The sequence below is a fragment of the Chiloscyllium punctatum genome, chromosome 14 (assembly GCF_047496795.1).
Source record: "Chiloscyllium punctatum isolate Juve2018m chromosome 14, sChiPun1.3, whole genome shotgun sequence".
NCBI classification, from domain to species: domain Eukaryota; kingdom Metazoa; phylum Chordata; class Chondrichthyes; order Orectolobiformes; family Hemiscylliidae; genus Chiloscyllium; species Chiloscyllium punctatum.
The window spans coordinates 68,698,027-68,770,115 of record NC_092752.1 but is presented as its reverse complement, the minus strand read 5'-3'; the positions used below and the strand labels follow the sequence as shown (position 1 = coordinate 68,770,115).

At 46.1% G+C, this 72,089-nt stretch overlaps 1 protein-coding gene across 2 annotated transcripts; it reads left to right on the top strand.

The window, feature by feature from the left end:
• The first annotated feature begins 26,504 nt into the window (after positions 1 to 26,504).
• LOC140485777 (uncharacterized) lies at positions 26,505 to 51,239 on the top strand. 2 transcript variants are annotated; one of them, XM_072584294.1, is made up of 3 exons: positions 26,505 to 26,660; positions 27,614 to 27,729; positions 48,259 to 51,239. In XM_072584294.1, exon 3 carries the CDS (start codon positions 49,123 to 49,125, stop codon positions 50,203 to 50,205), a length of 1,083 nt encoding a protein of 360 aa, XP_072440395.1. In that variant the 5' UTR covers positions 26,505 to 26,660; positions 27,614 to 27,729; positions 48,259 to 49,122; the 3' UTR covers positions 50,206 to 51,239. The 2 variants fall into 2 exon arrangements, with proteins under 2 accessions (XP_072440395.1, XP_072440396.1); XM_072584295.1 differs by having other exon boundaries at positions 26,599 to 26,623.
• The last annotated feature ends 20,850 nt before the right edge of the window (positions 51,240 to 72,089 follow it).

Here is a 72,089-nt window from a genome sequence, read left to right as displayed (position 1 = left end):
TGGAACTTGGTCCCATCTAGGCGTAGTGACACTTCGACCCCCCCCGCCCCCCCAACTGATCAATACTATAGGCAGATGCGTCCCTTCTCCTGCCAATCACAGTGTGAAATGCTTTCCGCTAGTTACCCTAAAGAACATGCTCCAAAACCCGCCCACATTCTGTACATGTTCAGTGGTGTGTTTCCCCACACACGTGTGGTCCTTGCCTCAGGGACTGTGGGAGTTGTAGTCCCCATGAAGCCTCTGGAGACCTGTCCCTGGAAAGTGAAAGAAAGTGTGGGCTGGAGGGTGTTGTGTATAGGATATCTATTCAGATACACAGGACATGTGGGCTGTCACTGGGATTTACTGAGACATCCGCTTAGACACCCGAACTTCTGACGTAAGGAATATACATTCGGCCAATTGCGGGGTGGGGAGGTTAATAATGGGCAGCAGATTTTAAGCAGAGGTGGCTCAGTGGCTAGCACTGCTGCCTCACAGTGTCAGGGACCCGGGTTTGATTCCAACATTCGACAACTATGTGGAATTTACACATTCTCCCCATGTCTGCATGGTTTTGTTCGGTGCTCCAGTTTCCTCCCACAGTCCAAAGACGTGCAGGTTGGGTGAATTGGTCATGGCAAATTGCTCACAGGGTCCATGCATGTGCTGGTTAGGCAATTAGCCATGGGAAATGGAGGGTTACAGGGAATGGGTGGGTCTGAATGGGATGCTCATCATAGAGTTGGTGTGGAATCGATGGATGAATACCCTGTTTCTGCACGATAGGGACTCTATTCTATTCTCATGAAGAATGTACCTATCTCAATGTGTTGTGAATCTGTGGAATTTCAAAATGCGGTGGATGCCAAGACATGAGCAAATTTAATGAAGAGATACAGATTTTTAATTTGCAATGAGTTGAAGGGTGAGAGAGAGCAGGTGGGAAAATCCAGCTGAGACTGAGGTGAGCTCAATCATCACCGTATTAAATGGTGGAGCTGGTTCGAAGGGCTGCATTGCCTCTCCTGTGCCCAGGGCTTATCTTCTTACAGTAATAACCAGAAAGATGAATCCAAAAATCACCAACTTCACCAAAGGAGATTTGCAGAAACAGCAGGATAGTCAGGTGGATTAGCGTTCCAAACTTAGGTAGTGAGGAAGGGTGTAGGAGATAATGATTTTGCAATTTTAAACTGAGGGGTGACAGTGATTTATGGTTTTAGACTGTAGTACATTCACACCGTCCAGAATACTCTGTTGTGAATATCTATCCTGTACTTTATTACAAAGCCAAGGTCACTGACAATGAAATCCAAAACACCCAGGAAACATTGCCTCCCCTCGTAATCTGATAAAAAGACTCGTCATAAGTCTGGTTGAATTTAGAGCACAGATGGAAAGCAGGAAGATTAAATCCAATCCCAAGATACTGTGCTTAAACAAAGGAGACTACAATAGGATGAGGCAGGAGTTGGCTAATGCAGATTGCAAGTAAAGACTTTACTGTGGGACAGTTGACAGACAGTGGAGGAATATCAAAGTAACTTTTCAAATTTCTCAGCAAAAGTATATATCAGGGAAAAGGAAGGACTGTAGGAAAAGGAGTAATCTGCCATGTCTAAGGAAATAAGGGAGTCTATCAAATTGAAGTAGAAGGCATACAAATTGGCAAAGACCAAGGATAAATTCCGAGATTGGAAAAACTTCAAAGATCAACAGAAAGCATGATGGAATTGGGGATAAAAAGTGATGAGTAACTATCCCCAGGGACAGAATAGCAGTTTACACTGCTAGAGGGAAACCTATTGTGTGGGGAACATATGGCCTCTGTAATTGTTGAAGCACTTAACTGTTACCATAGAGATAATCCTGATCAAGTTAAAAATCACAGCACACTCCAAAAGCTTGTACTTCCAAATAATCCTGTTGGATTATAACCTGGTGATGTGTGGTTTTTAACTTTGTCCACCCCACCCCAACCCCGGCTCCTGCACATCAGAATCCTGACAGACAGCCCCACTGAAACTGAAGTGCCTGTCAGGTACTTGAGGGAGCCACGGGGGTGGGCGGGGGGAGGGGTGTGTGGTTTAACCACAAAGTGCTGAACTGAACTAGACTTTTGAACTGCCGTTGCCATGGAGATAATATTGCGAGACAGTCTGTATTCAAAGTCACAAACCACAAAAGGTATAAGAAGGGGAGCCATACATCGGACAGGCGGGGAGTTACCTGATGCTGTCTGAAGGCGTTTTGCATGTACACCATCCAGGGAGCTGCCGTGTCTCATCAATAAAGACTCAAAGAAGACCTCTCAGAGTTCTGTGCCTAGTTATTCCTATCCAGCAGAGTTCAGGAATATGAGTAAACAGCAGTCTTCACAGTGGAGGACACAAAGAACATCCTGATGAAGGGCTTTTGCCCGAAACGTCGATTTTGAAGCTACTTGGATGCTGCCTGAACTGCTGTGCTCTTCCAGCACCACTAATCCAGACACGAAGAACATATCAGTAATTGATAAGGAGATGGAGGAAGGTGAGGACCAAGAAACAAACATTATCACGAAATGTTAGAGCTGGGCAAGCTAATGGAGCTAAAGGTAAACAAGTCTCCTTGCCCCGATGGAATACATCCCAGGATACCAACAGAGTTAGGGGGAGAAATAGCAAATGCACTTAGAGTTATCGCGTCCTGCAGCAGAGACAGGCCCTTTGGCCCAAACTGGCCCAAGCCAATCAGAATGTCCATCCACACTAACCCCATTTTCCTGCACTTGGCCCATCTGCTTCTGAAACTTTCCTATCCATGTATTTGTCCAAATGTCTTTTACTTGTTGTTAATATACCCACCTCAACCACTTCCACTGGCAGCTCATTCCATATACATACCACCTTTGTGTAGAACAGTTGCCCCTCAGGTTCCCATCTATTCTTTCTCCTCTAACTTTAACCTGATGCCTTCCAATCCTTGAGTCCCTGCGAAAAAGACCGAGTGCATTCACCTTACCCATGCCTCTCATGGTCTTATACACTTCTACAAAATATTCCCCCGCAGTTTCCTCTGCTCTAAACAAAATCGTCCTCACTTGTCCAACCTCTCCCTGTACCTCAGACCCCTGAGACCTGGCATCATCCTTGTAAATTTCTTCTTCACCTTTCCTGTTGAATAACTGAAACCTACACTGCACTCATCAAATTTCCAGTGTTTCCCCACGGCGCTGGAACCGATGTGAAAACACCAATGGATTACAATCAATGATCGATAATTCACTCCATTACAACAATCCCATTATCATAACTTTTTCCATGATGCAGGAATCCTTTTGTCTTTCTGGTTTCATGGTTAATTGTCCTCATACAAAATCAATCTGTGGCTTGACTGTTCCTGGGAAATGTGCCATGATTGTTTAGACTTTTAAAAACCAATGAAATCTCTCTCCACAGTCCCCACACTAACATGGACTTCACTGTCTCAGTACTTTTTTCCAGTCACTCGGACATTTGAAATATTCGTCCACGGACAGAATGCACCACCTTTCCATCCAGATGAAAAGGTCAATGATATTCAGATCAGCACGGATCCAGTAACATGAAGTTCAATTTGAATTTCTCAATATGCTATAACAGAGAAAACAGAAAGTGCTGGAGATCCTCAGCAGGTCTGGCAGTATCTGAAATGGTGACAGATGCAGGAAACATTGCAGCGTTGAAGAAGTGTTTAGATGATCACACCAGGCATGTGTGCTTGATGACCATTATGGATAAGATGGGGATAGGGATCATTTCTGGAAGGGCCTTGGTGAGACCACACCTGGAGTACTGTTTACACCTTTGTTCCCCTTTTCCAAGGAAGGCTCTCCTGGTTATTGAGAGAGTGTAAAGGAGGATCACCAGATGAGTCCTGGGATGTGAAGATCGTTAAGGACTGCAGATGCCGGAAGTCAGAGTCTGTACAATGTGGACCTGGGGAGGTGCAGCAGGTCAGGCAGCATCAGAGGAGCAGGAAGGTTGACGTTTTGGGTCAGGACCCTTTGTCAGTCTTGATAAATAGCCCTGACCCGAAACTTCACCTTTCCAGCCCCATCGTATTCATGCTGGTCATCAAGCACCTATTTATTCTAGTCCCACGTTCTGGTACTCAGCGTGGAACCGATATTGTAGTGCCTGGTGTGATCATCTAAACACTTCTTTAAGGCTGCAATGTTTCCTGCATCTGTCACCATTTCAGATGCTGCCCGACCCGCTGAGGATCTCCAGCGCTTTTTGTTTTTATTGCAGGTTTCCACCATTTTCCTGAAGCACAGAGTCATAGACATGTAAACAGCTCCAGATTTTGTTGACTCACATTCCTGGGATGTCAGGACTGATGGCTGAACAGGGACTCAATCTTCGTTTAATCCTCCTTACCTTTGGCTTTCTGAGCCGCTAACTACACCACTAATATTCTACCTCCCATTCTCTGTCCTGAATCTGACCCATATAAGCCTACACCTTCGTTCCCATCCCCCTGCCAGACTAGTTACAAACTCACCAACAGAACTGGCAAAAGCCCCCACCAGATTTGTCTCAGCTCTGCCCGGGGTAACCGGTCAGGCTGGTATAGGTCCCACCTAACCCAGAAACAGTCCCAGTGCCTGAAGAATCAAAACCCTTCTCTGGTACACCATTTCCCCAGCCACACATCCAGCTGATCTACCTTCTCATTCCTGCTCTCATGAGCACATGGCACTGGGAGGAAGTCTGACATTATTACATTTCAGGAGCTACATTTTAATGCCTCTCAGCTCTCCCTGTGTCCAGCTTTCACGCCCTCATCCCTCTGTTTAGCGATGTCCTTGGTATCTGTGTGTTGCACGACCACGGCCTGTTTACCCTCCAGCTCCAGAATGTCCTGCAGCCACTCCATGATATCATGGATCTTGGCACCAGGGAGATTACATACCATCCTGGATTCATGTCTGTGGGCACAGAAGTGCCAGGCTGTACCCCTGATTATTGAATCCCCTGTCACTATAGCCCTGCCACTCTCATTCCTCTTGTTCTGATCAGCAGAGCTCTCTGTGGTGTCATGAACCTGGCTGAGGCTGATTTCCCGAGAAGCCACCCCACCCATTCCCGCCCTTACAGAATCCCAAGTGGTAGACAGTATCTGTATGAGAAGGGGATAACAATGGGGGACTCCTGTACTCACTTCCTGAGCCTTTTACTAGATCTGATGTTCACCCATTCCCTTTCTGCCTGTGTAACCCTCACCTGCAGTGTGACTAACTCACTAAACGTGCTGTCCATAACATTCTCAGTATTGCAGATACTCCACAGTGAGTCCACTCCCAGCTCCAGCTCTGAAAAGCAGTTTCCCAGTAGCTGCAGATGGGAACCCTTGCTGCACAAATAGCCGTCAGGGACACTGGAAGCGGCCCTTATTTCCCACATTGTGCAAGAGGAGCACACCACGGGTCTGAGGGCTCCTGTCACAACGTCTCTCTACATTCATCTAGTCACTCCCATTAAGAGAATTTAAATGAGTGAGTAACCTTCCTTCACTTCAAACATGTCCATTACAATAACAAAAAGATCTTTACTTAAGCTGATATGTCATACTTTAAAAACTTCAATACTCCACAGGTATCACTGACAAATTGGCTATTCCCATTGGGACTGTGAATTTCTGAAAGGCCTGAACTAAAACGGAGTTTCAGCTTCACCTTCTCCCTGTCTCACCTCACTATTTACACCCAACTCCAAAACACTCTCATTGAGCCAAGCAGCCCTCACAGTGCAGCCCTGTCATTTTCATTGTCTGCTCACACCTACACTGTACTGTTCCAATGCACCTCAATGGGAGCTCAGGACCAGCATTGCATCTTTCAATTCAGCCCTTTGTAACCCCAGAGTCAAAATGGACTTCAACAGTTTCTGAATGAACAGACAGTTGTCAGAATCTGGAACGTTCCACCTGAAATGGTGCTGGAATTTGAGTCCACGAAAAATTTGCAGAGAATTGGAAGTAGGGAGTTTACAGATTAACATTATAAAGTGGATGATTGAGACTAAATCTGACAGTTCCTGCAAAAAGACGAGGTGTAATTTGGATAAATCTGTGCTCCCTCTCAGGCCAATACCTCCTTCCACAGCTGCAGGGCCAAGATTTGAACACATACCCAAAGGGTGATCCAACCATGGACTTGAACATCTTTCTGCTTTTGGCTAGACAAAAATATTGAAGATATTTTCCCACAGACGGAACAGACAAACCTTTCTTGTTCCACAGTTAAATGCCAATGATATTCAGATCCTGATGACTCCGCTGACTGTAGAAACTTGTTTATTGAGATCCCTGTCTCAATTATTCTCAATTAATATCCTATAAAATGAATTCACAAAACAAAGCTCACAGTCAGTGCAAGATGAATAGTGAAGGTAAACACTTCTCTCGGTATGTGTTTGATGTGTAAATGCTCCTCTTCAAATCACCCCGCCCCCACCCAGGAAGAGGACACGTTCATGCTCCTTGCTGTACCTTGCCCCAAATAAAGATGGTGGCCATAACCCAGGACCTCTCACTGCCTGAAGCCCAAGCCATCTTCCCCTTTGCTGCAAACGTGGGACCAAGAGTTTCTAATTCAGACTAACTACCTGCCCAGAGTGTAACTAAACCCTCCCAGTCTACACTGATACATTTCATCTGGTTTCTGCTGCCACTCTCCCCTTTCCGCCTCCTGCACACACCATGGGTTATCGCGGGTCCAGTGACCCTTCCTCAGAACCGATGACAGCTGGGAAAATTAGAATCCCTTCAGGAAACAGGCCCTTTGGCCCAACAATTCCACACCCACCCTCCGAAGTTTATCCCACCCAGACCCATTCTCCTATTCTATTCCTCTCCATTTCCCCCGAACTAATGCACATCCCTGAACACTACGGGAAACTGAGCTGGGCCAATTCACCGAACCTACAGATCTTTGGACTATAGGAGATAGGGGTTAAAGAGTAAATTATAGGTGGGGACAGAGCCCAAAGAGACACAGGAACATTTGGAAAGATAAGGGAGTGGGAAGGTGGAAAGCTGTTAATGGAGGAGACAGGAACCTTCTAGAATCTCAGTGGCGGTGGTGGAAATGGTGGCTGATGATCTACATTGTGCCTGCAAAAAAGACCCTGAGCTTCCAGTTGCCTGCTCTTTAACACACAAGACTGTTCCCTGTCCAACATCTCTGTGTCACGCTTACTGCAGTGTTCCAGTGAAGCTTGATGCAAGCTGGAAGAACACTTCAGAACATACCCAAATGGCTTCCTATTTCAAAGACTGCAATTTCCCCTCACATGTGGTCAACAATGCCCTCCAGTGTATCTCCTCCACTTCCCACACCACTGCCTTTGAACCCCATCCCTCCAAATGCAACAAAGATGGAATCCCACCATCCTCACCTTCCACCCAGATACAACCCATCATCCTCTGCTCTTTCCACCATCAGATCCAACCACCTGAGATATATTTCCCTCCCCACCCCTTTCAGCATTCCACAGAGACCATACCTTCTGTGACTTCCACGTTAGATCCACGGTCCCCACCAACCCACCCTCCACTCCAAGCACCTTCGCTTGCCACTGCAAGAGGTGGAAAACCTGTGCCCACACCTTCCCCTCACCTCCATCCAAGGCACCATTGGATCCTCCTACATCCAGCAGAGATTTCCCTGCCCACCCAAACACCTCACCTATTGTGTCCCTTGCTCTCAGGACGCCAAATTGTGGAATATTTCAGGGAACATTTCTGGGACACATGCACCAACCAACCCCACCGCCCTGTGGCCGACCACTTCAGCTACCCCCCACCCCCTCCGCCACCACGCTGCCAAGGACATGCAAGAACCCCATCCCAAATCCGAGCCACCCGACACCTGGAGGAAGAACACCTCACCTTCCACCTTGGGAACTTTCAACCACACAGCATCAAGGTTTCCTCATCTCCCCTCCCCCAACCTATCTCAGATTCAACCCTCCAACTCGGCACTGGCCTCTTGAACAGTCCCACCTGCCCATCTTCCTTTCCAATTATCCATTCCACCCTCTCACCACGACATTCCATCTACAACCACCTATTGCCTCCCTAGCTCCCTTCCCCCAACCCCAAACACCCCTCCCTATTTATCTCTCAGCCGTATTCTACCACCCACATTTCTGATGAAGTGCTGACATGCCCAATACATCAATTCTCCTGCTCCTTGGATGCTGCCTGACCTGCTGTGCTTTTCCAGCGCCACACTTTAACACAAACTGGAAGAACAACACCTCATCTCCCACTCGGGGACCCTGCAACCCTCTGGCTTCAACATCAAATTCAATAATTTTAGGTCCTGAACTCTCCCACGTCCTAGTGTCTTTGCCCCCTACCCCACATACCAGGCCTTGTTATTCCGTAGTCTACCATTACACATTACCTATGGTTAGCCACTAACAGTCCCCATAAACAGCTCTTCACCCTCCCCCCCGTCAGATCATTATCCACTCCTGTGTCCAACTGCTCTTATCTCTCTCTTTGGACTCTATCCCCACCTATCATTTACTCCTTAACCCCTACCTTCTGCATAAAAACAGACTTTTTTTTCTCAGTAACATCAGTTCCTGAGGAAGCGTCACTGGATCGAAAATACGAACTGATTTCTTTTCACAGATGCTGCCTGATCTGCTGAGCTTTTACAGCACCTTCTGGTTGTTGTGTGAGATTTACAGCATCCGAAGTTCTTTTGGTTCTAATTTACCCGGAGTATCTAATTCAGGTCCAGCAGACTGAAACAGTGTTTATCAACCTTCCCAGTCCACACTAACTCCATCTCTCTCCCAGTATTTGCTCTCTCTCCCACTCCTTCACATTCAGTCCCCCCTCACAGTGACACTGCGCCTGCAAAGCTGATGGTCATGTGTTGGCCTGCTGGACCCACCCCTCATTCACTCCCATTGGCTGGAGGATCATGCTAACTCTCCTATTGGTCTGAAGCTGTGTCAATCAGCCAGGGCCCATTGTGACCTGAGTGGTGGGATCCTCCCAGGTGCATCAGAGGCTGAGGGATGACCTCATGGAGGTTTATAAAACCATGAGGGGCCTGGGTAGGATAAATAGACAAGGTCATTTCCCTGGGGTCGGGGAGTCCAGAATGAGAGGGGAAGAATTTAAAATGGATCTGAGGAGCAATTTTTTTCCCCACTGACACTGGTGCGTGTATGGAATCTTCTGTCGGGAAGTGGAGGATGTTGGTACAATTATACCATTATACCATTATATACCAATATATACAATTATCCCATCTGGATGGGTATATCAATAGGAAGGGTGTAGAGTGATATGGGCCAAGTGTTGGCAAATGGGTCTAGATTAGGTTGGGATGTCTGGTCAGCGTGGACCAGTTTAACCAAAGGGTTTATTTTCATGCTGTACATCTCTACGGCTCTGCCCTGTGATGAGCTTCATCATTCACAGTGAATGTGTCAGTATGACAGAGCACAGGGACTGGAGGCTATTCAGCCCATTGGGGCTGTACTCTCTCCCTCTGGAGATGGTGCCAGTCAGTCCCAACTCACCTCCCATTTGGACATAGCCCTCCAAATCCTTCCTTAAAAATGTTAAATTTCAAATTTGTTTTGACAATAACTACTGAATCTGCATCCAGCTGTCGGTCAAAGTGTTCCAGATGCTCAGAACTTACTGAGTAAAATAATCTTCACATTTTTCTTTGCATTATTTGCCAGTTACCTGAAAATAGTTACTAAAAATTGTGATGTTAAAAATTTCTCACTCTGTCTCTCTGTAAATGAAATACTCTGGAAACAAATCAACTCCTGGTCGAAATCACTGCTTAACCTTCTCAGCTCCAAGGAGAATTATCTGACCTTCTGCTAACTCTCCATAAAAGAGAAACCTATCTTAATTTTAATTTATTAGTGCCATAGAGATGTACAGCACAGAAACAGACCCTTCAGTTCAACTTGTCCATGCCGACCAGATATCCTAAATTAATCTCGTCCCATAATCCAGCCCTTGGCCCATAGCCTTCTAAACCTTTCCCAATCACATATCCAGTGAGATGCCTTTTAAATGTTGTAACTGTACCAGCCTCCACACTTTCTCTGGCAGCTCATTCCATACACATACTACGTTCAGCTTGAAACTTTGCCCCTAATATCCCTTTTCAATCTTTTCCCGCATGCCTGTGCTTTCTTGTTTTGGACTCACCTAAACAGGAATAAGACCCTGGCTGTTTACCCTATCCATGCCCCTAACGATTTTATCAACCTCTATGGTCACCTCTCAGCATCCGATTCTCCAGTGAAAACAGCCTCAGTCTATTCAGCCTCTCCCTGTAGCTCAATCCCTCAACCCTGGCAACATCTTTGCCTCTTTTCTGAATCCTTTCAATTTTCACAATATCATTCCAATAGCAGGGAGACCAGGACTGAAAGCAGAATTCCAGACGTGGCTGAATGAATGTCCTGTACAGCCGCAAAATGACGTCACAACACCTGTACTCAATGCACTGACCAATAAAGGCAAGTACACCAAACACTTTCTTCACTACCCTTTCTATCTATGATTCCACTTTCAAGGAATTATGAACCTGCACTCCAAGATCTCTTTGTTCAGCAACACTCCCATTAAGTGGAGACGTCCTGCCCTGATTTGCTTTTCCAAAATGCAGAAACTCACATATATCTAAATTCAACTTCATCTGCCACTCCTCAGCCCATTTGATCGGAGTCTCATTGTACTTTGAGGTACATCATTTTGTTATCCATTGCACCTCCAATTTTGGTGTCTATTGTAAACCTACTAACCATAGCTCCTATATTCACATAGAAATCATTTATATCAATGGCAAAAAGCAGTGGACCCAGCACCCAGCCTGACAACATATTGCTCATCACAGGCTTCTAGTCCAAAAAGCACCCTCCACTATGACACTGACTGCTCAGCAAGGTTAGAGCTCATGGCATACAGGGAGATCTAACCATTTGGATACAGAACTGGCTCAAAGGCAGAAAACAGAGGGTGGTGATGGAGGGTCGCTTTTCAGACTGGAGGCCTGTGACTAGTGGAGTGTTACAAGGATCACCTTTCGTCATTTATATCAATGACTTAGATGTGAACATAGGAGGTATAGTTAGTGAGATGACACCAAAACTGGAGGTGTAATGGACAGTGAAAAAGATTACCTCAGAGTACAATGGGATCTCGGTCAGATGGGTGAATGGCTGAGGAGTGGTATTTTGGGAAAACAAATCTTAGCAGGATTTATACACTTAATGGTAAGGTCCTGAGGAAGGTTATGAACAAAGAGACCTTGGAGTGCAGGTAGATAGGATAGTGAAGGCAGCATTTGGTATGCTTGCCTTTATCGGACAATGTATTGAGTACAGGAGTTATGAGATCATGTTGCAGCTGTACAGGACATTGGTTAGGCCACTTTTGGAACGTTGCGTACAAATCTGGTCTCCCTCCTATTGGAAGGATGTTGTGAAACTTGAAAGGGTTCAGAAAAGATTTACAAGAACGTTGCCAGGGTTGGAGGATTTGAGCTAGGCTGGGGGTTGTATAGAGGTTGAATAGACTGGGCAGTTTTCCCTGCAGCGTCGGAGGCTGAGAGGTGATCTTATCTATGTATATAAAAACATGAGGTGCATGGATAGGATAAATAGACAACGTCTTTTCCCTGGCGTGGGGGATCCCAGCACGAGAGGATATAGGTTTATGGTATGAGGGGAAAGACTTTAAAGAGACTTGAGAGACAATGTTTTCACACAGAGGGTGGTACGTTTATGGAATGAGCTGCCAGAGGAAGTGGTGGAGGCCATTAAGATTGCAACATTTAAAAGGCATCTCCATGTGTCTATGAATAGGAAGGATATGGGCCGGGTGCTGACAGGTGGGACTAGATTGCATTGGGATATCTGATCAGCATGTACTGGTTGGACCGACGGGTCTCTGTTTCTGTGCTGTCCCTCTATGACTCTTTGACCTTCCAGCCAATTCCGTATCCAAACAGCTAGTTCTGCCAGAATTCTATGGTATTGAACCTGCTAACCAGTGTGTTATGTGAAACCTTGTGTCTTTCTCCAGTCCAGGTTAATGATTTCAATGCACAAAGCTATACTGACTCTCCCTAATAATTTCTTGCCTTTCCAATGACATGTAAATCCTGTCCCGGAGAATCCCTTCCAACAACTTCTCTGCCACTGACTTCAGGCTCACCGGTCTACAGTTCCCTGGCTTTTCCTTACCACCTTTCTCAAATAATGGCACCCATCTTCCAGCACTTCACCTGTGGCAATTGATGATACAAATATCGCAGCGAGGGGCCCAGCAAAAGCTTCCCTATTTACCCACAAAGTTCTGGGATACACCTGATCAGATTCAGGGATTTATCCACCTTTATGCATTTTAAGACATCCAGTACCACCTCCTCTGTAATATGTACACTTGCCAAGTTATCACTATTTATTTCTTCAACTTCTCTAACTTCCATATCCCCTTTCAGTAAAAACTGACATGAAATACTTACAGAATCTCTCCCACCTCCTGCTGTTCCCTAGACAGTCTTGTTGATCTTTGAGGGTCGCTATTCTCTGCCTAGTTATTCTTTTGTCTTTAGTGTATTTGTAGAATCTCTTTGGATTCTCCTTAAACCTATTTCCCAAAGCTATCTCATGTCCTTTTTTTGCCTCCTGGTTTTCCGCGAGTATACTCCTACTGCCCTTTTCGTCCCCCAGGGACTCACTCAAACACAGTGGTCTGTACCTGCCATATCCTTCCTTCATTTTCTTGACCAGAGCCTCAATTTCGCAGGTCATGCAGCAATCTCGACGCCTCCCAGCCTTGGCCTTAACGGGAACATACTATCTGCGTACTCTCATTGTCGCAGGCCAATGGAGGCAATGGCAGATGAGGACAGAGAAACAATCATTATCAGTAAAGAGGTATTGTTGGGAAAGCTAACAACCATCCTTATCTCTATAATTCCTCTCTAGCCTCAGAACTATCACTATCTCTGCATCAAAGACATCTCAAAATCTCTGCAACATCCTCCAACCTCTAATCTCCTCCAGTCTCAACATCCTCTCTATCTTTAATCTTGTCCATCCTCTCAAATCTCTGTGATGTGCCTTTCTTTAATTCCAGCCTTCAAGATAACCCATTTTTATTTCAGATTCCTGCACCCAGAGCTCCACAATGTCCCGCTTAACCTCTGTCACATTTTCCTCCAAAAAACATTAATCAATCACGTATCATCTACTCTCATATCACCTTCTCTGACCTGGTTTCTATTGTGGCTTGTCATATTCCTATATTACGCGTTTGTGGTCTACATGACGGAAAACGGTTTTGTGGTCCATTGGGTTTACGCTGGAAAGAAATCTCCCAGCTAATTATTTTAATCCCATTTTCCAGCACAGAGCCCATACTGTCAGCCTTGGCCTTGCAAGTGTGTTCCTAAATAGATTTTAAATGCCATCCGGATTTCTGTCTCTCGCTCTCTTCCAGACAGTGAGTTTAATGCAACTGTTGCTCTATGCTATCACCCACAGGGTTCAGAGGAGCTGGGTCTGTGCGAACCACAGATCGCCCACACATTGTGAAGGATGGCAGGGTCCCTGAGAGGGGCACAGGAGATTTACCAGGATGGTTCACGGAATGGGGGATTTTAGTTGCAGAATTTGTGGGGCATTTTTAACATTAATTGTTCACGTGACATGTGTGTTGCTAATACACATCAAGAATAATCATCCACACTTAATGGACTCTCCTTTTCAACCTCTCCCCTTGCCTGCGCTGTGGTAATATTCATGTTAACCACTACCAGACATCTCTCTCTAATGAGAGAGCAGTCCTATGGTCAGGTAGGACAATGCTGACTTGATCTTTTACACAGTGATGCCACTGTGCCTCGAGGGAATGCTGAAGGTGGTGGATGGGAAACTACTCAGGTACAGTGCTTTATCCTGGAGGATGTTCACTTTCTTTAATATTGTTGGGGGGGGGCGGGGGGGGGTGCATTGATGCAGGCAAGTGGAGAATGTTCCAACACAACCCTGATGTGTACCTTATAGAGAGCAAACAGACATTGGGGAATCAGCGGTTTGGAAAAACTGAGATTGTTCTCCTTGTAGCAAAGGAAATTTGGGAAGCTGTGACAAAGCGGTTTACAAAAGTTACACGTTGTAATAATAAACCTTAGACCCATCAGCTCTATATACAAGGATTACAGAACACAGGTTGAAGATTTGGGAAGATCTATTGAAAGGATGGTTTGATTCAAAGGAGAACTTTTATTCAGCAAATGGTATTGATCTGGAACACAATACTCTCACACAATATGAATATCCATGTCCTGACGAATGGAGTAATTCTGTCAGAGTTTGGCGTTACAATGACTGAGATTACCATCTGAATATCTGCCTGTAATACAAGTTTATAAAATCCGTCACTGTCAGTTCAAGTTTGAAAATCATACAATCCCCTCCTCCTGGCCCAGGACGACTGTACACATTACCCCTGGTGGAGGTTAGCAGGCACTTCAAGGGCAAATCTATGTGGGTTTCTGTGAGTTTCCACATTGGGACTTCATGTGACTGAACATGGGACAGAATATCCCAAGATTCAGTGAGATATGGAGAGCAGGATTTGCTTCCTTTTCTTTCCTTTCGTGATGCCGCTGTGCCTCCACAATAAGACATGGGGTGTGAAAGGCTCATGCACCTTGATGGGCAAGATGTCTCCATTCTGACCAATGGGCAGCAAGCTCCTCCCAGTCATGAAACAGAGTATCCCTGAAAGATAGCAACTGCTTCCCACTGCCCAGTGCTCCCAGTACATGGTTCGAATAATGAGTGGATGGCACGGTGGCACAGTGGTTAGCACTGCTGCCTCACAGCGCCAGAGATCCGGGTTCAATTCCCGACTCAGGCGACTAACTGTGTGGAGTTTGCATGTTCTCCCCGTGTCTGCGTGGGTTTCCTCCGGGTGCTCCAGTTTCCTCCCACAGTCCAACGATGTGCAGGTCAGGTGAATTGGCCATGCGAAATTACCCGTAGTGTTAGGTAAGGGGTAGATGTAGGGGTATGGCTGGGGTGCGCTTCGGCGGAGCGGTGTGGACTTGTTGGGCCGAAGGGCCTGTTTCCACACTGTAAGTAATCTAATCTAATCTAATCTAAATCTCCTAGAAAAGGCATAACAGGAAAGTTCCAAAAGGATTATAAACAGTTTACAGAGAGATATTCACAGGAAACGTGGGCAACAAGTTGGCAAATGGAGTATAACTTGGGATAAACTATAGAAAGGTGCACCACAAAGGGACTGGGGGAAAATGAGCAGGAAACACACAAAGCTAGCACACAGTTACAACATAGAATCAGGAAAGGGAATGGAATGCTGTCCCTTATTTCAAAGAGTTTGCAATATAAAAGTTTGGAGTATATACCTTAGGGAAACTAAACAAATGGCAAGTGAGACCACATCTGGAGTAACGTGAACAGATTTGGTCACTTTAGTTATCCAAATAGAGCATTTCAGAGAAGATCCATTGGGATGATCCCCGTTTTGAAGGGATTATCCGGTAAGCAAAGGCTGAATAAATTGGGAATCTACTCACTGGACTTTGGAAGAATGAGAGGTGATCTCTTTGAAACATACAGGATTCTGTCAAGGTTTGACAGGGTAAATACGGAGACGATGTGTCCCATTACGGGTGAATCTTGAACCAGATTCTGGATCAGTCGCGGAACCAAGGATTCTGTTTCAGATTTGTCAAGTTAAAGGCAACACCGACACAGGTTAGGGTTTCAGTAGCAATGGAGCTGGCGCGAGAAGGAGACAAGCAACGTTTTAGAGATTGGAATTCCTGGTATTTGTGATTGTGTAAATGTCTGATCAGAAGGTCACCTTGGGGTCAGATATGAAAGCAAGATTGTGAAGAATGTAGTTCTGCCTCAGACACTTCCCAGTGAGAGGGAGGGACACAGCAGTAAGGGAAATGAATTTGGAATAGCAACTGAAGGCAATGGGTTTAACAATTACAGTGTTTCATTGGAGTGAATTGCAGGTAATTGAAGCGTGGTGAGCAATTTGATAACTGAGTAATAGTGGAGTAATGGAGAGGGATGATGGGGAGGGAGAGCTGGGCATTGCCAGTGTACATGTGAAACCTAACACGGTGCTTTTGGGCGATGATACCTCCTGGCAGTATGTAGGTGAGAAACAGGACGGGCCAAGGATAGATCCTGGAGGGACACCAAATACAATGAACTCAGAAAGGAAAGGGAGAGTGGAGATGGAGCAGGATTTTCCAATGATGGTGAGGTCAAATATTAGGTTTTAGCCGAATGGGAAAGAAGGACATAACCAGAAAAAACAGACAGACAGATCATGGAACAATATCTGTGAATTGCAATGGGGGTGGATGGGTGGGGGGGTGGGGGGGGGGAGAGAGCGGTGACAAGCGGGAGGATGAGACAGAGACTTGGAATGTCCATCATTTAGCTACACTAGGGTAAATGGTCAAGATGACCTCAGATAAGGTTTGATAAGAGACTCTAGGAAATGCAAGTTAAGGACTAAAATGAGGAGCACCCTTGTGAGGCAGTTTGGCTCGGTGGGCTAGTGGAGAGGGATAAAAGAAGCAGAGGCAGCTGATTGGATTGTCTCAATTTTATGGACAGAGAAACTCCATGTGCTCCTCACTCTTGTTGTTGGAGGGGAGGATGTAGGAGACAGGATAATGGACAGTGTTTTTATCTCCAAAACAATAAACAAAACCTGTGATAGTGATTCTAAAAATAAGTGAACAAACCTGTCATATTTATCATTTATCAAGAATATTAAAATATACAACTGAAGTTCAGGTTTGAATCCCAAATCGGTAGAGGGTGGCTCTGAAGTCAAGAAAAAAATAACTGGAATGAAGAATCTACTGTTTGCCATGGAACCATTGGGGATGTTTTTCTGCCATTGACAATGCCCTTGAGGGAAAGAAACCCGACAGAAGGCCATCAAATCACTCATTGTATTAATCACTGCACAGTCTCAACAAAGGAATGAAATTGGATGGACCACATTACATCTACCAATGCACTGGAAAATACAACCACACAATCAGCCCTCTTGACCCTGCAACTTCTGTCTCACTGTGGGCCAACAACAGCAGCATAACTGTACTCCAGCCCAGTCTGAAATCTCATCGCCTGATATCCCCCACTCAACCATTAACATCAAGCCAGGGGAATCAACGCTGGTTCAATGGTGAATGCAGGAGGGCATGCCAGGACCAGTACCAGGCCTACCTAAAAATGAGGTGCCAACCTGGTGCAGATACCAAACCTGCATGCCAAACAGTACAAGCAACACCAAATAGAACTAAGTGATCCCATAGCCAATAGATTAGATCTGAGCTCTGCAGTTCTGCCACACCAAGTCAAGAAGAGTGATGGACAATTAAACAACTCACTGGAGGAAGCATCACAGATATCCCCACCCTTCCTGATGGAGGGGTCTCACACATCCATTCCACAGATAAGAGGACAGCATTAGCAGCGATTTTCAGCCAGCAGTGCCAAGTGGATGAGCCTTCTCCATTGGTCCCTGACATCACAGATATGGATCGAAATGGTTTAAAACTCATTTCAAATCAGATCAAGAAATGGAGAAGTAGTGTAAAGGTAATGGACCCTGCCAATATTCTGGCAATAATACTGTTGGCTGTGCTCCAGCACCTGCTGCCCACCAAGGCAAGTACTGCTCCAGCACTGGCACCTACTGACTTTGTGGAACATTGCTCAGGGATGTTCCAACACAAAAACACAGGGCAGATCCAACTCAGCCAATTCCCCTCCATCAGTCCACACTCGCTCAGCAGTGAAGTGATGGAAGGTGTCATCAACAGTGCTGTCAAGCAACTGCTCAGCAATAACCTGCTCAGCGATGCCCAGTTTGGGTTCTGCCAGGGCCACTCAGTTCCTGAGCATGTTACAGACTTGATTCACAAACGGCCAAACAGCTGAATGAGGTGAGGATGACAGGCCAGACCCCCTCCAAGTCCACTATTTCGACATCAGTGATATCACCTGACCTCGCCACCGTCTCAGCTCATTTGCTGAAACTCTCATTCATTCCTTTTGTTAACTCTAGATTTCATTATCTAAACCAGCATCCCACATTCACCTTCCCGATAATCTCAAGAATATTAAAAACTCTACTGCCGAAGTGCTCACTTGTACCAAAACTTGCCGATCAATCAAAAGACTCCCATTTATAAGCGACAACAATTTACTTTCGCACCTTTGAATTAATTCCTGGCTGTAATTATTCCTATCTCCCAGCACCACACACCCTTTCATATCTCAATAACTCATTTTAGTTCAGACTCTCAATCATGTGTTTAATTTTGAGTTCACCTGTGTGACTGTTTCTATAGACTGCAAGGGAACATGGTCTGGAATCCCCACTAAGATCTACTTTCTTCCTTTAAGGCATTCTTGAAAAACTGCTTATTTGGCAATGGTTGTGGTCACTGGACACAATATTCTCCATCTGTAGCCTTATGTCAAAAGTTCTCAATAATATTTTTGTGAAATTAAAACCATGATGATTTGCACAGATATCTTCTACTCTTCAATATCGCTGAGTGAATAATCTGTAATGTCACTTACCCAACCACCTTCACCATACAAACTGCAGCAGTACAAGGAAGTCAAACATCACCCTCTCCACAGGCAACAAGGCTTTGGCATTGATCACTGGTTTCTTGGAAGGAGAAATACACAGTTGATGTTTCAGGGAGTGCAATATGAATTACAGGGAATGAAAATGATGCACAATTTGACTGTCAGAAATGGAAGGAAAATGCACTCGCTTATTGGACAAAAGAATTTTTGACTGTCAAAGATATTGTGGAAAAAATAACCTGATAATGGAACAGCTTATGGTCACGAGCCGGGCAGCAGTGGACAATTCATTTACATTCCTGAAGAAGGGTTTATGCCCAAAACATTCATTCTCCTGCTCCTCGGGTGCTGCCTGGCCTGCTGTGTTTTTCCAGCTCTATATTTTTCAAATCATTTACAAAACAGCTGTGAAAGTAATAGTAAAATACTATACAGAGCAAAAATACACCCATGAGAGACTGAGGAAGCTAGATAATGAACAAGTGGACATAAGAGAACCCAGAGGTGAACCAGAGCAGAACTCACTTTTATGATCCCACAGTCAAAGATGTCTAGCACAGAAACAGGCTTCTTCGGTCCAACCTATGCCAACCAGATATCCTAGCTTAATCTATCTAAATTAAATCCTATTTGCCACTCCTCAGCCCATTGGCCCATCTGATCAATATCCCACTGTCCTCTGAGATAACCTCCTTCATTGTCCACAATACCTCCAATTTTGTCGTCACCTGCAAACTTACTAACTATACGGCCTCTATTCACATCCAAATCATTTAAATGAATGACGAAACAAATCCAGAAAAAAGTCCATTTCTCTGGGTTTGAATGTGCTCTGTGTAAATCCTGCACTATGACTCTTTTTACCAGGGAAGGCTGCACATACATCCCTCTGAACTTTGCCCCCTACAAAGCTGGCGGCCGCCCACGTGTCCAGTGAATCATTGCCCCGAATAAAGATGGCGGCGCTCACTCGGGCCGATTACTCAACGAGGCATTTTCCCGTTTGCTGCAAAAGTTTCAGATTTGTATTTTCCGATGTGTACTAAATGATTGCAAAACCTCTCAGACCATACCAACACCATTTCCCTCCCGCTTCCTGCTGTTTATTTCTTTCCTTACCGACAGATCTCCGCGCGCACACTCCGAACATCCGCGCCCCAAGAAAGTCTAGTCCCGCCCTCATTCACTGATTGGCCGGAGGACCAACTGCCCCGCCAGGTCCTCCAGCTCCGCCCCTGCCTTTCCATTGGTCCGCCGCTGACATCAATCACTTCTTCTGTCCAACCTGTCTATGACAACCAGATATCCCTACCTAATCTATCTAAATTAAATCCTATCTGCCTGTCCTCAGCCCATTGGCCCATCTGATCAATATCCCATTGTATTCTGAGATAACCTTCTTCATTGTCCACAATACCAACTGTTGGCTGGAGCTTGCGCACTGCTTCGTGGCTTTTGTTGCTGTTTCTCAGTCACAAGAGTGAGGGACAAAGTTAAAAATCACACACCCACCTGATGAAGGACCAGCAAAGTAGGGCTTCCAAATAAACCTGTTGGACTATAACCTGGTGTTCTGTGAATTTTAATTTTGTCCATCCTAATCCAACACCAGCCCCTCCAAGTCACGAGTGATGGAGGCATGCAAAATATAAGAACAAAAGATCTTGGAAAAGGAGAAGGCCGTCCTGCCCTTCGAGCCTGCTCTACCATTCAATAAGATCATGGCTGATCATTTTGTGGGTGCAGAACCATTTACCCACGTTCTTACCGTATTCCTTAATTAATTATTTCTTTTTTAAAAAAAAACTAACTTAGCTTTAAAAACGTTTACTGAACTAGCATCAACTATTTCCCTGGGCAATGCATTCCATAGAGGTCAAGAAGTTCCTTCTCAATTCAGTCCTAAATTTGCTGCCTCTAATATTGAGGCGATGCCCTCTTGTCCTAGCTTCGTTTCTAGCCAGTGGAAACATCCTCTCTACTTCTTTTTTATCCATTCCATTCATTATTTTATATCTTTCCATTCTTCTGAATTCCAATGAATATAATCCCAATCTACTCAGTCTCTGTTAAGCCAAACCCCTCACCTCTGGAGTCAACATAGTTAACCTCCTCTGCACCCCCTCTACTGCCAGTACAACCTTGAGCAAGAAAGGAGATAAAAACTACATGCAGTACTCCAGGTGTGGGATCACCAGCACCCACTATAGCCCACCTCTGCTTTTAAACACAATCCCTTCAGCAATGAAGGACAATATTCCATTTGCCTTCTGAATTGATTGTTGTATCGCGTGACCAACCCTCATACAGAAGGATGTTCAGGTGCCTCTGCATAGCAAATAATGCATTTTTAAAAAATTCAAGTAATAATCTTTTTACTAATATTACTCCAACCAAAGAGTATGACTTTACATTTATGTACATAATATTCCACTTGCCAAACCATTGCCCACTCACTCTCTGTATCTCTGTTCCTCTGCAAAGTTTCCCAGTCCTCCACACACTTTGTTCTGCTACTCATCTTAGTGTCATATGCAAACTTTGACACCCTACATGTGGTCCCCAACTCCAAATCATCTGTATCAATTCTAAATAATTGTAGTCCCAACACTGATCCTAGAGGCACACGACTAGTTACTGATTGCCAGCCAGATTAAGGCTTATTTGTCCCCACTCTTTGCTTCCTGTTAGTCAACCAATCTTCTATCCATGCTAATACTCTATCCCATGCACGCTTATATAATGCAACAGCCACTTGCGTGGCACTTTGTTGAAGGCCTTTTGGAAATCCAGACACGCCGCATCCACTGGGTCCCCGTTGTCCACGTAGCTCTTCTTAGAATTCCAAACGTCTTCTTAGAATTCCAAATGATTTATCAAGCATGACCTGCCCTTCATGAATCCATGCTCTGTCTGCCCAATGAGACAATTTCTATCGAGATTCCCTGCTATTTCTTCCTTGATAATAGACCAAAGCATCTTTCCAATTACAGAGAATAAACAAACTGGTGTAGAATTCCCTATCTTTTGTCCACCGCCTTTTCTTACAGTCCTTCCTTTTCACTGGAATATGCCTTTGCTGAACACTTCCTAAAATGTCTTTGAAAATCTTTCACTGCTCATCAACTGTCCCACCATAAAATCTTTGTTTCCAGTCTACTTTATCCAGGTTCTCCCTCATTCTATTTTAGTTCCCCATGTTCAAGCAAAGGACCAAGGTATTAGATTTTATCTTTACACTCTCAATATGTGTTCTAACTTCAACCTTACAGTGATCCCTAGAGGACCTTCCAAGAGGATCCCTAACTCTGAGGTCATTAATTATTCCTGTCTCATTGCACAGGGGCCAGATCTTGGATAGCTTGCTCCTTGTCAGTTCCGTTTCATACTGTTCAAAAAAACTATCATGGATACACTTAATGAACTCCTCATGGCTACCCTGACTGATCTGATTTGACCAATCTACATGTAGATTCAAATCACCCATGGTAATAGACATGCCATTTTTACAGGCTTTAGTTATTTCCATCCCAACGTGACGTTATTATTTGTCTACACACTGCGCCTATCAGTGACATTCTTGTTAACATTTTGAAAGCATCATTCCTGTTTCTCCTAATGTATGGCAATAACAACAACTACTTGCATTGTATGGAATCTTTCACAATAGCAAATCTCCTAAGGTGCTTCATGGATGATGAAAACATTGAATAAAGAGAATGATTAAAATACATCTTAACGGAGGATAGAGAAGGTTAGGGAGGGTATTCCACAGACTTCTGTCCTTGGCAGCTCCAATTGTGGAGTGATGCAGGTGGGGTGGGTTGGAAAGGGAATGTGCAAAGGGGAAAACGAGGAGTGCAGGCAGTGCATAAGGTCTTAAGGACAGAGGAGGTTCTGGACTGAGTCTGTCTGTCATACAGAGTATGGCTGCTTCATGGCGTTTGAAGCACCGCAATGGGCCCATGCATGTCATATTGGTCAAGAATAGTATAACGGTGGCTGAGGGAACTTTTGATGAGGACACCTCTACTGAAGTAGTGTGGGCTGAGGTTAGAAACAGGAGAGGGGAGGTCACACTGCTTGGATTTTTTTTGTAGGCTGCTGCAGATTTCCAGGGAGGGGGAAGAGAGGATTAGCAAAATTACTCTGGGTAGGAGTGAAAGTAACATGGTGGTCATTATGGGGGACTTTAACTCCCCTAACATTGACTGAAAATGCTATAACTCTAGTATGTCAGATGGATCAGTTTTTGTCCATTGTGTACAGGAGGGTTTCCTGACACAGTATGTCGAAGAGACGACAAGAGGGGATGCCACATTGGATCTGGCGCTTGGTCATGAACCGGACTAGGTGTTTGATTTAGTTGTAGGTGAGCACTTTGGAGAGAATGATTACAATTCAGTTATGTTTAGTTTAGTGATGGAAAGTGATAGGTACATGCCACAGGTGAAGAATTATCGATGGGGCAGTGGCAATTATAATGCAATTCAGCAAGAATTAGGATGCAAAGAATGGGGTAACGAAATGCAGTGGATGCAGACAATGGAAATGTGGAGCTGGTTTAAGGAACAGATATTGCGTGTCCTTGATAGGTATGTCCCTGTCAGGCAGGGAGGAAGTGATAAGGTAAGGGAACTGTGGTTTACCACAGAAATTGCATCTCTTCTTAAGAAGAAGTAGGAGGCTTATGTGTTGATGAGGCAAATGGTACAGATGAGGCGATGGAGACTTACAGATCAGATAGGAAGGATTTAAAGAGAGTTAAGAAGAGCAAAGAGAGGACATGAGCAGTCTTTAGTGAGTAGAATAAAGGAGAACCCTAAAGCTTTCTATAGGTATGTGAGGAATAAAGGATAGGGTAGGAATCGGGCCAATCAAAGACAGAAGTGGGAAGTTGAGTGTGGACACTGTGGAAATTGGAGAGGTGCTAAACGAATATTTCTCATTGGTTTTCACTCAGGAAAATGAGAATATTGCAGACAATAATGAGGTAGAAGATGTTAGACTAGAAAGGATCGAGGTTAGTTACGAACAGGTGTTATCAATTTTAGAAGGATTGAAAGTAGACAATTCCCCTGGGCTGGATGGGATTTATCCGTGGATTTTCTGGGAAGTTAGGGAGAAGATAGCAAATATTTCGGCTTTAATATTGAGTCGTCATTGCCTACAAGTTCAGTACCAAAAGACTGGATGATTGCAAATGTTATGCCCTTGATCAAGAGGGGCAGTAGAGATGACCCAGGTAATTATATACCAGTGAGCCTTACTTCTGTTGTAGGAAAGGCTTTGGAAAGGATTATAAGAGACACTATTTGTAATCATCTGGCAAACAATATGATTTCAGATCGTCAATATGGTTTCGTCAAGGGCAGGTCGTGTCTCACAAACTTCATTGAGTATTTTTGAGATGGTGACCAAGCATATAGATGAGGGTAGGGCAGTTGACGTGGTATACATGGACTTCAGGAAAGCCTTTGATAAGGTTCCAAATGGTAGGCTCTTAGATAAAATGCAACGACATGGAATTTAGTGTGATTTAGCAGTTTGGATTAGAAACTGGCTTTCTGAAAGAAGGCAGCGAGTGGTGGATGATGGAAAATAATCAGCCTCCAGTGCGGTTATTAGTGGTGTGCCACAAGGATCTGTTTTGGGACCACTGCTGTTTGTAATTTGTTATAAAAGTCTTAGATGCAGGCATAGGAGGATGGATTGGTAAATTTGCAGATGACACGAAAGTCAGTGGAGTAGTGGACAGTGTGGAAGAATATTACAGGTTGCAGGGGGACTTGGATAAACTGCAGAATTGGGCTGAAGGGTAGAAAATGGAGTTCAATGCAGCTAAATGTGAGGAGATGCACTTTGTGAAGAATAACAGGAAGGCAGAGTACTGGGTCAATGGAAACATTCTTGGCAATGTAGATGTGCAGAGGGATGTTGGAGTCCTCGTACATAGATGCCTGAAAGTTGCCACCCAGGTGTACAGTACTGTTAAGGTGGCATACAGTGTGTTAGGTTTCATTCATAGATGGATTGAGTTCTGGAACCAAAATATCATCCTGCAACTATACAAAACACTGGTGCGGCCTTATTTGGAATATTGTGTGCAGTTCTGGTGCCCATATTTCGGGAAGGATGTGGAAGCTTTGGAAGAGGTGCAGGGGAGATTTACCAGGATGTTGTGTGGTCTGGAGGGAAGGTCTTATGAGGAAAGGTTGAGCAATTTGAACGTGTTCTCATTGGCAAGAAGGCGGCTAAGAGAGGATTTGATAGAGACATACAAGATGATCAGAGGCTTAAATAGGGTAGACAGTGAAAATCTTTTTCCTAGGATGATGACATCAGTGTGTATGAGGGGGCATAACTACAAATTGAGAGGTGGTAGATTTAAGACAGATGTCAGAGGCAGGTTCTTTACTCAGAGACTGGTTAGGGCGTGGAATCCACTTCCTACTAATGTAGTTAACTCAGCCACGTTAGTGAGATTTGAACAGTCCTTTAGATATGCACATGAGTGATTTCAGGATAGTGTAGGGGGATGAGCTGAGAATAGTTCACAGGTTGGCGCAACATCAAGGACTGAAGGCCCTGTTCTGCGCTGTGTTGTTCTCTGGCTATTGTGCTACAAGAGATTTTTACTGTCTTAAACAGAGTGATGGATCTTGTATTGTGAGCTTACGAAGTGTCACTGATCTCAACCAAACATGTACGAGGTAGCGAATGCTGCCTGACCTGCTGTGCTTTTCCAGCAACACATTTTTCAGCTCTGATCTCCAGCATCTGCAGTCCTCACTTTCTCCATGTACGAGGTAGAGTCAGGGCAATGATAAGATGCTGCAACAGGAGAGGACAGGTAGCTCCATACAAAACCCCACTCCTTCTCAACTGTTTTCACCACAAAAACCGAGAGCCTTCCAGAAAAGCACCTCTATATCCCACCACAACATTTTGCCCCACAATTGTGGTATCTGGCTGTGCACTAAGAGGAGTGCAACAGTTTGTACTGGGACCCTGAAACGCTTAGTAAAGAGTCAAATCATCTGAGCATTGAGAGCCCCACCGCATTGCATGCATTTTCTATTGTTTTCTCTCTGTACCCGACTTCCCTTGTTTTTCCTAAATAACCTGCTAAAAGTTGTTGTTACACACACCTGCACAAGCTGTGAATTGAACCCAAGCCTCTCGGTCCAAGATTCGGGATATTTTCACCGCGTCACAAAACATCGACTCCAACTTCCTTTGTCCCTTGCCTGCGAAGTCTCGCCTCAATCAACGCTGCAATTGGGAGGAAGGGGCGGAACAGGAGGACTGAGTAGTGGCTGGTCCTCCAACCACAGTGACTGAGGAGCGGGGCCAAAGTATTCTCGGGGAGTGAACGCTTCAAGATTGGTCAGAGAGCAAACAATTTTGCAGGATTGATCATTCTCACTACATAGTGGAGCATTAAATCTCTCTCATAAATCAATTTGAGATTTTAAGAAATCCTGTAGTTGAAATGTAAATCTGATAACGTACATATTTCAAATCGATTTGCATAACTCGAGTAAGAAACTTCTTTCCAAACACCCAGAACGATGAGTAATTTACATACCTGGCCATTATGGATGATTTGGACCGGACAATCTATTTGGATGCTAGACATCTCTATGACTGTAACTCGACAAAGCAAATGTTAATGACTAATGTTTTACCCATCAGTCTGTGCAGATATGAATATTCTCTATGAACTCACTGATAACCTTTGGCGCACGCGCGGTTTGGTTTCTATGCAGAGCATGCGCAGTGTCACATTGGTCAGGGCAGAGAGAGAGAGACATGGAGCTGCTTTCTCCGGCAGCGGCTGCGATCGACTTCAGAAAGTGGTGCTCAGAGCCGGTGTGCGGGAGCGTCGCTGGGAGAAAAGAGCGCAGAGAATTCACAAGTCCTGGATAAAGGTTAAAAAAAATCCTGAAAAAGACCCTCCAGGCCCGGGTAAGGAGATGGCGGTCTCTGATCAGGGAAGGGGCCCAGAGTCACGGCCGCCATTTGTTTGAGGGAAGAGGGAGCGCGGGCCTGAGGGCCGCCATCTTGAGAAGGTCAAAGCGCAGGTGGGCGGGGCTCTCGGGGTCTGTAGAACAATCAGAGGAAAGGGAAGCCCCATTGTTATTGATTAATTCCACGAACACAGCTTCACTGGGCGATCCTGCAGGAATATCCTCTCTCAGTCCTGCTGGGATGTTTCACCCCATCAGAACCAGCAGCTCTCCTCCTCTCTCAGCTCCCCTTCTGTCCTTCCTGCAGCATCTGTCCCCTGGAACATTGAGCTGCCTGTCCTGTCCCTCCCTCAGCTGTTGTTTCTGTAATACCTGTGATATCCCAGTCCCATCTTAGATTACTTCACTAAAGACAGGAATGCACCCGATGGATTGTTCTTAACATCCGCAATTGTTTAACACTCACTCACAGGTTTTTAATTACATCGTTTTTGAAGCATTTACTTCACATTCAATCATTTGCAATGGTGGGATTTGAATTTGTGTCCAGAGAACACTTGCTAAGTTTCTGCATAAATTGTCATACATTAATGCCACTAGGCCATCACTTCGCCTGCTCACAGTTTGTATATCCCAGTACAACATGAATCAAAACCCTTTCTTCCTGCACAATTGTTTGACCCAGCACTCTGGTGATGTGACTCAGTACCTGTCCATGTGGTATCCCTCACTGTGTGGGTCTAATTGCTGCCTCTGTCAGCGTCTCTCACTTTTGAAGCTACTCCAAATCATGAGCCAACAGAGTTCTCCACTCCAAAGAGATGAGGCAGCACAGGTCAGGAATGGAGACTGGGATTTTCCAGATCTCTGTGGGGCTCAGTGCCATTCTAAGAGTAGCCCTCAAAGCATTAGTCTAATTTCCCATTCTGCCTATTTCTGTGTCCTCTACAGGCACTCATGGAGTTCCTGACTCAATAGACTTGCCAACCACTGGTTGGGACGATGGTTGGTCAGCCAGAAAGACAAAGTCAGGGAGTTCGGGAGTCTTCAATAAATCCTGCTGCCAGGTAAGATCATTCCAGTGCACAGAGCAGAAAGTAATAAGGGGGATCCAAACATCAGCTAACAAGACATGACATAGAGAAAATGCTGGAGGGGGAGCACAGTACAGACCCACCCCAGGCTCAATCACCACGCCTGCTGCAAGTTTTGTTGTAATGAGACAGCATCGGGAGTTCCCAGGTATCAGTCCAGGCCTGTGCTTTCTTAGGGAGCATCAGAACAACTGAGGGGAAAGCAGGCCTCCCCCAAGAGTGTGGTAATGCTGCCTGGGATCTTTCTGTTCCCTATTCCCTCTCCAACACTGTAACTATGGCTTATATTGAGGACCAGTGTATTCAATCATTCTAACTCCTATAACAGTTCCTATCTCTGTCATCCCCTCCCCTCTCACCAATTATTTCACATATTTGAAACCTCTAGTCCAGATGACCATCCGTATCGTTGTAACTTGCTTCAGTCTCTACAACATGTCTTGTCTCGATAGTCTCCTCCTCCAACAACTGGAGATATAGGGTCTGTTTCTGTGCTGCATGACCATTCAGCCGAGGTTCCCTAAATGGAAAGATTTGCGTTTGCCTGTGTTTGGCTCATACCCCTTCAAATCTTCTCCTCTCCATGTACCTCCACGAGAGTCTTTTCCATGTTGTAATTGTACTTGTTTTTACCATTTTCTCTGGCAGTCCATTCCGTCTATGCACCATCCTCTGTGGATAATGTTGCCCCCCAGCTCCCTCTTTAAATCCTTGCTCTCACACCTCATGTTTATGCCTCCTGCTATGGACTCACCTACCCTTGGATATTCACCTTACTTAGACCCTACATGGTTTCATAAACCTTTATAAGGTCACCCCGTGGCCTCCTCTGCCCAGGAGAAATATTGACGATAATGTTACCAATATCTCCAACTCATGTACTCAATGCTCTGACCAATGAAGACAAGTGTGCCAGTTGCCGCTTTCAACACCCTGTCGCCCTGTGATGCCAGTCCAAGGAACAATGTAGCTGCACCCCTTGGTCTCTCTCTTTTCTACAACACTGCCCAAGGCCCGACCATTAACTGTGTTAGTCCTCCCTGGTTTGTCTGAACTAAATCCAACACCTGAACTAAATTCCATCTTTCATTCCTTGGCCCACTGTCCCAGTTGATTACCATCCCCTTCGATAATTATATTCCCTGCCCACTCCTCCACTAATCTTGGTATCCATAAACATACTAACAGGGACTGCTATCTTTGCACTCATATTGTTTATGTAAATGGCGCACAACAGTGGTCCCAGCACCAATCCTTAAAGCACACTGCTGGTCAGAGGCCCCAGTCTGAACAACAACCCTCTCCCACCACCCTCTGTCTCCCACTGACACCCCATTTTGTATCCAGTTGGCTAGCTCTCCCTGATCCCTTGTGATCTACCCTTACTAACCAATGTATCATGCTACACCCTGACCAAGGGTTTGCGGAAGCCAGAAACAACGTCTGTTGCTCTGCCTTCGTCTATCTTTTTGGTCACATCTTGAGCAAACTCCAGTCCAGTTTGTGGGACATGTTTTCCCACGCACAAAGCCATGCTGGCTGTCCGTAATCAGGCCTTATCTTTCCAAATGCATGGACGGCCTACCTCTCAGAATGACCCCCAACAACTGACCCACCCTGATGTCTCGCTCATCAGTCTGTAGTTCCCTGGCTTTCTCTTGCAGCCTTTCTTAATTAATGACACAACATTATAATCATAGTCAGAGAGTCATACCGCACTGCTTGGTTAAACCTAACCATTCTCTAAAACGGATCTCATCCCACCTGCCTGTTCCTGGATCATATCCCTTCAAACCTTTCCTATTCCTGTACGAATCCGAATGTCTTTTGAACATTGTAATTGTCCTCATGTTCACCCCTTCCTTGGGAAGGTCATTCCACACACAACCCACCCTCTGTGTAACAATGTGCCTCATGTCTTTTTTTTATGTCTCTCCTCTAAACTTAAAAATGTAGTGCCTTGTCTTGAAACTCCCCTGTCCATGGGAAAAGACAACTCCCATTAACTCTATCTATCCCCCTCATGATTTTATAAACTTCTATGAGGTCATCTGTCAACATTTAGGTTTCAGTGAAAAATACCAACCTATTCAGCCTTTCTTTATACTGAAGCCTTTCGTACCCAGCCACATCCCAGTAAATCTCCTCCCAACACTTTCCAGCTTCATAATATCCTTCCTATAACTGGGCGACCAGAACTGGACACAGTATTCCAGAAGAGGACTCACCAATGGCCTGTATAATCTCAATGCGACTTCCCAACTCCGATATCCAAAGGACTGAGCAATGAAAGCAAGTGAGGCAAGCACCTTTTTTTAAACTATCCCGTCTCTCCATGTTGCAAACTTCAAAGAATTATGTAGCTGAACCATGAGTTCCCTCTGTTCTACAACACCACTGAAGGTCTTGCCATTAATTGTATAAGTCCTGCCCGTGTTTGTTGTTCCAAATGCATTACCTCGCATTTATTCAGATTGAACCTCATCTACAGTTTTTCAGCCATTCACACATTTCATCAGGATCCTTTTGTAATCTCAGAAAACCTTCTTCACTGTCCACAATGCCACCCTCCAGTCTACCTGCCTATCACACATAGCTCTCTATGGTACAAATATCTCTCCTAGGGGCCCTACAATTTCTTCACCAGCTTCCCACAATGTCCTGAGATCCATTTGATCAGGTCCTGGGGATTTATCTACCTTTGTGTTTTAAAACCTCCAGCACCTCCTTTTCTATAATGTGGACTCATTTCAAGACATTGAGTCATAGAGATGTACAGCACAGAAACAGGCCCTTCGGACCAACTCCTGCATGACGTTTCTAGTCACATTTGCCACAATTTTGCCAATATCCCTCTGAACCCTTCCTATTCATACACCCATCCATATGCCTTTTAAATGTATTTCTATCAGCCTCCACTATTTGCTCTGGCAGCTTATTCCATCCACTCTGTGGGAGCCAGGTGTCCCTTAGACCCCTTTGAAAAGTTTCCCTCGCCTGGGGAAATGACCTTGTCTATTGACCCTGTCGATGCCCACCATGATTTTAAACACCTTTTATCGGTTAACTCCTCAGCCTCCCATGTTCAAGTGAAAACAGCCCCAGCCTATTCAGGCTTTTCCCTGAAGCACAAACCCTCCAACCCTGGCAACATCTTTGGTCATTTCTTCAGAACCCTTTCAGGTTCCACATTCACAACTTACCAGAACGAAGGACCCGATACCCAGCATGAGCAAAACTAATGTAGTGTAAAAAATCCCATGCAAGGACTGCACAAAACACTACATCGGACAAACAGGAAGACAGCTAACGATCTGTATCCAAGAACACCAACTAGCCACGAAACGACTCGACCAGCTATCCTTAGTAGCCACACACACAGATGACAAGCAACATGAATTCGACTGGGACAACACTACATTATAGGGAAAGCCAAACAGAGAACAGCCAGGGAATTCCTAGAGGCATGGCACTCATCCACAGACTCTATCAACAAACACATCGACCTGGACCCAATATACCGGCCACTACAGAGGACAGCTGGAACTGACAACCAGAAGTGGCAGAGACAGGCCACTATAAATGCTGGAGTAAACATCACAGAAGCACTTCACAGGAGGCTCCCAAGCACTGAGGATGTCACCTAGACAGAGGACGAAACGTTTGCAAGACAAATTCCCAGCTCGGCAAACAGAACCACAACAACGAGCACCCGAGCTACAAATCTTCTCCCAAACTTTGAATGGTCACTACCTCCTAATGGCTCCTTCACTTTGACGTCCCTGATCCAATCCGGTTCGTTGCACAACACCAGATCCAGAATTGCCTTCTCCCTGTTAGGCTGCAGCACCAACTGTCCTAAGAATCCATCTCTGAGGCACTCCTCAAGCTCCATTTCTTGTGTTCCAGTACCATCCTGATTCTCCCAGTATACCTGCATGTTGAAATCCACCATATCTTTGCGACATATTTTTGTAGTAATATCTTTGCGACAGGCCAATTTCAGCTCCTTATTCAACTTACACTCTACATCCAGACTACTGTTTGGGGACCTGTAGATAACTCCCACGAGGGTCTTTCTACCCTAAAAATTTCTCAGCTCTCTCCATACTGACTCCACATCCTCTGCCAACAATGTCCTCCTTCGCAAGGGACTGAATACCATTCCTGACCAACAGGGCCACCCCACCTCCTTTCCCCGTCAGTCTGTCCTTACGATAGCACATATAGCCTTGAATATTCATTTCCCAGTCCCTGTCCACTTGAAGCCCCGTCTCCGTTATCCCCAAAACATCGTAATTGCCAATTTCCAAATGAGCCGCAAGCTCATCCATCTTATTTCTAATGTTTTGTGCATTCAAATATAATGTTTTTAATTTGTTACTGCCCTCACCCTTCCTATCAATCCCTATTTCACTTAACCTTACGGCATGATCCCTTTGTGAGTTTTCTGCTCCATTGATTCCGTTGTCTTTCTTGACTTCTCTTGTTCTAACTTTCCCTTCAATTTCCTTCTTAAACTTCCAGTTTGTCCCCCCGCCCACGCTATTTAGTTTAAACACAACTGTATTGCAGTGACAAACCTGCCTGCCAGAATGCTGGTCTCCCATCTATTAAGCCGTAAGCTGTCTCTCTTGTATAATTTATCCTTACCGCAAAACATACCCCAGTGATCCAAGAATTTAAATCCTTGCTTCCTGAACCAGTTCCCCAGCCACACATTCAAATCAATTATATCCCTGTTCCTGTCCTCTCCAACCCGAGGAACTGGAAGCAAACCAGAGATAACCACACGAGACGTGCGGCTTTTCAGCTTTCTTCTGAGTTGTCCGAATTCCCGCTGTAGAATGTCCCTCCTCCTCTTCCTGACATCATTTGTGCCGACATGTACCATCACCTTCGCCCTTGAACACTCTGTCTGCGACATCCTTTATCCTGCACCAGGAAGGCAACACACTATCCTGAAATCCCGCCTGTTGCCACAGAAACCCCGTTCAGTTCCTCTCACTATGGAGTCCCCTATTACCACGGCTCTATATGATGTCTGACTCCTCGGGTCTGCCTCCTACGCCAACTTTTGATTGGCAGACCTGACCGCCTCGCGGACTGGCAGTGTCATCTGTCTCTCCTGTTTCCAAAAGATTCAACCTGTTCCTAACAGATGCTTTGACTAGGGCCTCCAGCACTTGTCTCCTCTCTGCCTTCCTCACCGTCTTTTCCCTTCTGGTATGCTCGGTGTAATCACCACGCTGAAGGTAATGTCCAGAAAGATCTTGTTCACTTGGATGAGCATGAGGTCATCGAGTTCTTTATCAGTGTTTCAATATGCTGTGTCAGAAGCTGAACATGTACACACTTTCCACAGTTATACGAGCCAGATACACCAGAGTACTTGACCTCCAACATCATGCACACAGCCCACTGAACCAGCTTCGCAGTTAAGGAAACCTACACAAACATGGGGAGAATGTGCAAACTCCACATGGGCAGTCGCCCAAGGCGGGAACTGAACCCGGGTCTCTGGCGCTGGGAGGCAACAGTGCGAACCACCATGTCACCATAGGACCTGGGACTTATAACACACCTACTTAAATAACAGTCGCTCAACTTCCCAAATAGCCTCTGTGCTCTGACTTCACTTCCTCCCAGCAACCGCCACTCTCTGCTGCACTCAGACCCTGACACACTCCCTGCAATGACAGTCGTCCTGTCAGCGTCACACTCCCCCATCACCATACCAATCACCCCTCACACTTTTTCTGTCACCATCTCCTTGTTGCCTCGCACTTATCCGTCACTGTCGCACTGTCTCCCACACACTCACTCTCACACCATCACACTGACCCACTCACACTGACTCCATCACAATAACCCTGATACCATCAAACTGACCCCGTCACACTCACTCCCTCCCTGACCTCCTCACAGTCACTCTGTCACTGTCACCCTGAGCCATTCACATTCACAACATCATTGTCACACTCACACCCTGACATTGACTCCATCATCATCACTATGACCTTCTCACACTCACTCCGTAACCATCAGCCTTACTCCCTCACACTCACTCCATCACTGTCACGCTGACACCCCAACACTCACTCTGTCAGTCACCCTGACACGCTCACATTCACTCAGTCACTGACACCTGCAAACCCCACAATCAGTCACTGACACCTGGATCCCCTCACACTCATTCCGTCACCGTTTCCCTGAACCCCTCATACTCACTCCATAATTGTCTCCCTGAAACCCTTACGCTCACTCAGTCACCCTTTCCCTGACCCACTCACACTCACTCCGCCATTGTTTCCATGACCCCCTGACGCTCACTCCATCACTGTTCCTTGGAAAGGGTCACAATCACTAAGTCACCATCACCTTAAAACCCTCGCAGTCACTGCATCAGTTACAGCCTGACAAACATACATGCACTCCGATCCTGATATGCTGAGGTACTCACCATCACTCTGAGCCCCTCGCATTCTCCATGTCCCCGTCACGCTGACACCGTCACACTCATTCTGTCACTGTTTACCTGGTGCACAAATGCACATTCTGTCCCTGCCATGCTGAGGCGCTCACAGTAACTCTGTCATGTTCACCCTGTGCCCCTCACAATCTGCCTGCCCCCGTCACCCTGAGGCCCTCACACTGTCTTTCTCCCTGTCTAATAATCACTCAACTGCCATCAAAATTACCGCCTTATACTCAGAATGTCACTGGCCCATGCAAACCGTGACATGCACTCTCTTACTGTCACCCTGACCCAGTCACACTGAGTAGGTTCCATCGCGCTTTTCTCCTTAACTCACAACATCACTGTTACCTCAGCCTCTCACACTTACTCCATCACCATCACCCTGATTCCCTCACACTCGTCCGTCACTGTCAACCTTACCTTCTCACATTTACTCAATCACCATAACCTATGACACCCTCACACTCACTCCGTTAGTTTTACCCTGAAACCCTCAGAATATCTCCTTCACTGTCACCCTGACGCTCCCAAACTCAGTCACAGGCACCTTGACCCCTTCATACGCACTCAGTCACTGTCATCCTGTCCTCCTCACACACACTCAGTAATGCCTCACTGACCCACTCCCAATAACACCATCATTATCATGCTATTCCCCCTACCCTCACTCTGTCACTGTCACCCTCACTCCGAAACTCACATTGGTACCATCAAACTAATTCCATCAGACCCACTCCCTCATTGTCACCCTGACACCCTCACACTCACTCTGTCTCTGTCACGCTGAGCCCAATGACACTCAGTCCGTCAAAATAAACCTGTTGTCACAATGATAGGCACCCAGACCCCTCATACTCACTGAGTCATAATCACCATGTCCCCCTCACATTCACCCTGTCACCGTTTCCCTGATCCCCTCACACTCATTCCATCACCATCAGCCTGATACCTCACACTCACTCGAACACAATCAACCTCACCCCCTCATATTCACTCACTCGCTGTCACCCTGACCCCCTCATACACACACTCCTTCACTGTCACCCTGACCTCCTCGCAATCACTGCTTCATCCTGAGCCCCACACACTCACTCCGTCACTGTCACCGTGATCATCTCACACACATTCTATCAGGGTCACCGTGACACTCTCACACTCACCCCATCTCCCTCACCCTGACCTCCTCACACTCATCCGTTACTGTCATCCTTACCTTCTCACATTCATTCCATCACCTTAACCTAGAACACACTCAAACTCACTTTGTCACGGTCACCCTGATGCTCTCAAGCTCAGTCACAGGCACCTTGACCCCTTCACATTCACTCAATCACTGTCATCCTGTCCTCCTCACACACACTCAGGTACTGTCACCCTGACCCACTCGCACTAATTCCATCACCTTCTAGCTAATCCCCCGACCCTCGCTCTTTCACTGTCACACTCACTCAGGAACTCACATTGGTACCGTCACACTGATCCTATGACAATCACTCCCTCACCGTTACCCTAACACTCTCACACTCACTCACTCTGTCTCTGTTATGCTGAGCCCATCACATTCAGTCCCTCAAAGTAACCCTGTAGTCACAGTCATGGGCACTCTGACCCCTCACAGTCACTGAGTCACAATCAGCGTATACTCCTCACATTCACCCTGTCACTGTTTCCTTGAACCCCTCACACGCATTCCATCACTGTCACCCTGATACGTCACACTCACTGGGACACAATCAACCTCACCCCCTCGCATTCACTCATTCACTGTCACCCTGACCCTCTCACACACACTCCTTCGCTGTCACCTTGACCTCCTCGCAATAACTACTTCATCCTGAGCCCCACTCACTCACTCTATCACTATCACCCTGATCCCCTCACACTCACTCCAACACTTTCACCCTGATCATCTCACACACACTACATCAGGGTCACCTTGACACTCTCACACTCATTCCATCCCTCTCACCCTGACCTCCTCACACTCATCCATCACTGTTATCCTTACCTTCTCACATTCACTCCATCACCTTAACCTAGAACACACTCACATTCACTTTGTCACGGTCACCCTGACGCTCTCAAACTCAGTCACAGGCACCTTGACCCCTTCACACTCACTCAATCACTGTCATCCTGTCCTCCTCACACACACTCAGGTACTGTCACCCTGACCCACTCGCACTAACTCCATCACCTTCAATCTAATCCCCCTACCATCGCTCTGTCACTGTCATCCTCACTCCGAAACTGAACATTGGTACCGCCACACTGATCCCATCAGACTCACTCCCTCACTGTTACCCTAACACTCTCACACTCACTCTGTCTCTGTTATGCTGAGCCCATCACATTCAGTCCCTCAAAGTAACTCTGTCGTCATAGTCATGGGCACTCTGACCCCTCACAGTCACTGAGTCACAATCAACGTATACTCCTCACATTCACCCTGTCATCGTTTCCTTGAACCCCTCACACGCATTCCATCAGCATCAGCCTGATACCTCACACTCACTCGGACTCAGTCAACATCACCCCCTCATATTCACTCACTCACTGTCACCCTGACCCCCTCATACACACTCCTTCACTGTCACCCTGACCTCCTCGCACTCACTCCTTCATCCTGACCCCCTAACACTCACTCCATCACTATCACCCAGACCCAATTACACTCAGTGCACCCCGCCACCCTGACCCTGTCACACTCAAATCCTCAATGCCGTCCTGACCATCTCAAACTTACTCTCCCCACAGGCCACCTCACACTTCTCCATCTCTGTCACCATGACCCCTGCACACTCACTCCGTCATTGTCAGCCTGACCTCATTACATTCACTTTGTCACCCAGACCCAATCATATTCAGTCCTCCCTGCCACCCTGGCCCCCCTCACTCAGTCAATCACCGTCATCCTGACTCCATCACAATCAGTCTTTCAGCAATCGTCTTACCCCCTCGCACATAGTCAGTCACTGTCACCCTGAACATCTCTCACTCTCTCTGTAATTGTTCCGCTTCGCAGCCTCACAGCCATTACATTCTTCACCCTGATCCCCTCACACTCACTATACCACTGTCATCCTGACCCCCTCACACACACTCTGACACCATCACCCTGACCCCCTCACACTCACTCTGTCACCCTGACCCCCTCACACTCACTCTGTCATTGTCACCCGTACCCCCTCACCTTCTTTCCGTCACCCTCATGAATTCACACTCCCTCCATCACCCTGAAACCCCTTACATTCACTCCGCTGTTATCACCCTGACCCTCTAACGCACATTTTCTCACCATCACACTGAAGCCCTCACTCTCATTCCATCAGTTTCATACTGACGCCGTCAATCTCACTTCATCACAGTAACGTTGGCACCCTCAAACTGGCTCCATCACTGTCACACTAACAGCTTACAGACATACTCCATCACTGACACACTGATCCCCTTACACTCACTCTGTCACTGTCACACTAACACCCTCACACTCAATCTGTCATCGTCATTTTGACACCCTCGCACTCACTTCTTCACCACCAGCCTGACACCCGCACACTCACTCCATCACCGACTTCCTGACCCCCTTACATTAACTCAGTTACCGTCACCATGAACGCCCATTTCTCATTGGTCACCGTCAGATTTACTCTGTTACTGTCACGCTCACTTGCTGACTCTCACTCTGTCCCCGTCACCGTGACCCCATCAGACTCCCGCAATCACAGTCATCTTGAACCCATCAAACTCACTCCATCACCAACAATCTGAATCGTTCACTCTCACACCGTCATTCTGACTCGGTCACACAGATGCACCCTCCCTATCACCCTGAACCCTCAAAATCATTCCGTCAGTGTCACGCTGACTCCCTCACACTCAATCCCCAAGGATCCCCCTAAATGCCTCACACTTCCTCTGTCACTGTCATCCGCAGCCCTCTCACTCACTCCATCACACTGACCACCCTCATAAACACCCTGTCACTGTCACCCAGGCCCCCTCACACTCACAGTCACTGTCACTATGATCCCCTCAAACTCACGCAGTCACAGGCAACCTGACCCCCTCATAAACACTCAGTCACTGTCACTGTGTCCCCATCACACTCATTCCCTCACTGTCACCCTGACCCCTCGCACTAACACAATGTCCATCACACTATACCTCCACACTCACTCAGTCACTGTCACCCTCAACTCCCTGACGCTCACCTTGTCAAGTCACACTAACTCCATTAGACTCAGTCCGCCATTGTCACCCCGACCCCCTCACACTCAATTTGTCACAGGTAACCTTGACCCACTTCCTCCCAATTAGTCACCGTTACCCTCCATCACTGTCACCCTGATCCCCTTCCACACTACCCTGTTACTGTAACCCTGACCATTTACATTGATTCTGTCGCTGTCACGGTGACTACTTCACAGTCACTAGCTCACCATCACACTGACCCGCCTCACACGCACTCCGTCACCCTCACCCTGACATAATCACATATACTCCATCACTTCTACCCTGGCTCCCTCACACTTCGTCAGTCACCTTGACGCCCTCACTGGCACCCTGTCCTCCCCGCTGATCACTTCATTATCCCTACCCTGCCCACCGTCATACTCGCACAGTCACCCTAACCCGCTCACACTCTTTTCCTCACCGTCACCCTGACCCCCTCAGAATCGCATCTTCGCCATAACAGTGTATCTCTCACATTCACTCCATCTCTATCAACCTGACCTTATCAGAACCCTCCTTCACCATCCCCGTGAACCCATCACACTCACTCTGGAACGACCACCCTGACCCTCACACTCACAGTGTCGATGTTACCCTGGCTACTCACACACTCTCACTCCATCTCTGTAACTCTGACCACTTCACACTTACTCCACCAAAGTCACCTTGAATCTGACACACTCATTCCATCACTGTCAACCAGTCCACCTCATGCTCACTCCATCATTGTCACCCTAACACCCTCAAACTCGCTCCGAAACTATCACCCTGACCACACACACTCACTCTGTCAATGTCACCCTGGCCACCTCACGGTCACTCTGTCACTGTCACTCAGACCCACTCACAGGCACTTGGTCAATGTCACCCTGACTCCCCTCTCCCACACTCACTCTGGAACTATTACCCTGACCCGTCAGACTCACTCCATTGACGTCACCCTGGCCATATCACACTTACTCCATCTTTGTCATCCTTGCCACATCATATTCACTGCATCAACACGATTTCCTCATAACCACTCCGCCTTCATCACTGGGATCCTTACACTCACTCCATCACTGTCTCCAAGACCCTCTCACACTCAATCCATCACTGTCACCCTGACACCTTCAATCTACTCCGTCACCTTCACCATGACCCCCTCACACTCACTCTGTCACCCTGACACACTCACACTAAAACCATCATAGTCACCTAGACCTTGTAACAATAACTCCTTCTCTGTCACCCTAATTTCCACACACCCACTCCATCACCATCAGACTGACCCTCACACTTATTGCGTCACTGAGACACTGACTCTCTCGCACTCACTCGACCTTTGTCTCCCTGACTCACTAACATTCACTCTTTCACCATCACCCCGAAACCCTGATATTCAATTTTTCACCCTAATGTTCACATACTCACTCCATAACCGTCACCATCACCCATCACATTCCCTCTGTCACCCTGACCCCCTCACACTCTGTCATCGTGACCGCCTCCCACTTTCTCTGTTGTTGTCAGTCTGACCCTCTCACACTTACCCTGTCAACATCACCCTGACCCCCTCATACACACTCTGTCACTATCACTCTTACCTACCTCACTCTCACTCCACGGCCCTCACCCTGATCTGATCACATTCACATCACTGCAACCCTGACCCCCTCACACTCACTCCGTTGCCTTGACCCACTAACTATTACTTCTCCCCCGTCATACTTACCACCTTACACTCAGTCTTTCACTGGTGCACACACACACTGATACCCTCTCTGTCACTGTGACCCTGACCCAATCACACTGAGTCCGTTCCAGCACAAATTTCTCCTTATACTCACTCCATCAGTGTAACCTGAGCCACTCACACTCACTACATTACTGTCACCCTAACCCGCTCACGCTCACTCCATCAGTGTAACCTGAGCCACTCACACTCACTCTATTACTATCATACTGACCCCCTCGTTCTCACTCTATCACTGTCACCCTGACCCACTTACACTCACTCTGTAACCATCAGCCCGAGTCCCTCACACTCAGTCCATCACGGTCACTTTGAACCCTTCAGTCTCATTCCATCACAGTAAAATTGGCACCCTCAATCTCTCCATCACCATCACCCTGACCACCTCACACTCACTCCATCACCATTGCCCTCACGCCAACACACTCACTCCATCACCATGACGCTGACGACCTCAGTCACACTCCGTCACTGTCACCCTGAACCCCTCAGTCTCACTCTGTTGCCATTACCCCGAACGCCTCTCTCTCACTCTGTCATCGTCATCTAAACAGATCACACTGACTGAGTCACTTTCACCCTCACCCGCTGACTCTCACTCTGTCTCCATCACCCTGGCCCCATCAGACGCACGCACATTCTGTAACTGCCAACCTGACCCACTCACGTGCACTCTATCAGTTTCATCCTGACCTCCTTACACTCAGTCTGTCACACTCACCCTGTCCCCATCAGATTCCCTCCATCACCTTCACCCCTAACACTCACTCCATTCCCCTCATCCTGATCACTTCACACTCCATCCCTCACTGTCACCCGACTATTTCACACTCACTCCATCACTGTAACCTTGACCACCTCACACTCACTTCGTCACCATCACCCTGACCACACACATTCACTCTGTCACACAAACCCAATCACACACAGTCCGCCCCGCCATCCTGGCTCCCTCCCACTCAAACCCTCAAAGTCATCCTGCCAACTCGGACACCCGTTGTCACCCTGGCCACCTCACACTCTTTCCATCACTGTCACCATGAACCCCTCAAACTCACTCAGTTATAAGAACCCTGACCCACTCACACTCACTCCATCACCATTACCCAGACCCCTTCACACTCACTCCGTCACTGTCACCCTGAACCCCCAAACCCACTCCCTCATTGTCACGCAGACCACGTCACACACACTCCGTCACCATTACCGTGAATACCACACATTCACTCCGTCATAATAACCGTGACCCCCTCACACTGTCAATTTCTTCCTGACCACTTCACACTCACTCCATCACAGTAACCCTGTCCTCCTCACGCACAATCCGTCACCATCACTGTGAACCCTACACACGCCCTCCATCCCAGTCATCTTGACCGCCTCACACTCACTCTGACACTGTCAACATGACGCCCTTACACTCACACCCTCACTGTCACCTTAATCCCTTGACACTGACTCCATGACCATCAAACTTGCCCCGTCACAGTCACTCTGTCACCGTCTTCCTGACCACCTCACACTCATTCCATCACTGTCACCCTGACATCGTCTCACTCACTCAGTGAACGTAACTGTGAACCTCTCAGACTCACTTTATCACTGTCACCTTCACCCCCTCACACTCATTCCGTCACAGTCACGCTTATATTCGCGCTCACTTCATTACACTGTCACACTCACAACAACCCTCCCGCCCCTGCACCATCACACTCATTTCCTCACTTAATCCCCCATTATCTTCTCACTACTGTGCTCCCTCACCAGTACCCCACATGATCTCCAAAAGTCACGCTCAATCTCACGCTTCATCTACCAATGTGCCGCTCACTCCCGTGCATATACCCCCACTGTAAAGCTCACTCACCCGCACACTTCCCCACCAACACGCTCGCTATCACGCACACTTGCTAAGCACCAAAGTCATCCCCTGACATGCTCTCCTACATTCTTACCCATTCACCTGCACACGGCGCCACCATAAGACTCACTCTCCTGTACATGCACCCAGAGTCGTAGTCACTCATCTGCACAATTCCTCACCATCAAGATCACTTCTCTGTTTGCTCCCCAGCCTTTTCTCTCACTCATGCAAGTGGTGTCCTGCCATCATACTCTCTTTCCAGCTCACGCCCCAACCATCACGATCACTCCCCTGTACACTCCCCCATCGTCATGCTCACTTCCTTGCACACACCTCCACCCTTATCCTCATATTTTTGCACATTCGTCTACCATCACTCTCACTTCACCGCACACTCTCCAACACAATGCTCACTCCCCTACAGTCCACCACCATCTCCATCACTCAGCTGCACACTCCCTGAGCATCTGCCTCATTCGCCCCAACATCAAGCTTACTTCCCTACAATCTCATCCACGTCACACTCAATGCACTGCACACTCACCTACAATCAAACTCACTACCCGCACTCTCCACACTGTCACGCTTACTACCCTGCACACTGACTCACAGTCATGCTCATTCCCCCACACTGTCCCCCAACCTCACACTCTCACAACACCACCATAGTGCTCACTTGCCAACACGCCCCTACCATTGCACCCCCACGCAAACGCCCCCACCATCATTTTCACCACCCCACACACACCCAAATTATATTCATTCTCGCACAAAATCCCCCAGCTTCACACTCACTTCCCTGCAGTCTCACCCAATGTCATTTTCATTTGACCCTACACTCCTGCACCATCACACTCAGTCGACTGCACACTGTTCCACCCTCACACTCACTCTCCCACATGCTCTCACACAATGAAGTTCACTCTTCCACACACCGCCCAAGTGTGACACCCTGTTAACACCACACGCACCCACCGTCACAGTCACTCCCCTATCCACCTTTGCACCATTACACAAACTCCCCACGCACTCTGCTACCATCACACTCCCTCCCCCCACACACCACTTCTTTTGCATCCACTCCTCGGCATATTCCTCCCCCGTTTAACTCATACCACTACACACTCACGCAACATCCCACTGACCCCTGCGCCCACTCATCCACCCTCATGCATTCTTGCCGGCACACTCCCCCACCATCATCCACACATCCCCGCACGCTCACCCACCATCACACTCAGCCACCCGCACAGTCTACTTCCATCCAGCTCACTCCTGCACTTGATGTCCAACCGTCTCGCTCACTTCACCACACACTCGCCCACAGTCCCACTCTCTCCCCCCACATACACCACATTGTCATGCTCACACCCTTGCACGCTTTCTCACTGTTATTATCATACTCCCCGCACACTGCCCCAGTGTTGCTTTCATTCCACCGTGCACATGCCACCATCACGCTCACGTCTCCTTGCACACTGCTGCTAGCATGCTCTCACCCCGCCAGACACTACCCAGTCACTCTCACCTCCCTGCACACACCCCTACCATCACACCTACACCTCTGCATGGCCCCCCACTGTCACACACAATCCACTACACACGCACACCCACTATCACAATCATTGTCCCAGATCCTTCCCCACAGTCATGCTCACTCTCCAATCAGACACATTCCCCTGCACACTGCCCCACCGTTACGCTCACTCCCCCCCACAAACACGACTACAGAACGTTCATTACATTGTACACTCCCCCACCATCACACTCACTGCCCTGCACACTACTCTGCATTATGGTCATTCCCCCAACACTCCACCACCATCACACTCACTTTCCAGCACTCTCCCCCACCGTCACACTCACTCACCTGCACTCATGAGCATCATCACACTTACGCCCCCACACACTTCTCCAACGTCACTCTCTCTCCCCATGCATTCTCCCACCATGAGACTCCCGCCGTTGCACACTCTCCCACTGTCACTACCCTAAGCATTCACGAAACTTCATGCTCACTCCTCACACACTTCCCACCCTGACGCTGATTCCCTGACACACTCCTCTACTGTCATGCCTACTTGCCGCACACTCCCTCACCATCATGATATCTACTCCACCCTCACCAACACTGTCAGAATCTGTCCCTCACACAATCCCGCACTATCATACTCACTCCCTCTTGCTTCCCGACTGTTATGCCCACTCCCCCGCACACTCCCCCACCATCACTCTCACCCATGTATTCCCCCTCCATCATACGCACTTTCCCATCATCATGCCGACTCCCCACAAACTCCACCAACATTTCACTCATTCCCCAATGCATTCTGCCACCGTCACACTCACTTCCCAAACACTATTCCATCATCACTCTCACTCTCCTTGCACATCCCCACTGTCACACTTACTCACTAGCATATGCTCCCAACGTCACACAACTCCCCTGCACACTCCTCCACTGTCATGCTTACTCCACGACACACTCCCCCATGGTCACGCTCACTGCCTCATACTCCCGCGATGTCGCACTCACTCAGTAGGAGTCTCCATCAACATCGCACTCACTCCCCTGCATACTCCAATATCATCATGTTCACTTCCTGCACTCTGTCCCATGGTCACACACACTCCCGCAATCACACCAACATCACACTCACTCCCAAATATTACTGAACACTCTCATTCACCACCCCGCACAATTGCCCATTGTCACGCTCACAATCACCCACAATCACCTCAATGCCTTGCACACGTCCCCACTTTCACACTCACTTCGACACGCTCCCGCACTGTACACTCACTCTCACGTACTCTCCCCCACCATCACTGTCTCTTCACTGCACATTCCCAAACCCATCACGCTCATTCCTCTTTCCTCTCCCTCACTGTAATGTTCTCCTACCACACACTTCTCCACCTTCACTTTCACTCCTCTGCACACGCACCCACCATGATACTCACTCACCTGCACACTCCCCGACCATCACACTCACTCTCTCACATATTGACCCAAAATTCCGCTCATTCCCTCGCACGCTCTGCCAATGTCATGCATGGACCCATACACTCCCCCACTGTCACACTTACTCTGCTACACTCTTCCCCATGGACAGGCTCATTCATATGCACAAATATGCCAACGTCACTTTCACTCCACCTGCACACCCACATCGTCATGCTTACTCTCCTGCAAGCTCCCATACTGTCAAACTCACACCCTCACACACTCCACTACCATTGCAATTATTCCCCACATGTTTGCCCACCATCTAACTCACGGCGCCAAATCCGTCCACCATCATTTTCACACCCACATACACTCCCCCATTGTCATGCTCGCTCCACAACACACTGTCCCACCGACAAGCCTACTCCCCTCACACACTCTCCACCATCATGAGCACTCCCCTGAATGCTCTCCACAGTCACATTCAGTTCCCTACACAATTCGTCATGGTCACATTTACTCTGTTGCACACGCTCCCCAAATCACACTCAAGAACAAGCACACGCCCCCATCGAATGCTCACTTCCCTACACACCGCCACAATGTAATGCTCGATTCCCTGCACACTGTCCTACCATCACACACATTCCCCTGCACTCCTTCCCACTGTCCCGCTCACTCTTCCATGCACAACCCCGCTGACACATTCCCTCAGCTCTCTATCCCACTGTCATACCATCTCCCCAGCAAACTTGCTTCCATCACACTCATTCCCCAGACACTCCATCATTGTCACACTCACTTCCCTGCATACTACTGTACCATCATCGTCACTTCACAGCACACTCCCTCACTATCACACTCACTCCCTCGACACTCTTCTTCACTGTCACCCTCTCTTCCCCGCACACGCCCAAACCATCATGTTCACACTCCTGCACACTCTCCCACTGTCAAGATGACTCCCCCACAAGCTCTGTCACCATCACGGTCATTCCCCACACTCATCGACCAACGTACTGCCTCCCCCACCCTCACCCCTCAACATTATGCTCTCTCTCCTCCCACATGCCCACATTACCATGCTCACTCCCCCGTGCATTCCCGAAGTAATGCTCAATTCTCGGAAACTTCATCACCATAATGCCTACCATGCTGCACACTCCCCACCATCACACTCACTCCCCCACACACTCCCTCATCATCACATTTACTTCCCCTACACTCTACTCCACTGTGACATGCTCTACCCTTCTCAAATCAACACCATAGCCCTCACTTGTATGCATATTTCCCCACCATCATGCACCATCATCGTCAAACTCACTTCCCCACACACTCCCCGGCCATCACTCTACCTCCCCACACACTCATACCGCATCACGCTCTCTCCCCTACAAACGCTCACACTCTCATGTTCACTCCCCAGAATACTTCGCCACCATCGCACTCAGTCTCCGCACACTACCCCACGGTTCCACTGAATCTCCCCGCACAGTCTCCTACCATCATGTTCACTCCTTGTACACTCCAGCACCCTCACACCTACGCTACTGCACAGTCCATACCGTCATGATCATCCGCCTGGATTCTCCCTCTCCATTATGCTCACTGACCCGCACACTCCCTACCCTAAGCATTGGTCATGTACCCGTCCCTCGTTCATTCTCTCGAACTGGCCTTTCATCACATTCCCACTCAGATCAGTGAGCATCAACAATCGGTTCCACATTTTTTCGTCCTGTGAAGCAGCCTATTCTCCAAGACCCACCCTTTTGCCCCTGCCACAGCCGATGGTGCCTCCCCCATTTTTACCTCCTTCTTACGACTAATGCTCTCACATTCACCAAGCAAAGACGTTTTTCCCAAGCTCCAGGTATTAAGTGAGCAACAGCTTCTCACGCCTCATTCATCTTTCCTCACCCAGCATCGGCCCGAATATCCACACCTCTCTTCCTTTCCCCACAGCAATGGAATGTAAAGAGACGATTCGAGGAAAAGACAATTGGAGAGTGGGAGTTTGGGAGATAACGAGTGCAGAACGCAGAGAGCATAGGAGAGTGGGGAATGGAGGTAAAGTGAAATAGATTGTAAATGGAAGATGGAGTGAGAGACACAGAGGAACAGTGTGAGCATGGGAGGGAGATATGGATGGAGAGCGAAAACGGCTGAGGGATGAATTGTGCAGAAGTCCAGGCCAGAATGGGGGGACGCAGAGGTGGAAGCAAGGATAGAGTGACTTAAACGCACCTGCTGAGTTCAGGCCAATTCCATCCCCTTCCTGTGGAGCAGAATTTGGGGCTGAGTCTGTCTCTCTTCAGCCCAGCTTCTTCAAAGCAAAAGCAAACAACAATACCATTCACTCTGCTGCTTGGCACTTTTTAATGAACATTATTTGTTGTTTACAAATTGAAGTGATGGAGTACAGTCAGTGGGATTTGCAGTTGCTCATTGGCCCCTAAGTTGAGAGAAACATTCTCATGTGCCCCCGTAACTCCACTGTGGGGTAATGTTGGACAGGCAAGAGCTACCCTCAGTCTGTTAACATATAGACAGACTGCTCCATCTCTGAAACTCTGCACTGATATGAGGAAATCCTGGATGCACTGATTAACGACTGAATTGGATTGAGTGATGAATTAGGTAAATGGATATTTCAGCGCATTCTTCAGAAGCTGTCTGAACTTATTCTGTGTCACTGCATAAATTGCGGTGTTTGTGCAGCAACTGAGGAGCTGCAGCATGAAGCCCAATTCCCGCAGATAAGGATGGAGATATATAGGGGTATTCCCAATGTCCTGAAACCGGGCCCACATAGAATACAGCATAAATATTGACCACAGTATGATGAAATTAGCTGAGATCAAAAACAGTAAAATGATAGATTTAATTCGATTTCTCATTTCTGGGTCGGACTGAGCTTCCCCATTGGTGGCAGCTCGGAATCTCCTGCGGGCTCTGCTTGTCACGATAATGTGTGTGGCGGTGAGACCATTGAGCAGAAGAATAAGGAGAAATGGGAGAGCCGGTGTTACAGTGTAATGGATGGACTGGGCTGTGAACCAGACATGGGAGGATTGAACACCATGTTTTGCATAACAAATCCAGTGGCGGTTTATCATCACATACTGAGTTGTGAGCATAAAATACCAGGAAATGTTCTTTAAACAGCTCAGCACAGTCACTGCTCCCAGAACCACTACCGCTGTTTTCTCACTGCAAAATTTACTTTTCAGCTTCTGGCAACAAATGGCCACAAACCGATCAAAGGTGAAAGTGACGGTGAACCAGACAGAACAGTCAATGGATGCATAAACCAGGATGGCGTGGATATTACACACGGGGACGGACGTGTAAAAATAAAACAACTCTGCATAAACAACGGGAATCCTTCTCAGTATAAGTTCGAAGGTAATGACCAGTAGATCTGCCGCTGCCATGGCCACCAGGTAACGTCTGACACATGGAGACAATCCACAATCTTTCTCACGCAGGACGTAGATTGTCAGTGCGTTAACTGTGAGGAAGGAAAATAAGCAGATTATCCATCAGCCTGGACGCAATTCTCCTAGTCTGACTGAGAACCCAGTGAGATTATCAAATGTGTCACTGTACACAGGGAATTATAACTGAAATAACTGGAGCTGCAATAACAAACGAGAAATTCTGAATTACTGACAAAATGTCACAAGCCACAAGAAACCCTCCCTCCCCAAACACACAGAGACACGTCCATAAGAACAGATGGTTCCTGAAACATTCCCACACACTCGATCAATCGAGAGCATGCACAGGTCACTTCTTTCCAGATCCTAATACGGAGGGTGAAAAATTTGCTGTTCCGAAGGATTCATTCCCGGTTCCTTGAAGAGAAACGGAGTTTCGACATTTCTGGTTTTTAGTCTAAGTTGTGGTCGATCCTGTGTTGTAAAGGAATGTAAACGCAGGGAAAACGTACTCAACACTTTCACTGCCTGAGGGACTTCGGAGCAATCTCTTTTTCCTTGGAACGGGATCCTTTCCCTCGGCATCTGACTATTTGTGCAATTCATTAACATCCGGCCGTTCACAAATAATGTCCAGGATAGAATGTTCGGGGAATGTCCGTTATAAAATATTGGGTACAGAATATTCGGGAAAACTTCCGCAGCTACTTTGGCACCATTCCCCATATTTTCCTCCACTACATTGGTGAATGTATTGGAGTTATCTCGTGCTCACACGAGGAGATTGAACAGCTCATCACCTTCACAAATATATTCTACCCAACCTCAATTTCACCTGGACCATTTTGGGCACCTAATCCCTTCCGAGACGTCGTCATCTCCATTTCTGGCGACCAATTAACAAAGGACATTTCCTACAATCGCAGTGACCTACGTAGATACTGCACCTACTTCTACCCTGCCTCTTGTACAAACGTGATTCCTTATTCACAATTGCTCTATCTCCGTCCCACCTGCTCCTCGGAGGACCAATTGCACCACAGACAAAACCCAGTTAGCCTCCTTCTTCACAGATTACAAGTTACCCCACACATGTTTGATAATGCCGTCCAGCACATATCATCCACTTCCTGCACCAGTGACATCCAACCCCAGTGCTCCCAACGCAACAAGGACAGAACCCTTCACCTTCCACCCCACCAACTTCTGCATACATCGAATCATACTTTGCCATTTATGCCACCTACAAACGGACCCCACAACTTGGAATATAGTTCCCTCCCTACCCTGATCAGAGGCCATTCCCTTCGCAACTTCCTCGTCAGATTGACGCCCTCCACCAGCCCTCATCCCACTCCCGACACTTTCCTCGGCCATCGCAAGACCTGCAAAATATGCACCTATACCTCCTACCCCATATCCATCCACAGTCACAAAGGATCCTTGCGCATCCGACAGAAATTTATCTGTACCTCCGCCAATGTCACCTACAGTATCCTTTACAACCAATTTGGTCTCCTCTACATTGGGGATACTGGACGCCAACTTGCATATCATTTCAGACTGCATCTCTGGGACACCCGCAGCATTCGCCACCATCGCCCCATGTTGAGCACTTCATCTCCGCCTCCCACTCCGTCAACGACATGCAGGACCTGGCCTCTTCATCCACAAACAAGAACCAGCCGAAACCTTGAGGAAGACGCCTCATATTCCGCCGTGGGACATTGCAACTGAACAAGGTCAATGTCGATTTCATTATTTTCCGCATTTCCTCTCCCCCCTACGTTATCACAATCCGAAGCCTCCAACTTGGCACCTCATCCTTGAACTTTCCTTCATATTTCACTTTTTCTGGTACGCTCTCCTCTCTGACCTATCACCTTCTACCCCACCTTCACCTGTCTATCACATTCTCACCAAAATCTATGCAGACCATAGCAGTGCATTTACCTACAAACGTGGACTCGATATCTGTCCAACACAGGGAAGTATGCAGACCACAGCTGTTAAATTGCATCGAGGTCACCCTGAGTGAAGTAATTTATGACAACTTGAGTTTAATTTTAGTTCGCTTTCTCCAACTTTGAATGTTTATTTCGAAATACTCTTCAAAAGTACAGTGAGAATCGATTGTAAAGTCATGAAACAACCCCAATGGCAGCATATGGACATGTAAAGGAGATTTCTGTCTTTTTCTGTTATTACCTCAAGGACAACGTAGCAAGGAATTGTAGAAAACTGCTCTGAATCTTCAAAGGTATTCTTTGAAGAAGGAACCAGCGTGGAATGTCGTAAAGATGGCGCAGGGTTCAGAATGTTCCAGTTTGAACACCTATGCTCCGCCGACACTTTGATTCTTTCTTATTTATTCTATTTTCTGGAGAGTATTTTGTTGCCAAACTATTATATTTTTAACGTGACTCCTTTGGGAAAGGAGGAAGTGAGTCTCAGATCAGAGGATCGGGAGGGGAATGAAGGCTTCAAGGTTTAAAGAACAGTTCTGCCTGGAGACATGTCCAAGTGCGGTTTGGATACTGGACCCCGGACAATCTGGAGACTGTTCCTGGTGCAGTCTGGAGACTGAGCCCCGTGCAGTTTGGAGACTGGTCCCGGAATGTTCTGCAGTCTGGCCCAGTGTGTCCCAGAGACTGGGTCTGCTGTGGCCTTATCACTTGGCCCGTGTGCTTTGGACACTGGCCCTGGTATAGTCTGGAGCCTGGGCCCCGTATGGCCTTGAGACTGGGCACAGTGCGGTCTGGAGACTGAGCCTGGTGTGGCCTACCGACTGAACCTGGTGTGACCTACAGTCTCGAGACTAGATATTGTAAAATGTCGCTAGTGATATTTGGTCCAATGGAAGATAGTAGTGGGAAGTGTTATTTGAATTTGAGGACATGGGGAAGCACTTCGTTATTACTTTTCGTCAGTATTCTCATTGGAAAATGGCAATGTCATTCAGAATATGGAGATACAGGCTACAAGATTAGATGGGAATGATGTTGACAAAGGGGTGGTTTTCGCAATTTTGGAAGATCTGAATATAGGTATTAACCCTGGGCCAGATGGATTTATTCTCCGGTTCTCTGGAAAGCCAGGGAGGCGTTACAGAGTCTTTGACTTCAAAATATATGTCATCATTGTCGACAGGAGTAGTGCCAGAAGACTGGAGGATATCAAAAGTTTGTCGCTTGCTTAAGAAGGGTTATCGGGACAACCCTGGTAACTTAAGGGCAGTGCGCCTTATATCAGTTGTGAGTAAGACGTGGGAAAATTTTGTGAGAGATAAGATTTGTAATCATCTCGAAAGGAATAATTTGATTTGAAGTAGTCAACGTAGTTTTGTGAAACGTAGGCCGTGCCTCACCAACCTTATTGGGTTCTTCGATAAGGTGAGAAAACAGGTGGGTGAAGGTAAAGTGGTTGATGTGGTGTACAAGGACTTCAGTAAAACATTTGATCAGATTCCATACGATAGGGTATTGCACAAAATACGGAGTTTTAGGATTCAAGGTGATTCAGCGGTTTAGATCAGATATTGGCTATCTGAAAAAAGACAGAGGGTGGTGGTTCGTGGAAAATATTCATCCGGGAGGTGAGTTACCAGTGATGTGCTACAAGGACCTGTTTAAGGACCACTGCGGCTTGTCATTTTTATAAATGATCTGGATGTGGGCGAAGATGGATGGGTTAGAAAATTTGCGGGCGACACGAGGGGAGTCAAAGTTGTGGATCGTTCCGATGAATACATAAGATGCAGCACTAGACTGAGAAGTGGCAATTGGAGTTTAATGCAGGAAAGTTTGAGGTAGTTCAATTCGGAAGAAATGACAATAATGCAGATCATTGAGCTAATGGTAAAAGTCTTGGCATTGTAGATGAACAGAGAGATCTCATTGTCCAGGTGCATACATACCTGAAAGTTGCCACTCAGGTTTATAGGGTCGTTAAGAAGGCATATTGTGTGTTGACGTTTATTTGTAGGGGGAACTGAGTTTCGGAGCCAACAGGGCAAGGATCAACTGAGCAAGACAATGGTAAGGCCGGCCCTGGCTATTGCCTGTAGTTCTGGTCAGTGCATTATATGAACGATGTGAAAGTTTTGGGCAGGTTCCAGATGAGATTTACGAGAATGTTGCCTGTCATGGAAGGAAGGTCTTACGAGGAAAGGGTGAATGAGGACTTACACTGTATCGGTTGGAGACAAGAAGGTTTAGATTTGACTTCACCGAGACGTACAAGCTAATCAGAAGGTTGGATAGAATGGACAGTGAGAGCCTTTTATCCTCAGATGGTGAAGGCAAACACGAGGAGGCATAGCTGTAAATTTAGGGGCGATAGACATAGGATTGATATTAGGTGTAGTTTCTTTAATCAGAGTGCAATACGGGCTAGGAATGACTTGCCTGAAACAGAAATAGAGTCGCCGACATTAAGCACATTTAAATGGGCCATGGATAGACATATGAATAATAATGGAACGGTGTACGTTAAATGTGAATCAGATTATTTTCACCGTTCGGTGGCATTGAATGCCGAAGGGCCTTTACTCCGCTGTAACTTTCTATGTTCTATGAGTGTCGGCCTGGTGCAGCCTGGAGACTAGACATGTTGCAGTCTGGAGACTGGGCCTGGTGCAGTCTGGAAACTTGTTGCTGGCACAGACTGGGTTGTAATTCGAGTCAGTTCTTTCTTTCATTTTTATTCTTCTGCTGGACTTTCCTTTATTATTCTTTCAAGTTTGTACCAAATAATTAAGAATCTACACCTAGATTTCTTGTACCTATGATGGCACGTAAGTGAAGTCATTGCAAACTTTCCGCTGCAATCATTAAACTGCACGTGACGATGAAGCCAATTCAATTCAAATGTGAGAGAGTCACTGTCTTTGACGGTCCTTCCAAACAAACCTGCTCCTTGTGCAGTGAAATGGAGCGTCCGGAGAGAATTTTATTACTTTACATTAAACACAAGAGGGAGAGACAGGCAGTGAGAGAGTGAGGGGAAACATTTTGATTACCATTTCACTGGATTTACTCCCAAAGAACAGAAACCACATGCTCAAAGATACTGAAGCATGAGCGCGCGCACACACATACACACACACACACACATACACATAGACACACACACCATATTCGCGCAGAAACATGGAGATATTCAGCCAATCATGCGTGCCATGACATTCCGTGGCTGATCTGAACATGGCCTCACCTTTATTTCAACCTGGGAAATAACGAAGGGCAAGGGACTTTCATGTGAGAATGAGGGCATTTTAGACTGGTGAACATTATTCTATTAGCTTGATAATAGTCCCGAAAAAGGATATACCTCCTCCACAAGTTTATGTTGCAATTTGTGCAAGAGTAATTGTGAAGGAATTGGACAAAATCTTTCAAAAGATGATGGGGGGAAGCTGTTGAAGCTGAAAGGATTTCAGGGAAGTGGGAGTCATTCAAAAGTGAGATAGTGAGACGTCAGGAATTTCATGTTCCCGTCAGTGTGAAGGGAAATGCGAACAGGAGTAGGGCACAGGACATGTCAGGGGATATTCAGGCTTTGGACAAGGAAAAAAGAAGGCATACGTCAGGTACAGGCAAGTGCTATCAAAGATATCCCTTGCGCATATGGAGTGCAGGAGAACACTTACCAGGGAAATCAGGAGGGCAAAACAGGTGCATGAGGTAGCTTTGGCTGATGAGGTTAAGGAGATTTGAAAGAGATTCGACAAAAGAGAAACTGGAGAGACATTAGGGCCCCATAAAATCAATCAGCCATCTAATGTTTGGCTCCACAGGAGAGGACATGAATGAGGTTTATTAGGTCTATTGTCACATGTACTCACGTGAGGACAGTGAAACGTTTACAGGTCGCCACATGTGACACAACCTTAGATGTAAAGCTTCCCGTCCTTCCCCCTCCCTCCCACCCGCCCCCTCACCTCCAAGATCCAAAATCTTGGTAGAAATAAGAAAAATAAAGAAAATAAAATTAAGTGTCAAACATTACGGTATTTCCTGCAGTAGTGGAAAAACACATAAAATCAGTTCATTATTCAATAACAGAGTCCATAAGCGTCTGGCTATGCTGGGTTCATATTCTACATACGACCTCCCCCACTCCGCTGCCTTATAGCCTGTTTCTGCTCGAAGGGTGAGGTCCCACACAAAAACTTCACGTCGGTATTTACTCTTGAGGAAAATGCGGAAGAGAGGAAAGTCAGAGAAATAAAAATAAGTGATCTTTGAAACGAGACCACATTACAGTAGCGGAAGAGCTGACGATCTTAAAATGCATAACAACAGGTTAAAAACCCGGGACATGTTCAAATGTACCCCGGAATCACTGCAGGAAGCTGGGGAAGGAACTGTGCAAGCACGGGCTGAGATGTTTGTATCATTCCTTAGTATTCTGGTGAAGGGTTACTGGATCGTTAATTTCGACTTCTCTGCACAGATGTTGCCAGACCTGTTGAACTTTCCCATAACCTTCTGTCTTTCTTACTGACTTACAGAATCTGCAGTCCTTTCAATTTTTTTTATTTGTATCATTGACAGCCACGGTGAGTATTTGAAGGCATCTAATGTGGCAACATTATTTTTAAAAAGGCTGCCAGGAAATACAGACTTGTGACTCTGACGTGAGATGTGGCTAAATGTGTATAGGAGCTTCTGGGAGACAGGATTTACATGCATTGAGAAAAACAAGGACTGATTAGAGATAGTCAGCATGGCTTTTTGTGTGGGAGAACTGGTCTCAAAAATAGTTTACATAGGTGACCAAGAAGACAGATGAAGGGCAATCAGCACACATTGTCCAAGTGGAGCTTAGCAAGCCCCAACATTTGGGAGAGCTAGGCAATTAGATACAACAATGTCTTAACAGTCGGAGGCAGAAGGTGCTGGGAGAGATTCTCTGGGAGAGATTCTCTGGGAGAGAGCAGGATGCTTCTTTTCATTGTTTTTGTAAATGATTTGGATGGGAATGTAGGAACCTTGGAACGTAGGTTTGACGATGAAATCCCCAAAATTATTTGTTATAGTGGGTAGTGAATAAGATTCCGGAAAAGATCAGTGGCTCAGTGATTCGTATTGTTGCCTCAATGCACCAGGATCGCAGGTTCGATGCCAGCCTCGGGCAATTTCTGTGTGGAGTTCGCACATTCTCCCCCTGTCTGCCTGGCTTTCCTCCGGGTGCTCGGGTTTCCTCCCACAATCCAAAGATGTGCAGGTCAGATGAATTGGCCATGCCAAATTGCCCATAAGTTAGGAGCATTAATCAGAGGGAAATGGGTTGGGTTGAGTTAACTTCTGAGGGTCAGTGTGGACTTGTTGGGCAGAAGGGCCTGTTTCCCCACTATAGGTAATTTAATCTTGATCTACTGGGCCAGTGGCCTGAGGAATGGCAGATGGAGCTTCTTTCTGTTAAATGTGAAATGTTGCAATTTCAAAGTTTGTGAGAAGATTTGTAGCTCGGGTGCTCGTTGCTGTGGTTCTGTTCGCTGAGCTGGGAATTTGTGTTGCAGACATTTCGTCCCCTGTCGAGGTGCTTTCTCAGTGCTTGGGCGCCTCCTGTGAAGCGCTTCTGTGATGTTTCCTTGGCACTTAAAGTGATTTGCCCCAGTCGCTTCCGGTTGTCAGTTCCAGCTGTCCGCTGCAGTGGCCGGTATATTGGATCCAGGTCAATGTGTTCATTGATAGAATCTGTGGATGAGTGTCATGCCTCTAGGAATTCCCTGGCTGTTCTCTGTTTGGATTGTCCTATAAAACTACTATTCTAGGACAAGCCAAACAGGGAACAGCCAGGGAATTCCTAGAGGCATGGCATTCATCCACAGATTCAATCAATAAGCACATTGACCTGGACCTAATATACCGGCCACTGCAGCGGACAGCTAGAACTGACAAACGGAAACGGCAGGGACAAATCACTATAAGTGCCAAGGAAATAAAACAGAAGCGCTTCACAGGAGGTGCCCAAGCACTAGGGAAGCCCCTCGAAAGGGGACGAAATGTCTGCAACACAAATTCATTGCTCGGCGAACAGATCCACAACAATGTTGCATTTTGTTCGACAAACCAACGCAGGATTTACACAGTTAACGGTTGGGAACCTGGGCAGTGTTTTCCAACAGAGAAACCCAGGTTGCATGCACATAGTTCTTTGAAAGTGGAGTCGCAGTTCGACAGGGTAGGGTAGACATGCTTACCTTCAACTGACACACCATTGAGTAGAGGAATTGGGATATCATGTTGTGACTATGCAAGAGACTGGTAAGGATACATTTGGTGTACTGAGTGCAATTCTTGTCGCCCTTCTACAGGAAGGATGTTATAAACTGGAAAGGAGACAAAGTATTTTAAATGATGTGGCGGAGATGGGAGCTTTTGAGATATATGGCAAGTCTGTGATTTTGTTCCCTTTGCGTAGGAGGATGCGAGGTTACCCTACAGAGGTTTATAAAATCATGAGGGACACAGATAAGATGCACGGCGAAGGCCTTTTTCCAGTGTATCTGAAACCAGAGAGGATAAGTTTAAGGTGAGAGGGAAGATATTTAAAAGGGATCTAAGGGGCAGTTGTTTCTTACAGAGGGTTGTATGTATATGTAGGCAGCTATCAGAGGAACTGGTATTGCTGAGTACAATTACAACATTTAAAAGCCAATTCACCCCATTGTCTCAGTCACCTTGAAGCATTTTGATATCCTTCTTACCCACTCGCAGTCAGACACCGTTTAGTGCTGTAAGCAGGCTTGGAAATATTGCACTTGGGTCCGACAACCCAACGTTTGAGGTATATTGGGAATACCTGAGGCCCAAGGCCCAATTCCTGTCACACACCACGATACGTCCACCCCCAAAAACGTGTTCTCACACTCAGGGATCAGTTCAGAAACCCCGTCTGGACTTTCCGGTTTTCTGCCGTTCATTGAGTACTCCCCTGTCTGCGTTTTTACTTCTGAGGTGCATCACCTCGTATTTATCAGTGTTAGATTGCATCTGTCATTGATCTGGCCATTCCATCTACATGTTGCTGCTACATAAGACCTTTCTCCTCACCGTCAAAGAAACACTTATTAACCACATTCCCTCACCACCCTCAACATCCACATCTCCAATATTTTAGAGTACCCCAAATAGGAAGTGACACAGCACTGATCCTTGTGTTACACGTTCCCAGTCACACAAACAGCCTTCTGCCACCAACCTCCTTCTCCTTCCTCTGAGATTGTTTTGGATATAACTTGCTAAATTAACCTTGATACCATAAGATTATAATAAATTTATCAGTTTCCCGTGCGGGGCTTTGTCAATGGATTTGGTGAGAAAACCATTAAAAGAACTTCTTGAAAAATTCCAATAAAATTCATTAGGCACGACTTCCCTCCGATAAAGCAATGGTGACTGTCCTTGGTGAAACATTGCCTCTCAAATGGAGATCCATTTTATCCTTCTTTGTATTCTCCAATAGTTTCCCTGAAAGTGATCTGATACTCACTGATCTATAGTGCCCTGGTCTTTCTGCACCACCCTTCCAGTACAGTGTAACCGCATCCATCCTCTAGCTTCTCTCTCTCCTGTCACCGGATTCTATATATATATATATATATATATATATTAAAAATTGGTCAGGTCTTTTCTTCCTTATCTCCAACAGCAGCCTGGGATAAAACGCATCCGGATCATTTTTATCCAATTTTTAGACCAGCTATAACCAGCTATAATCGAAGATCACATCTTATATGAATTTGCTAAATAGCTTCCTACTCCATCTTCTCAAATTCTGTCCATGCCTAGTCCTTCACACATGGTTTCTCATGGGTTCTAACTGTTCACTTGTAATATTATTCTGCTTGATGTCCTTGTGAAAAATCTTAGGACTCTCCCCAATCTTGCCTGTTACCAATTCTCTAAGTCCCTGTTTTATTCAGCCCTTTCTGTGTGTAATTTCTCGTTTTCATTAAGATTGCTTTTCAATCGTTCAAACTCGAGGTAACACAGGTCGAGTTCCCTCACCAGACAATCTTGCCATCTGTGGGATTAATCTGTAGAATGTCTTTTCAGTATATGTTGCCAGTATATTTTTCTCTTGATTAGGACACCGAAACTTTATACAGTATTAAAGGCACAGTCTCAGCAGCACTCAGTGTAAGCGAGGGAAGACATATTTACCTTTAATAAAAGTAAATTACTGTAGATGCTGGAATCAGTACTGAAAACAAGAAATGCAGAAGACCACAGCTGTTCAGGCAGCACCAACGGAGAGAGAGCAAACAAATGCTTCCAGTCTGGATGACTGTTCGTTATCTACATTCTGATTCCCATTAAATAAAGGTAAACCGAAAATCTATCTTCATGTTCCCACATGTTTCTCCAATACCCATTTCTTCATTTTCTTTCTAATAGCCTGCTGTGGCATTCCTTTAAAAAAATCCTCCTGAATATACGATTATATCATATCTGTTGGTTCTCCATTGTTTATATCTACAAGCGATATCTTCAAGAAAAACTGTCTGAAAATTAAACTTCCCCTTCATATATGCATTCTCTTGAAGTTTGCTATTCCTTTCTAAATGACCAATACCACATTTGTTATAACAGATTAAAACAGATTCCCTCCTGTGCGTGACAATTTACTTGGTCTATACTTCTCCAATTGTCCTCTTCTTCCCTTTTTGGATCGTGGAATGCATTTATAATCTTCCAAATTGCACAGGACAAGTAATATGTTACCCAACGCAATCAATCTGTGCATTGGCTCTCTCTCTGAAATTTCATTATGAAGTACATTTGTTCTGTCAGACTTATCAATCACTAACCCGGCTATGTTTTCAAACACGCCTCGTTACTAATATGAACGATTTTAGTCTTTAGTTACTCAAGTCTCATGGTCACTTTGTATTTCTGGGATGTTATGTATTCCTCCACGACGACAGACACAATATAACGAGTTAGTTTCCCTGCAATTTCTCTTTTATCAGCAATACATTATCCTATCCATATTTGTTCCCCACTGCTTAACAGTTCAAGTGGATTTAAAATTTCCTTTCAAATATTGTCAGAAGCTTTTCATTAGTCCTTATGTTTCTTTTTTATTTTGCATTCTTGATGTCTTTTTAATGCCCTTATCAATTTCTTACTCCTTCTTTGTTCCAATGAATCCATACTGTCTTCCATTTTTTTGATCAACTTTCCTTGATATAATACAATTTTTAACTTTGTCTGTTAATCATGGTTGAATCACCTTACCCTTTTGCCATGTGCGCCTTGAGGATATATGTATAGTGTGGAACTTATAGTGTTCGATAAATGAAGGGCGGCACGGTAGCTCAGTGGTTATCACTGCTGCCTCACAGAAACATGGACCCGGGTACTATTCCCGCCTCGGGCAACTGTCTGTGTGGAGTTTGCACATTCACCCCGTGTCTGCGTGAGTTTCTTCCAGGTGCTCCGGTTTCCTCCCACAGTCTAAATGTGTGATGTTTAGGTGAATTGGTCATTCTAAATTGTCAATAGTGTGAGGTGTAGAGGAATGGGTCTGGGTGGGTTGGTGTGGACTTGTTTGGCCGAAAAGACTGTTTCCACACTGTAGGGAATCTAATCAACAGAAAGAGCCTGTATTCCAGTGTATCTTTATGACGCACTTTTAAAATTGCCACCTTGCTGCTCTTGCATTCATGACTCCAGTCAGATACACGCATGTTAATTTTAAAAAAGTTTGTATTCAAACGTCATGTAAAATTCAATATATTAAGATGATTATTTCCAAAGGCTCCTTTTCCGCATGGTTTTCAAATAGTTCTTCTGATCACACAGCAACTTCTAAACAGCCTGATCTCGAGTTCACTGTTCAACATATTGTTGAAGGAAAGCAGCTCATACACACTCATGAAACCCATTTTCCCAGCATTAACATTAACTTTGATTCACATTGTTTAGACGCAATTTTAATTTCTCCATAATTACTGCTGTACCCAAAATCTTGTATTTCTATTTTCCTATTTTGTAACATATGCAGCATTTGTGTCACAGCATTGACATTGATAAATACCTCCCATCAACATTTGATTATCCTTGCTGTTTCTAAACTCCACTTTAGCAGATTCTGTGGAATCTGAGCGACGTGGGATCGAGGAAAATTAATAGCCAATTCAGCGAAATGTTTGGCCAAGGCATGTTTGAACATTGATATTATCTCGCCGCATCCTACACGTTCTTCACAAGTTTCATTCTGACATTTTCAACAATTCTCCCGTTATGCTCGTGAAGTAGAGAAGAGTAAAATATTTCAACAATGTTGTGCATTCCCCAGACAACTGACACCGCTCTAACCTTGGTGGGAACCTTACAGCAGGCAGGTATAATGTTGCTGCTGCTGTACAGTATCTTAGTGCGATCATACCTGGAGTAGCGTGTACAGATTTAGTCTCCACACTGAGGAAAGGATTTTTGAAATAACCAAGAGATTGTTCCCTTAACTTATTTCCACGGTGAAGATTTTAATCACAGAATCTCTATAGTGTGGAAGCTTTCATTTGACTCATGGAATCCGCATTGAGCCTCAGAGACCATCACATCCCAATCCCAAACACTGCTCTCGTTCAAACATTCCCTGAATCCCTGCACTTTCCATGATTAATGTATCGAGCCTGCACATTCCCGGACACCCTGGGTAATTTAGCATAGCAAATCCACTTAGTCTTCAAATTTTGGGACTGTGCGTCAAAACTGGAATATCAATGGAAACCTTTGACAGACACGGGGAGAATGTGCAAACCCCGCATAGAGAGTCAACTGAGGAGGGAACTGAACGTGGTTCTCTAGCGCTGAGAGGCAGCAGTGCTAACGACTGAGCTACATTCTGTCGGTATTAGAGCTGGCCTAGATCATAAAGGAGCAGCGCACACTTGTTTCTTTCTAGGGTCTTTTTCCACGTGAGGTGAATGTAACAACTACCACTTTACAGAATCACAGTGTGGCCGCTGACTTCCTGAAGGCTCTGCGTTGTCCCTCATCATAGATCACTTTGCAAGAAACAGATTGCATTTTTGACATATTCAATTTAAACATTGCTCACTCACACGAAGATACAGCATAACACGCAATTCGTACAAATGGCAGCGATGGGATTCAAGCCCTCAGAGACTTTCACAGTGAAGCTTACAAACAGCACCTTACGTTGCTCAGCCATACCGCCACGCAAAACTGAACCCATGAACAGGATTTGAATCGAGCTCCTGAGGACATTACTACATTTCTGGCTGCATAGGGAAGTGCACAATCACCTCAACTGAACACAACATCGTCTGATGGGGGGACAAGCCCAGCTTATGGGAGTGGGAGCGCTGTTACCTTCAAACACAGGAAGCACGTATAATAGATAATGAACAAAATTAACTTTTGCTGTGTAATCCGAAAGAGAGTACTTTGCTAAATCTAACACTTTGCTAAAATTTTAAGTAGACAGCCAAATTTTGCTGGATTCTGCAGGTAGACAGCTTGCCCTTACAAGTCTTGCAAAACTGTCAGAATCTGCAATAGTCAGGGAAAACATAAACTTCATATCAACAACCGAATGTTCCCAGTTCCTGTCCTCGAGAAGAATGAACGAAATGTAGTACAAAAAGAATAGTACAAAAAGAATATGTGAAAGTTGTGCAGCCCCTCACATACGGCAATTGCCAAGTGTATTGAGCCCCCTGCAGAAGTTACAACAAAGCGTTCTCTTTGCTCTTGCTTGTATTTGATCCGAGTCGATTTAATTTCCACGACTGTAAACCTGGGGGCTCGTCCGGTACCCCACGACTGGGTAAGAACCCGAGTATTGCCAGGACGTGTAGGCTCCAGCGCGTTGAAGGACTTTCACTTCATCTCGAGGGCTGAATTGGCTCTTTCATGTGAGAGGACTGGGAATCTGTGGATCGTCCCATTGCCGGGGTTTCAATCGAATAGGGCTGGGGTAAGAGTCGTATCTTAAGTAATCCAACATAGAGTATCATTCGACTAGAATAAATAAAGCTGGAATAGTTTCCTGTGAACTTTCGCACGGTATTCGAGTAAAACTCAAGGTAAGGGATTGCTGTCTCTACAGTGCTTTAGAGACAGCAAGTTCAAGGGTAGTTTGAGACTTGGAACCATCACTGCCTGAGTTAGACTCGCCAAAGATGTACCGGACATGTGATTTCTTGGTTTTCCAAATCCAAGGCATTGAGGCGGATGCGCCCAATGTGAGGAGGCCTCTCCAGAGGTAAAAGCAAGTCAAAAAGGAAACGATAACAACACAAAGAAAGAGAGAGACAGCTGAACACTTTTCCAGTAACTTTGAAATGGGCTCCAGCAAGAGCAAACGAAAAGAGGGGACTTGGAATGGTCGACCAAAAGTACAGTACATGTGAAATAATTATGACCCAGAGTCTGTAAAATAGCTAGAATTGTGGATTAAGGAATGTGGTTTTTCGGAGGGTGGCAGTTTCAGTTGAAGGCAGTTGGAAATATTGAAGTCACAGTTAGAGGTGAGAGAGAAGGAGAAACGGAAGGGAAGAATAAAACCTGTGAATTGTAGTGCTTATAAAATGTGAAAGGCTGAGGCTGATATCAGGGAAAGTAAATACCAAGTAAAAGATAGATCACATACGCGTATAAACACTAGCATACATGCAGACTTGCGCGGAAAACAACCTGATGAAGCTGTACACTGTCTTAAGTCTGTTTCAGATCCTGACCATGATGACTGCCCTTCCAGTCCTACAGTCCCCCTATGAGATCCACCAGCTGAAGGTTCCAAGCCAGCGGCCGCTGTCTTACGGTGTGCTGGAACACCAATAACCTATCGTAACTTCAACCAATTGAAGCAAGAAGCCGAACATGAGTGTGGCCACTCCAAGACTGAAAGACATCCAGGGCCTGCTCACGATCAGTCCATGATGGATGATAAGTCAGACGGCGAGAGTACCGACATACGATCATCTAAGCAGGTCGTTCTGAAAGCACCAATGGTTGAGGTTGCAGGTCCAGAAGGGCGCCCAGTGCTGGTCCACCGATCATGGACCATAAAGGATTTGGAAACTGCATATGGGCAGTTGCCTGACCCACCCGAGGTTGGAGGTAATAGGTTCGCTGAAAAAGTAACAAAGTTCTGTGTCCAGTTCCATCCCAGGTCACATGAGATGAGACATCTCCTGGGAAAAACATTGATGCCGATGTCAACCAAAATCAAGTATAAATGGTCAGCCATAAACGTCCATGCCAAATCAACCAACCTGCAAGCGTAGGAGAACAGAGACTTCAATGCTTTTGCTCCACGCTGGCAGCCGCTTGTTGGGAGGCATTCCCAGTGCAAATGGATCCGACCAAAGTTGCAATGTGTAAACAACAAGAAGGTGAGACAGTCTCCCAGTGCCCTACGTGCCTCAATGAAGTACATAACTCCCATGGTGGACGGAGACCACCCGAGGACATGACGACAGCAGAAATTACACCGTATGCAGCACACCTGAGGAACATCGTCATCAATGGAATCGAAGACGAAGGAGTCAAAAATGTAAAAGACACATGTATTACCTGGGACACTACAAAGCTGAATTTGATAGAACAACATGTGATATATGCTGAAAAAAATGCTGGCCCAAGCGAAGGATAAGCAGAAATTAAAGATGGAACAACAAGCACATAAACCTCAGCTTACTATGATGCGAATGGTCAGCCGTTGGAGGGAGGAGCTGCAGGGAGAGAGACAGATGTGTAGGTCGCGGAAGAGGAAGACGAAGGGGTCATGGAAGAGGCGCTGGCAGAGGTAAATCTGGCGGGTACTTTGTTTGCGGAGCAATGGACCACTGGGCGAGACAGTGTCCGTCTAGACAATCCCAATCGGCTCTGGAGGCTGGACAGCAGGGTAATTGACACGGGAATGCTGACGTGAAGGTGGGCAGCCCACAAGGTACAGTAAGCTTCTTTCCCTTATGCTTGGCCATGAAGGCTCCCTTATGCTAATCTCTACTGCTAAACGTACAGGCACTGAAACAAATCCGAAGGCCATATTGAGCACTGAGATTGCGAAGTGCGGACTTTATGTTCACCATAACTATGATGCGTATAAGTCGATGCCTACCTCCGTGTTATATGTGGAAGGCACACCTGTTACCTTTTTGGTAGATACAGGGGCAACATATTCAGTCCTTAAATTAAGCTAGTTCAGAGAAACGACGGAAATAAAGATGAGTGGAAGGCCGCTGAACACAATGGGTGCATCAGAAATCGTGATATGAAAGAAATTTTCGTCACCCCAAATTTGTGAACCGAGTAATGGGGAAGCATTCCAACGCTCATTTTTGTAATCTGGATTCTGTCCTTTAAATTTGATGGCTCGGGATCTCTTAGTGAGTCTTGTTTGGATTTCCTCAGTACCCCAAGTGTTTGCATGTAATTCAAAGGGTATATCTACCAGTGCAGGCTGTAAAATACGACCCACGACCCCTGATGTGTATCTATGAGTAGCGATTAAGCCAAAGAGAGATAAGTTCAGTGAGTGATTCACTTACCCTGGAAATAAGTGACTATTAACACCGATTTTCTTGCTGGGGATTTTCTAGCATTGCACATATACACCACGATGGCCCTGATGAATCATATGGAAAGGATTGGTTCAGGAGATTCGTTAAAACAGATCATGTGTTATTGTGCGAAATTTATTGGAATGATCACCAGATATGCAGTCAATGTGAACTTATCTAAAGTATCTGTAACGGCAAGCAGACACTTCATTTTTGATGTGCATGGCTCTTTTTCCTCACGTGTGATTGACAAAGGCGTCCAGCGACAGGTGGCAGGAATTAGGACCATGGGTGCTAAAGGCACAAAGGTTGGGACTTCAGGGACGATGTGGGTATCTGGTTCAATGCAGATATGCAGACATATAGGAAGAAAATAAATTGGCTCACTCAGGCAGATCACACAGTCCAAATAACCCCCATTAGTCCTGAAGAGCGTTGGAGGGTAGACTAGTGCTTCCCTAAGATAGAAGTCTCGGACTCAAGATTAAAAACGTCTTCTACTGAGTTGTGGGCAAAAGGCAAACATGGTGTGGGGCTCATACGAGGCTGTGAACCCCTAAGAATAACCCTGAAGTCCGAGTATCGTGCTTGCAGGTCAGAATAACCGTTAAAACCCGAGGCCATAGAAAGAATTACGCCAGTCTTTAAATCTCTACTAATGGCTGGAGTCATAATCCCCTGTGAAAACTCACCGTTGAGGACTCCCATTTTTCCGGTCAAAAAGGCAAACATTCCAGTTGAACTGGAGGAATGGAGGTTTGTTCAAGACTTTCAGGCTGTCAATATCGCTGTTGTCCCACACGCCCCAAGTGTTCCCAACCCCTGTACAATAGTAACTCAAGTTACACCGGACAATATGTGGTTCTCTGTTGTGAATTTAGCAATGCCTTCTTTCATGTACTGGTACACGCAGATAATCAATTCTGGTTCGCTTTTTCATTCAAAGGGAAATCATATAGCTTCACACGACTTTGTCAAGGTTACTATGAGTCCCCCATCATATGTAATGAGGTTTTACGCAGGAGTCTGGCGACTCTAGTTTTAAGCCTGGGGTCAGCGCTTCTGCAGTATAATAGCAGCACTGACAGAGGAACAATGTGAAAAGGATACACTTGTATTGTTCTGCCATCTAGCGAGGTAAGGGCAGAAAGCTAGTCTCACAAAGCTACAATTTGTGCAAAACAGATGAAGTTCTTAGGTCACTTAATATCTGAACAAGGGAAGGCCATTGATCAAGACAGAGTTCAAGCAATTCAGCAAATTCCGAAGTCTCAGACGAAGAAACAAGTGTTATCCTTTTTGGGCATGTGCTCCTACTGTAGAATGTTTATTCCACAGTCCGCATCCCCTGAGATGCCTCGAAGTGACATAGCCGATGAGAGAAGATTTCAGAGCCTGAGTCCATTGCAATGCAACCCAGAAATCAAGAGTACATTTGTTGGATTTAAAAGGCGCTCCAAACTACACCGACACTGGGGATTCCGAATCCAAACAAACCTTTTGTAAAAACTGCAGAGGAGAAGCGTGGCTGCATGACATCGGTGCTGTTGCACGATCATGGGGGAAATTTGAGGCTGGTAGCTTATTTTTCGGCTAAGCTGGACCCCGTAGCGGCAGGATTGCCTAAATACCTGTGAGCTATGACTGCAGCTGAAAAGGCTGTTGTAGCATCCAGGGACATAGTCGGTTCTGGTGAATTAACCCTACTGGTCCCACATGCGGTATCCGGACTGTTTTCCGAGCGAAAGACAGCACACATGTCGGAAGCACATTGGCTCGGATACAATACTGCGTTATTGGAGATGCCTAACATTACACTAAAGCGATGTAACGTCCTTCGCCCTGCTAGCCTTCTCCCCACATAAGGAGGCAGAGACCCACATGCTTGTGTCGCTGTGACTAATGAAGTTTCCGCCCTAGAACACATTTGCAGGATTCACCACTTCAGAATCCGCATATGGAGGTTTTTGTGGATTAGTCAGCATTCAGGAGCAAGGAGACAAGCCAGAATTGTAGTCGGAATGCTGTAGTGACTACCGACAAGGAAGTCAAAGCGGGATTACTACCTTCTCATCTGTGAGCTCTAGCAGTGCTGATTATCTTGACTGAGGCATGTAAGTTGTCTAAAGGAAGACAGTGAATGTTTACACCGATTGCAGATTTGGGGTGGTACATAATTTTGGAATCCCGTGGAAACATAGGGGTTTCTTGAGCTCCACCAGAAAGACCGTCATCCAATGTGACCTGATTTCTGATCTCGTGGAAGCGGTTGTATTGCCTAAATCAATCGATGAGTGTAAATATGAAGCCCACACGAAAAAATAACGATTTTATTTCTCAACGCAATGCAAGTGCAAGGTCAGGTGTAAGGACGGCAGCGTATCAGTGATCAGTTTGACATGTTTATGAAAAAAAATTGTACCCCAACAGCAGACGTACGGGAGTTACAGTCACGGGCATCGCTGGAAGAAAAGCGGGAGTGGACAAAAGCAGTGCCCAGCGTGAGGGAAGAGGGATGGAGTGGCCCCAATGGTAAACCTTGTCTATCATCATCATTACTTCCATTCTATGCCAAACTGACACACTGTAAGGACCATGTGTCAAAAGGGGGATGCATGACAGTATTTCGTCACAATGGTACACGAAGGGATTTAATCATTACTCCCACAAATATTATGAACGGTGTGTTATCTGTGCTACTAATAATGTGTAGAGGGGAGTGCAGATGAGCCAGGCAGCACAACCCCAACCCCAAAGACTCTTCGAACATTTACAGATGGATGTTATTGAACGAACACTCAGCGAAGGGAAAGGTAAATGTTGATATGTTTTCCACATGGAAAAGCGTTCCCCACTTCTAAACATGATGCCAGTGCAGTAACCAATGTTTTGCTAACTTTAATAATTCCGAGATGGGGCAATCCTGAAAGGCTTAGTAGTGAGAATGGGACATCATTTGTCAATAATGCCCCACAGCAAACCAGTGATTATTTGGGAATAAACATGAAACAACACTGTGCCTATCACCCAGCGAGCGGTGGGGCAGTGGAAAGAGAAAATGGTATCCTAAAAAATAATTTGACAAAATGTTGTGAGGAACTAGGGGTGACATGGACAAAGGCACTTCCAATTATGTTAATGTATTTGAGATCTAGGAGAAAAGGGAGAGCTAATTTTATTCCGTTTGAGATTTTGTTTGGTAGGCTACCAATACAGGAATTAGAACAAGACCCACGGTAAGACAGATAACAGACCAGGGTGAAATGTTGTGTTACTGTATGAAACTCTCTACACTTCTGTTTCAAATGAGGAATCAAGTGAAAGCAGCACGACCCAAACCAGCAGAAAGGAAGCTGCACGATGTAGAACTGGGAACCTGGATATTGGTGAAAGACTTCAGGATGAAAAACTGAAGGCGACGGGGTGGCTGGGACCGTTTCAAGTGTTTCTCACGACACAGACAGCTGTTAAGATCGCCGAAAGAAAAACGTGGATACACCCCAGACATTGCAAACGTGCAACTGAGCCTGAGGAGACATCGGACAGCACCGGAACTATTAAGTGCAAGTACTAATTAGAAATCTTGTACGCTTCTAGGGATGCCCCAGCTCGCACTCTTAGCAAGCGCCCTGGTACGACTGGCGTCTGGGATACAGCCACAGATGGTAATCTTAACTGATGGTGCAAGAAAAACTTTCACATGCGACCCTTGGCCGTTTACAAACTAGGATGACAATAATGTGGATTATAAACATTTATGCAGGGATTCTGGTGGCGCCAGTGACTTGCAATTAGAAGTAGCTACCACGGCTACAGGGACACCTGACCGAGAACTAGGTAGCAGGTGCCTGGGCGCAGGTGATAATATCCAAGACTCTGAAGAGCGATGAGGGAGTCTGGTGAAATGGATAGAACCTTCTCTGAAATCGATAGGCAGGTGAATATAGTGACTTAGTCACTCCCTACACCCCGGCCCCGAGATGCAGTGCAGAAGGTCCTCCAGAAGATAGGAGCACCGGGGCATGGCAACTACACAAACCAAATCATGGACCTAACCCCAAGCAGGGCAGAGGGCATTAATGTCACGCCCGAACCTGGAGGGAGTCGTCCGCTAACTCGGTAGTGGAATTGGCCCTGCAGGATGTTGATGGCGTAAATGCGACGCCAATAGGTTCGGAGATGCGAAGGAACATTGCTAGATATGAAGGGAACAGAGCATGTGCTTTGGCCCGAATACAACACAGGAAATTAGACGTTGACTACTTTGATACACGCCAGCCCAACGGTGACTGCTGAACGAATTACAGAGAGCCTGGCGAGAAGTGCGAGCTTTGTGCTTCCGTGGCGTTGACTACCCTGTCCCTGATAAGGGGAGAAATTATGGCAAACCTCGCGCTACCCCCCGAGCACAAGGCCAACTGCAGTCCCAAGGCTGACACGCTTCTGACCATAGCCTTCCATATGGTGAAAGGCAGTGGAGAAACGTGTATTTGCACAAATGGCTACCCTCCCTTTGGGGAGGATTGGGGGTATTGGATCCTACACATTCTACTACTTGTAGGACTGGCGATACTCATAATGCTTTGTATAGGACCCTGCTTGTGTACCTGGCTATGCCGTTTGCTTGTAAATGCAGTGGGCTTCCAAATGGTAAAACTTTCAGTGGCCCCAAAACAGGAGGATCCGATTGCGAGGACCACACCATACCGTGACGGTGACGAGTATGACGTGTGAAAATGGGCTGTGTACAGAGCACACAAGGGCAAGTGATGATACTAACACATAGCTGTGTAAATGTTAGATGATGTCTGAGGAAAGGCCTGGTGCTACCTAAGCAATTTTGACGTATAGTTATCTAACTTTGTATATTTTTTTTGTTGTTGTTTTTGTCAGTGCTGTAAAATACCAAAAGGGGGTAGATGTAATGGAACATTTGCCAAATTAACATTGGCTGTGAAATCTGAACGAGAATACTTTGCTAAATCTAATATTTCGATAAAGCTAACACTTGCCTAAAATTTTAAATAGACAGCCTGACATTGCTCGATTCTGCAAACAGACAGCTTCGCCTTGCAAGTCTTGGAAAGCCGTCAGATTCAATCTGAGTCAGGGAAAACTACGCAATCATATCAACAGCAGAATGTTCCCAGTTTTTGTACTTGAGCGTGTAATAAGGATAAGTGAAATGTAGTATAAAAATAATATGTGCAAGTTGTTCAGCTCCTTACATGCAGCATCTTGCAAAGTGTATTGGGCCCCCTGCATGGGTAACAGTAAAGCTTTTGCATTCCTCTTGCTAGCATTTAAGTAATGTCGATTTAATTTCCATGACACACGTTCAACAAGTAACCATCTCCTACTGCACCATGAAGTTGGATCAACAACCTGATGGAACAGCAACATGGCATTTGAGAGAGGTTTAACAAGGAATAGCACATGTGAGCTGCAGACGCTGCTAGGTTCTTAACCCCAGATCTACCGGTTTATTAAGGAGGAACTTCAATAAACTAAGCCACAAGGTCAAAAATCACACGACACCAGTATAAAACTGAACGGGTTTATTGAAAATGCTAGCTTTCATAGACCTGCTCCTTCATCAGGTGTTAGTAAGATAGGAAGGCCTTAAAACAGAATTGATAAGGAAAACACCAAGAGATCATAAAATTCATGCACATGACATGAACATATCTAATATCGCTCTTAAACATTTCAACATTTAGAATGGAGGGACAGATTTTTCTTTGATGATGAGAATCCAACAATTTTCTTCAAGTCAATGCCTGGAGATAAATTCAAGTATTATCGATACAAAGTGCGTGAAACCTCCGGTCTGACAATCTATTTTAAGCGTGAGGTCTTGTTTGCAGTCTGTCAGTGAGTTAAACCGGCGTCAGACTGGCTTTATTTCCTACATAGGAGTTTAAAAATTCGACATTGACTGTTGACAAATTGCGTGCTTTTTGAACAAAATAGAATGCAGCTGAAAAAGCAAACCTGCAAATCCAAATCCACACTGCACGTTTACATGTATATGCATGTGAGTATAGCGGGGGTGGAGTGTGTCTGTGGGAGGGGTTGGAGGGATATATGTGTGTGTTTGTGTGTGTGTGTGTGAGAGAGAGACTATGAATGTGAGTGTCAGATAATGAAAGTCAGATTATGTATGTCTACATTAAAACACAGACAGATATAGCAGATACCTTTCCCCGTACTCACTCTGTAATTTCCGAAGTTCGATTCTCTGCAGCCTCTGCTCCATTTGTTGTTCAAGTTACACACCCAGATGCTGTAGTTACAGTCTTCATGCTTAATCCAGAATTGGATCACCAAGTTCTCAGGTCTGCCTGAATGTCTGAGACAGCTTACAGCACAACCTCCAGCAAACCATCCCCAACGCATCTACTAACTTTTCAATAACAAGAATCAGGTTGAAGCCCATCAGTCACGGGATAAATGCCTGTTTCTTTAAAATACTACACCAGGGGCTTCCTCATGATACTGACCACATTGTCAGCTGAGAAGACAAACACAGGCTTGCGGTGGACAGCTACTGACCAACCTTCAAAGACGTGAGTGAAGCTGCTGCGCACCCTGTCCAACATGGAGCACCACACGACCAACACCGGGAAGTGAACAACAGCCTGACAAACCTCATGTCATTGTTTCTGAGCCTCACGATGTCAGCACTCGATACATTCAGAAGCCAAACACCCAAGGTCAGGGAACGATACAGAGGAACAGAAAGATTCACGTTAAAGATAAAAAGAGACAATTAAGATAGAAATAGAACATGTTGAAATATGGAGGAAGACACAAGGGAGTACGTCTAATTGGAAGAGTGAGACCTTGATAGATCCAATCACAAGAATAGAACATTGAATAAAGGCCATGCCTCACAGAACAAACACAGATGGTCTTAACTGAGATAGGTTGACAGCTTAGCATGGAGAACAGTGCACACTATGCTCGTGTAATTCTTAGTAAGCTAGAATATCTGCCCAGCATGGGGAATATTGAAAACCTTGGACAATATATTCCTGCTACGTGTGCAATAGATATGTGTTACGCA

Excerpts from the sequence above, each read along its gene's own strand:
- LOC140485777 (XM_072584294.1), top strand. The coding sequence starts at position 49,123 with ATGTCCGTTATAAAATATTGGGTACAGAATATTCGGGAAAACTTCCGC.